The sequence below is a fragment of the Arachis ipaensis genome, chromosome B10 (genome assembly GCF_000816755.2).
Source record: "Arachis ipaensis cultivar K30076 chromosome B10, Araip1.1, whole genome shotgun sequence".
Lineage (NCBI taxonomy): Eukaryota > Viridiplantae > Streptophyta > Magnoliopsida > Fabales > Fabaceae > Arachis > Arachis ipaensis.
In genome coordinates, this window is record NC_029794.2 from 100,701,513 (window position 1) to 100,773,601 (window position 72,089).

General features: G+C 35.9%; 5 protein-coding genes and 1 long non-coding RNA gene across 8 annotated transcripts; 4 read left to right on the plus strand and 2 right to left on the minus strand.

The window, feature by feature from the left end:
- On the minus strand, positions 27,257 to 34,542 carry LOC107624256 (4-hydroxybenzoate polyprenyltransferase, mitochondrial-like). Of its 3 annotated transcripts, none has more exons than XR_002355635.1 (11): positions 34,155 to 34,542; positions 32,602 to 33,266; positions 31,676 to 31,811; positions 30,509 to 30,630; positions 30,318 to 30,387; positions 30,065 to 30,214; positions 29,702 to 29,837; positions 29,487 to 29,583; positions 29,064 to 29,135; positions 28,497 to 28,578; positions 27,257 to 27,877 (listed from the first exon to the last, which is right to left on the minus strand). XR_002355635.1 is itself a non-coding variant. In XM_016326742.2 (10 exons), exons 2-9 carry the CDS (start codon positions 33,033 to 33,035, stop codon positions 29,066 to 29,068), a joined length of 1,215 nt encoding a protein of 404 aa, XP_016182228.1. In that variant the 5' UTR covers positions 33,036 to 33,266; positions 34,155 to 34,542; the 3' UTR covers positions 27,257 to 28,578; positions 29,064 to 29,065. The 3 variants fall into 3 exon arrangements, 1 of the variants encoding a protein (XP_016182228.1); XR_002355634.1 differs by having other exon boundaries at positions 27,257 to 28,281; XM_016326742.2 differs by having other exon boundaries at positions 27,257 to 28,578.
- LOC110267604 lies at positions 36,726 to 38,119 on the plus strand. The gene is made up of 3 exons (XR_002355414.1): positions 36,726 to 37,084; positions 37,453 to 37,538; positions 37,741 to 38,119. It is a non-coding gene; the product is annotated as an uncharacterized LOC110267604 (long non-coding RNA).
- On the plus strand, positions 39,391 to 40,029 carry LOC110268445 (katanin p60 ATPase-containing subunit A1-like). Its single transcript, XM_021114605.1, has 3 exons — positions 39,391 to 39,447; positions 39,527 to 39,621; positions 39,798 to 40,029. The coding sequence occupies exons 1-3, from the start codon at positions 39,391 to 39,393 to the stop codon at positions 40,012 to 40,014; spliced, it is 369 nt and encodes a 122-aa protein (XP_020970264.1). The 3' UTR covers positions 40,015 to 40,029.
- On the minus strand, positions 41,506 to 42,324 carry LOC107621046 (protein FAR1-RELATED SEQUENCE 5-like). The gene has a single exon (XM_016323093.1). The coding sequence runs from the start codon at positions 42,322 to 42,324 to the stop codon at positions 41,506 to 41,508; it is 819 nt and encodes a 272-aa protein (XP_016178579.1).
- On the plus strand, positions 45,116 to 46,535 carry LOC107621045 (60S ribosomal protein L6-2). The gene is made up of 4 exons (XM_021114606.1): positions 45,116 to 45,201; positions 45,312 to 45,490; positions 45,889 to 46,070; positions 46,164 to 46,535. Exons 1-4 carry the CDS (start codon positions 45,116 to 45,118, stop codon positions 46,317 to 46,319), a joined length of 603 nt encoding a protein of 200 aa, XP_020970265.1. The 3' UTR covers positions 46,320 to 46,535.
- Positions 50,593 to 57,595, plus strand: LOC107623659 (developmentally-regulated G-protein 3). Its single transcript, XM_016326004.2, is given in 10 exon segments — positions 50,593 to 51,060; positions 53,070 to 53,237; positions 53,983 to 54,036; positions 54,752 to 54,925; positions 55,551 to 55,622; positions 55,985 to 56,044; positions 56,641 to 56,684; positions 56,687 to 56,806; positions 56,972 to 56,984; positions 57,473 to 57,595. Coding segments are annotated over 9 exon segments (702 nt in total). The 5' UTR covers positions 50,593 to 51,060; positions 53,070 to 53,195.

The following is a 72,089-nucleotide window of genomic DNA, read 5'->3' on the forward strand; positions in this document are numbered from 1 at the left end:
CCTTAGAAGCCTCACAAAAGAATGGGAAACCACTGCCACTGTCCTAACCGAGAGCAATAACCTAAGTCTTATAACCTATGTGGTACACGGAATCGTGATCTCAACACTTCTTCACAACTCCGCGTAACTGACCAGCAAGTGCACTGAGTCGTCCAAGTAATACCTTACGTGAGTAAGGGTCGATCCCACGGAGATTGTCGGCTTGAAGCAAGCTATGGTCATCTTGTAAATCTCAGTCAGGTGGATTCAAATGGTTATGAGGTTTTGATAATTAAAATATAAATAAAACATAAAATAAAATAAAGTTACTTATGTAATTCATTGGTGGGAATTTCAGATAAGCGTCTGGAGATGCTTTGTTGCTTCTGAACCTCTGCTTTCCTAATGCCTTCTTCCAACCATGCATTACTTCCTTCCATGGCAAGCTATAGGATCCTCTCAGTGAAAATGGTCCTCTACGGTTTCTGCACGGCTAATCAACTGTCAAATTTCTCGTCTCAGATGAAAAATACCAGGTACAGCTACCGCATGGAAAATCATCTGTCGGTTCCCCCTAGCGTCGGAATAAAATCCACTAATCCTTTTGCACATTGTCACTGCGCCCAACATTCGTAGGTTTGAAGCTCGTCACAGTCATCCCTTCCCGGATCCTACTCGGAATACCACAGACAAGGTTTAGACTTTCCGGATCTCAGGAATGGCTGCCAATAATTCTAGCCTATACCACGAAGATACTAATCTCATGGACTCGGTCTGTGTATTAGATATCCAAGAGAATATACTCTAGCTGTCATCCAATGACTACGTTGAACATGCATCATGTAGACCGCTTGTGGTTGTCAGGCACGCGGATCTTGGCTAAGCGAGTAACGAAGATTGGGTGATTGTCACGGGTCACCCCTTCATTCTGACTTAACTGAATTAAGTACGAGAGTATATCTTGGAGAAGAAGTAGGCGTGAATTGAAAGAAAAACAATAGTACTTGCATTAATTCATGAAGAACAGCAGAGCTCCACACCTTAATCTATGGGGTGTAGAAACTCCACCGTTGAAAATACATAAGTGAAAAAGGTCTAGGCATGGCCGTGAAGCCAGCCTCCAAACGTGAATAAAGGTCTATAATAGCATAAAACTGATCAAAGATGTAAAATAAATCTCTAAAAGTAGTTTTTATACTAAACTAGTAGCCTAGGTTTACAGAAAATGAGTAACTAAGTGCAAATAGTACAGAAATCCACTTTCGGGGCCCACTTGGTGTGTGCTTGGGCTGAGCATTGAAGCTTTTTCATGCATAGGCTGTTTCTGGAGTTAAACGCCAGCTTTGGTGCCAGTTTGGGCATTTAACTCCAATTCTGGTGCCAGTTTGGGCGTTTTACGCAAAGATGTTTTATGCTGTCTTTGAACGCCAGTTTGGGCCATCAAATATCGAGCAAAGTATGAACTATTATATATTGCTGGAAAGCCCAGGATGTCTACTTTCTAAAGCAATTGAGAGCGCGCCAATTGGGCTTCTGTAGCTCCAGAAAATCCACTTCGAGTGCAGGAGAGTCAGAATCCAACAGCATCTGAATCAGATTTTTGCTCAGGTCTCTCAATTTCAGCCAGAAAATACCTGAAATTACAGAAAAACACATAAACTCATAGTAAAGTTCAGAAATATGATTTTTAAATAAAAAATAATAAAAATATAATAAAAAGTAGCTAAATCATACTAAAAACTATGTAAAAACAATGCCAAAAAGGGTATAAATTATTCGCTCATCACAACACCAAACTTAAATTGTTGCTTGTCCCCAAGCAATTGAAAACAAAATAGGATAAAAAGAAGAGAATATACAATGAATTCCAAACTTATCAATGAAGATTAGCTTCAATTAGATGAGCGGGACTTGTAGCCTTTTTGCTTCTGAATAGTTTTGGCATCTCACTTTATCCTTTGAGGTTCAGAATGATTGGCATCTATATGAACTCAGAATTCAAGTAGTATTATTGATTCTCCTAGTTCAGTATGTTGATTCTTAAATACAGCTACTTTATGAGTCTTGACCATGACCCTAAGCATTTTGTTTTCCATTATTACCACCGGATACATAAATGCCACAGACACATAACGGGGTGAACCTTTTCAGATTGTGACTTAGCTTTGCTAGAGTCCCCAGTTAGAGGTGCCCAGAGCTCTCAAGCACACTCTTTTTGCTTTGGACCACGACTTTAACCGCTCAGTCTCAAGCTTTTCACTTGACACCTTCACGCCACAAGAACATGGTTAGGGACAGCTTGGTTTAGCCGCTTAGGCCAAGATATTATTCCTTTGGCCCTCCTATCCATTAATGCTCAAAGCCTTGGATCCTTTTTACCCTTGCCTTTTGGTTTAAAGGGTTACTGGCTTTTTCTGCTTGCTTTTTCTTTTTCTTTCTTTCTTATTTTTTCGCCAGATTTTTTTTCACAAGCTTTGTCTATTCACTGTTTTTTCTTACTTCAAGAATCAATTTTATGATTTTTCAGATTATCAATAACATTTCTCTTTTTTCATTATTCTTTCAAGAGCCAACAATTTTAACATTCATAAACAACAAATTCAAAAATATGCACTGTTCAAGCATTCATTCAGAAAACAATAAATATTGCCACCACATCAAAATAATTAAGCTAATTTCAAGATAAAATTCGAAATCTATGTACTTCTTGTTCTTTTGAAATTAAAAAAATTTTCATTTAAGAAAGGTGATGGATTCAAAGGACATTCATAGCTTTAAGACATAGACACTAGACACTAATGATCATGTAATAAAGACACAAACATAGACAAAACATAAAGCATAATTTTCGAAAAACAGAAAAATAAAAACAAGGAAATTAAAGAACGGGTCCACCTTAGTGATGGCGGCTAGTTCTTCCTCTTGAAGATCTTATGGAGTGCTTGAGCTCCTCTATGTCTCTTCCTTGCCTTTGTTGCTCCTCCCTCATGGCTCTTTGTTCTTCTCTAATTTCATGGAGGAGGATGGAATGCTCTTGGTGCTCCATCCTTAGTTGTTCCATGTTGAAACTCAGTTCTCCTAAGGAAGTGTTAATTTGCTCCCAATAGTTTTGTGGAGGAAGGTGCATCCCTTGAGGCATCTCAGGGATTTCTTGATGAGGAATTTCCTCATGCTCTTGTTGAGGTCTATGAGTGGGCTCTCTTGTTTGCTCTATCCTTTTCTTAGTGATGGGCTTTTGAGATGAATCTCTCCATCTCCCATGACTCGGAGGTGGAAGCAATTGCCTTTCCTTTCCTCTTTCTAGAGGTTTCTCCGGCCTTAGGTGCCATTGATGGTTATGGAAAAACAAAAAGCAAGGCTTTTTCCACACCAAACTTAAAAGGTTTGCTCACCCTCGAGCAAAAGAAGGAAGAAAAGAGTAGAAGAAGAAGAAATGGAGGAGATGGAGAGAGGTGAGTGGTTCGGCCAAGGGGGGAAGAAGTGTTTGTGATGTGTGAAAATGAAGGTAGTGAGGTAGGTGGGGTTTATGATGGATGGATATGAGTGGTGAAGAGAATATAGGGAAGAGGGTAGGATTTGATAGGTGAAGGGTATTTGGAGAAGAGTGATATGGAAAGGTGTGAAGAGGAGAGAAGAAAATGTGGGATAGGTGGGAATCCTGTGGGGTCCACAGATCCTGAGGTGTCAAGGAATTCTGCTCTCTGCACCAATCTGGTGTTCAAACGCCCCCTGTGTGCCATTCCTGGCATTAAACTCCATCTCTGCTACCTTTCCTGGTGTTAAACGCCAGTCTGCTGTCCATTTCTAGCGTTTAACGCCAGCTAGACGCCAGACAGCCCTTTCTGGCATTAAATGCCCAGAGTGCTACCCATTCTGGCGTTTAACGCCCAAAATGCTGCCAGGCTGGGCGTTAAACGCCCATTCTGCTATCCTTACTAGCGTTTAAACGCCAGTAAGCCTGTTCTCCAGGGTGTTCTATTTTTGATGCTGCTTTTCATTTTGCTTTAATTTTGCAGTTGTTTTTATGACTTCACATGATCATCAACCTAAAGAAAACATAGAATAACAATGGAATATAAATAAATATAATTAAATAACATTGGATTGCCTCCCAACAAGCACTTCTTTAATGTCAATAGCTTAACAGTGAGCTCTTAGAGAGCTTCACAGAGACTCAGAGCTTGATGTTGGCCTCCCAACACCAAACTTAAAAGTTGAGTGTGGGGGCTCTGTTTGACTCTGTACTGAGAGAAGCTTTTCATGCTTCCTCTCCATGGTTACAGAAGAAGATCATTGAGCCTTAAACACAAGGTAGTCCTCATTCAATTGAAGGACTAACTCTCCTCTATCCACATCAATCACAGCTCTTGCTGTGGCTAGGAAGGGTCTTCCAAGGATGATGAATTCATCTTCATCCTTCCCAGTGTCTAGGATTATGAATTCAGCAGGGATGTAATAGCCTTCAATCTTTACTAAGACATCCTCTACAAGTCCATAAGCCTGTTTCCTTGAATTGTCTGCCATCTCTAGTGAGATTCTTGCAGCTTGTACCTCAAAGATCCCTAGTTTCTCCATTACAAAGAGTGGCATGAGGTTTATACTTGAACCAATGTCACACAGAGCCTTCTTAAAGGTCATGGTGCCTATGATGCAAGGTATTAAGAACTTTCCAGGATCCGGTTTCTTCTGAGGTAATTTTTGTTGAACCAAGGTATTCAGTTTATTGATGAGCAATGGAGGTTCATCCTCCCAAGTCTCATTACCAAATAACTTGGCATTCAGCTTCATGATTGCTCCTAGATACTTAGCAACTTGCTCTTCAATAATATCTTCATCCTCTTCAGAGGAAGAATACTCATCAGAGCTCATGAATGGCAACAGTAAGTTCAGTGGAATCTCTATGGTCTCTGTATGAGCTTCAGATTCTTTTGGTTCCTCAATAGGGAACTCCTTAGTGGCCAGTGGATGTCCATTGAGGTCTTCCTCAGTGGGAATCACTGCCTTTCCCTCCTCTACAGGTTCGGCCATGTTGGACGTGTTTATGGCCTTGCATTCTCTTTTTGGATTCTCTTCTATATTGCTTGGGAGAGTACTAGGAGGAATTTCAGTAACTCTTTTACTCAGTTGACCCACTTGTGCCTCTAAATTTCTAATGGAGGACCTTGTTTTAGTCATGAAACTGTGAGTGGTCTTACCTAGCTCAGAGATTATGGTTGCTAAGTCAGAGAGGTTCTGCTTAGAATTCTCTGTCTGTTGCTCAGAAGATGATAGAAAAGGCTTGCTATTGCCAAACCTATTTCTTCCATCATTATTATTATTATTGAAGCCTTGATTAGGCTTCTGTTGATCCTTCCATGAGAAATTTGGATGATTTCTCCATGAAGGATTATAGGTGTTTCCATAGGATTCTTCCATGTAATTCACCTCTTCCATTGCAAGATTCTCAGGGTCATACGCTTCTTCTTCAGAAGAAGCTTTCTTAGTACTGACGGATGCAGCTTGCATTCCAGTCAGACTCTGAGAAATTATATTGACTTGCTGAGTCAATATTTTGTTCTGAGCCAATATGGCATTCAAAGTATCAATCTCAAGAACTCCTTTCTTCTGAGTTGTCCCATTATTCACAAGATTTCTTTCAGAAGTGTACATAAACTGGTTATTTGTAACCATTTCAATGAGTTCCTGGGCTTCTGCAGGCATCTTCTTTAGATAAAGAGATCCACCAGCAGAGTGGTCCAATGACATCTTGGACAATTCAGACAGACCATCATAGAATATACATAGGATGCTCTATTCTGAAAGCATGTCAGAAGGACACCTTCTGATCAATTGCTTGTATCTTTCCCAAGCTTCATAGAGGGATTCACCTTCCTTCTGTCTGAAGGTTTGGACTTCCACTCTGAGCTTGCTCAACTTTTGAGGTGGAAAGAATTTGGCCAAGAAAGCATTGACCAACTTTTCCCAAGAGTTCAGGCTTTCTTTAGGTTGTGAGTCTAACCATGTCCTAGCTCTGTCTCTTACAGCAAAAGGGAAAAGCATAAGTCTGTAGACCTCAGAATTAACCCCATTGGTCTTAACAGTGTCACAGATTTGCAAGAATTCAGCTAAAAACTGATGAGGATCTTCCAATGGAAGTCCATGAAACTTGCAATTCTGCTGCATTAGAGAAACTAATTGAGGCTTAAGCTCAAAGTTGTTTGCTCCAATTGCAGAAATTGAGATGCTTCTTCCATAGAAGTCAGAAGTGGGTGCAGTAAAGTCGCCAAGCATCTTCCTTGCATCTCCACCATTGTTGTTATTTTCGGCTGCCATGTCTTCTTTTTCGAAAATTTTTGTTAGGTCCTCTCCAGAGTTTTGTGCTTTAGCTTCTCTTAGTTTTCTCTTCAAAGTCCTTTCAGGTTCAGGATCAGCTTCAACAAGAATGTTCTTATCCTTGTTCCTGCTCATATGAAAAAGAAGAGAACAGAAAAGAATAGGAATCCTCTATGTCACGGTATAGAGATTCCTTTATGTGAGTAGAAGAATAGAAGAATAGAATGAAGAAGGAAGAAAAAGAATTCGAACACAAAAAGAGGGGGAGGGTTCGAATTATAAGAAGAAGAGAAGTGTTAGTAAATAAATAAATAAATAAATAGAAAGAGATGAGAGATAGAAGAGATTCGAATTTTAAAAAGAAAAATATTTTTGTTTTTATTTTAATTATAAGTTAGAATTCGAATTTAAGAAGGAAAATAAAATAAAATTAGAATTTAAAATAATTAGTTAAAAAAGAGAATTTTGAAAAAGGGGTTAGTTATTTTCGAAAATTAGAGAGAGAAAAGTAGTTAGGTGATTTTGAAAAAGATAAGAAATAGTAAAACAATCAAAAAGTCAAGTAGTTAATTGAAAAAGATTTGAAAATCAATTTGAAAAGATATGATTGAAAATCATTTTGAAAAAGATTTGAAAAGGAAATTAAAAAGATTTGATTTTTGAAATTAAAGTTGATTACTTGACTAACAAGAAACTAAAAGATATGATTCTAGAATTTAAAGATTGAACCTTTCTTAATAGGCAAGTAACAACTTGAAATTTTTGAATCAAAATATTAATTGTTAGCAATAAATTTGAAAATTATGAAATAAAAAGTGAGAAAAAAATTTTCAAAATCAATTTTAAAAATTTCGAAAAACAGGAAAGAAGAATGAAAAGGATTTGATTTTTGACAAAGATTTGAAAAGATAAAATTTTTAAATTGAAATTTTGACTTGACTAATAAGAAAAAACCAAATTTTGAAAAGTTTTGACTAAATCAATATAAAATTTTGAAAATTATGAGCAAAATAAGGGAAAGATATTTTTTATATTTTGAATTCTAATGATGAGAGAGAAAAACACAAAAATGACACAAAACATAAAAGTTTATGATTAAAACAAAAAAAATGCATGCAACAATACTTTGAATGTCAAGATGAATACGAAGAACATTTTGAAGATCATGATGAACATTAAGAACATATTTTTGAAAATTTTTAAGAAAAAAAAGACATGCAAGACACCAAACTTAAAAATTTTTAAACTATAGACACTAATAATTCAAGAATGCATATGAAAAATAAGAAAAGACACAAAACAAGAAAAATCAAAGATCAAACAAGGAAAATCATCAAGAACAACTTGAAGATCATGAAAGAACACATGCATGAATTTTCGAAAATTTAAGAAAAATTAAAAAGATGCAGTTAACACCAAACTTAAAATTTGACATGGTTTTTATGGTTTTATTAATTTTTTTGTATTTTTTGAAAATTATGTTTGGAAAAAGAAAATAAAGAAATTCAAAATTTTTAATAAGAATTCCAGAAATCATGCAATGTTAGTCTAAAGCTTCGATCCAAAAGAATTAGACATGGCCAAGGGCCAGCCAAGCTTGAGGTGAAAGCTTCAGTCCAAAAGATTTAGACATGGCCAAATAGCCAGCCAAGCTTTAACAAAGCATTACATACAACAGCCAAATTGATAGGAACCAAAAGGCTCTTGCAAAGATAAGTGGAAACCTCGGTCCAAAAGATTAGACATGGCTTAACAGCCAACCAGGCTTCAACATGTCTCATGAAACTCTAGAATTCATTCTTAAAAATTCTGAAGAACACAAAATATTTTTTTTAGATTTTTCGAAAATAAAAATAAAAAGCGTAAACATAAAATAAAATTACCCAATCTAAGCAACAAGATGAACCGTCAATTGTCCAAACTCGAACAATCCCCGGCAACGGCACCAAAAACTTGGTACACGGAATTGTGATCTCAACACTTCTTCACAACTACGCGTAACTGACCAGCAAGTGCACTGGGTCGTCCAAGTAATACCTTACGTGAGTAAGGGTCGATCCCACGGAGATTGTCGGATTGAAGCAAGCTATGGTCATCTTGTAAATCTCAGTCAGGCGAATTCAAATGGTTATGAGGTTTTGATAATTAAAATATAAATAAAACATAAAATAAAATAAAGTTACTAATGTAATTCATTGGTGGAAATTTCAGATAAGCGTCTGGAGATGCTTTGTTGCTTCTGAACCTCTGCTTTCCTATTGCCTTCTTCCAACCATGTGTTACTTCCTTTCATAGCAAGCTGTAGGATCCTCTCAGTGAAAATGGTCCTCTACGGTTGCTGCACGGCTAATCAACTGTCGGATTTCTCATCTCGGATGAAAAATACCAGGTACAGCTATCGCATGGCTAATCATCTGTCGGTTCCCGCTAGCGTCGGAATAGAATCTATTGATCCTTTTTCAAACTATCACTGCGCCCAACATTCACAGGTTTGAAGCTCGTCACAGTCATCCCTTTCCGGATCCTACTCGGAATACCACAAACAAGGTTTAGACTTTCCGGATCCCAAGAATGGCTGCCAATAATTCTAGCCTATACCACAAAGATACTAATCTCACGGACTCGGTCCGTGTATTAGATATCCAAGAGAATATACTCCGGCTGTCATCCAATGACTACGTTGAACATCATGTAGACCGCTTGTGGTTATCAGGCACGCAGATCTTGGCTAAGCGAGTAACGAAGATTGGGTGATTGTCACAGGTCACCCCTTCATTCTGACTTAACTGAATTAAGTACGAGAGTATATCTTGGAGAAAAAGTAGGCGTGAATTGAAAGAAAAATAATAGTACTTGCATTAATTCATGAAGAACAGCAGAGCTCCACACCTTAATCTATGGGGTGTAGAAACTCCACCGTTGAAAATACATAAGTGAAAAAGGTCTAGACATGGCCATGAGGCCAGCCTCCAAACGTGAATAAAGGTCTATGATAGCATAAAATTAATCAAATATGTAAAATAAATCTCTAAAAGTAGTTTTTATACTAAACTAGTAGCATAGGTTTACAGAAAATGAGTAACTAAGTGCAGATAGTGCAGAAATCTACTTTCGGGACCCACTTGGTGTGTGATTGGGCTGAGCATTGAAGCTTTTTTGTGCATAGGCTGTTCATGGAGTTAAACGCCAGCTTTGGTGCCAGTTTGGGCATTTAACTCCAATTCTGGTGCTAGTTTGGGCGTTTTACGCCAAGATGTTTTAGGCTGTCTTTGAATGCCAGTTTGGACCATCAAATCTCAGGCAAAGTATGGACAATTATATATTGATCGAAAGCCCAGGATGTCTACTTTCCAACTCAATTCAGAGCGCATCAATTGGGCTTTTGTAGCTCCAGAAAATTCACTTCGAGTGCAGGAGGGTCAGAATCCAACAGCATCTGCAGTCTTTTTTCAGCCTCTGAATCAGATTTTTGCTCAGGTCCCTCAATTTCAGCCAGAAAATACCTGAAATCACAAAAAAATACACAAACTCATATTAAAGTCCTGAAATATGATTTTTAAATAAAAAATAATAAAAATATAATAAAAAGTAGCTAAATCATACTAAAAACTATGTAAAAATAATGCCAAAAAGGGTATAAATTATCCGCTCATTACTATGATGAGCTAAGAGGAAAACTCCTTGCCTATGAAACCACACACACAAACCCAGACTCAAACAAAAAGAGAATAGCCCTCAAGTCAAAAATAAAATCAAAAGAGAGTGAGTCTAGTGATGGTATTTCAGATGATGAGCTTTTATTTTTTGCTAGGAGATTTAGAAGGATGATGAAGAACAAGGGCAAGTACAGGGGTTCAAGCTCAAAGGAACAAAAGATGGACCTGAGCAAAGTGACATGTCATCATTGCAAGGAAGCTAGACACTTCAAGCTAAACTGTCCAAAGCTCAAGAAGGAGGACAAAGGAAAGAAAGACAACAAGAGAGTGCTCATGGCAGCTTGGGAGGATCTTGAGAATGACTCCAATGAGGAAGAAGATTCTGAAGGTGAAGATAAAGACTGCTTCATGACTGGAAATAATAATTTTGATGAGATTTGCCTAGCATCCAAGAACAAAAAGGATATGTGGTACTTGGATAGTGGATGCTCTAGGCAGGCACATGATTGGAAGGTCAACTTACTTCATCAAACTAAACAAGTATGATGGAGGTTTTGTGACCTTTGGAGCTGATGGTAAAGGTAAAAATAATTGCTGTTGGAAAAGTAGGTAATGAACAATCTACTTTCATTGATGATGTATTTTTGTTATGTGGATTGAAGCACAATCTTTTGAGTATAAGTCAGCTGTGTGACTTAGGATATTTGGTGATTTTCAAAATATTTGAATGATGTGTTGTAAATGAAAAGACTAATAAAGTACTTTTTGTTGCCAAGCATTGTAATAATGTGTATGGACTTACCCTTGATGAACTAAAAGATCAAAATGTAGCCTGTTTTTATTCTAAAGAATCTGAAAAGTGGCTATGGCACAAGAGATTGGGCCATGCAAGTATGTTTCAAATAAACAAAATTGTAAAGAAAGAGTTAGTAAGAGGTCTTCCTTTGATAAAGTTTGACAAAGACATCACTTGTGATGCTTGCTAAATGGGAAAACAAATAAAAAGTTCTTTTAAACCGAAGGAAGACATCTCTACTAAATGGCCACTTGAGTTGCTACACATTGATTTATTTGGTCCAACAAGAACTCAAAGCCTAGGTGGTAAACACTATGGTTTAGTGATTGTGGATGACTACACTAGGTTTGGTTGGGTTTTATTTCTTGTACATAAAAATGAAGCCTTTTCGGCCTTTGAACTTTTTTGCAAGAAAATTCAAAATGAAAAGGATTTAAAGATTTCTTCTATAAGAAGTGACCATGAAACTGAATTTGAAAACAATTTATTTGAATCCTTTTGTGAGGAATTTGGAATATCTCACAACTTCTCTTGTCTAAGAACACCACAACAAAATGGTGTTGTGGAAAGAAGAAATAGAAGCATACAAGAAATGACAAAAGCTATGCTTTTTGAGAGCAATGTTCCAAAGTTCCTTTGGGCTGAAGCGGTTAACACGGCTTGCCACATTTTGAATAGAACTATCATAAGGAAATTTTTGAAGAAAACCCCTTATGAACTTTGGAAAGGTTACCCACCAAACTTAGACTACTTGCACATCTTTGGATGTAAATGTTTTGTTCTTAATAACAAAGATAATTTAGGTAAATTTGATCCAAAGGCATATGAGTGCTTGTTTGTAGGATACTCCACAACTAGTAAAGCATATAGGGTTTATCATCAAGATGCTAGGATTATTGAGGAGTCCATACATGTTACATTTTGTGATACTAACTTGGTGCATAGTATTTTGGAAGACTGTGATGCAGGGAATCAAGCTCAAAAAGAAAATGAGACTGCACAAAATCATGAAAATGAAAATTCTAGACAAGCTGAACCAGAAACTGCAGTGACTGAAAATTTAAGAGACAATTTCATTTTGTATCATGAATCTGAAGGAGATCCTGAAACCAGCAGTACCCAGAATCCCTTGGTAACTGAATTTGCCTCCAAGTCCACCAGACCTCGTGAATGGAGATTGAAGAATTACCTTGAGGAATTTATTATTGGGGACGTATCTCATGGGGTTAGAACTCGGTCTTCAACTAGAAAGGAAAGTAAAGGGACAAACATAGCCCTTCTCTCTCAAATGGAGCCTCAAAATGTTAAGGAAGCCCTTGGCGACCATTCTTGGGTAAAGGCAATGGAAGATGAGCTCCAAGAGTTTGAGAAGAACCAACTTTGGACATTGGTTCCTAGGCCAAATGAAAAGAAAGTGACTGGAACCAAGTAGATTTTTTGGAACAAGCTAGGAGAGGATGGTAGCATTGCAAGAAACAAGGCAAGACTAGTGGCACAAGGATATGACCAAGAAGAAGGAATAGACTTTGATGAATCCTTTGCCCCTGTTGCTCGAATTGAAGCCATAAGACTACTCGTAGCCTATGCTACGTTTTGTGGTTTTAGATTATATCAAATGGATGTGAAATGTGCATTTTTGAATAGTGTAATAGATAGAGAAGTGTATGTGGAGTAGCCACCTGGTTTTGAAAATAAAGAGCTTTCCAACCATGTTTTCAAATTATCAAAAGCTCTCTATGGTTTAAGACAAGCTCCTAGAGCTTGGTATGAGAGACTTAGCTCTTTTTTCTTGAAAAATGGTTTTCAAAGGAGCACCACAGATACTACTTTATTTATCAAGAATTCTAATGATTCTTTCATTCTAGTCCAAATATATGTTGATGACATTATTTTTGGATCAGCCAATGAATCCCTCTATACTGAATTTGGAAAACTCATAACAAGTGAATTTGACATGAGTATGATGATTGATGGGTGAACTTAATTTTTTTCTTGGGCTACAAATTAAACAAACTAAAAAAGGTATTTTCATTATCAAGAAAAGTATACCAAGGAATTAGTTAAGAAATTTGGTATGAAAAATGCCAAACCAATGGGAACTCTCATGCACCCTAATTCAAAATTAGACAAGGGAGAAACTGAGAAAGATGTGGATGAGACTAGGTATAGAGGAATGATTGGTTCTCTTATGTACTTAACTTCCTCTAGACCCGATATTGTGCAAAGTGTTGGAATGTGTTCTAGATTCCAATCAAATCCGAAAGAGTCTCATCTTTCTGCAGTTAAGAGGATCATTAGATATGTCCATGGCACATCCAATTTTGGTCTTTGATATCCTAAGATTGATAATTTTTCTGCAGTTGGTTATTGTGATGCAGATTTTGCCGGTGATAGGGTTGATAGGAGAAGTACATCAGGCTTATGTTGCTTCCTTGGAAAGTCCCTGAATGTTTGGTCAAGTAAGAAGCAGCTAATAGTGGCTTTGTCCACTGCAGAGGCTGAGTATATAACTGCTTCTTCTTGTTGTTCTCAGGTTATGTGGTTAAAAACACAACTTGCTGATTACAAATTAAATGCTGAAAATATTCCCTTGTTGTGTGACAACATGAGTGCCCTTAATATTTCTAAAAACCCAGTTTTGCACTCTAGGACTAAACATATTGAAGTGAAATTTCACTCAATAAGAGAACATGTCCAAAAAGGGTATATTAGCATTCAATTTGTTAAATCAAAGGAGCAATTAGCTGATATTTTTACTAAACCACTAGTTGAGGACAGATTTTGCATGCTTAGGACTAGTCTAGGAATTTTAAGCCACGATTCTTTGTTTAAAAGTTGCTGATGTGTTTGTTAGAATTTTGTCTCATAAACAGGTATGAGACAATTCTGGGCAAGTGAAGAATAGTTCCCTTCAATCAGCGTGTTCTGGACGTGTTGCAAGGGTTGATTTATCTGGGCCAACCCCAAAATTTAGATCATGAGTAGTCCTATGTATTTCCTTAATTCAAATTACCTCTGGGCCCAATATGAATGTTATATTTTTTATATTTGTTTTTTTATTGGCTTGTGTGTTTCAGATTTTTTGTCCAGGATTTTTATTTTGGTTTTATTATATTTTGACTTCAAGTCCAATAAAGTTTTTTTTCAAATTTTGAATTGATTTCCTTTTAATTTTAAAAATAAAATCAAATATTTCCCTTTTATAATGTCAAGTCTTTTCAAGTCAAATCAGAAGGTGATGCAGTTGCATAGTTTGTGAAAGTTTCTTTTGGGTACGATTACCAACACTCATTTTCTTTCCTCCATAACTCCTTCTCAAACCTTTCGGTTTCTTCCCACTATCTTTACTACTTCTCTTCCCTAAAAAATCTAAAACCAACCAAATGAGGAAGAAAGTTATTGCAAAAAGGCCACAGCGTGAAAGGATTCATAAGCTTCCTGCAAATCCAAGACCCTCAACACGCTCTTAGGACCCAACATTCACTCCCACACCTTCTCCTCCTACCTCTCCTCTACGAACCGATCCCATGGTTCGCACCAAGAACCTTTCAAGGTTCCCTTCTTCAGCCAAGTCGACGCCAAACCCTCAACCTCCAAAGGAACCACCATCCAAACCTGGGTCATCAAAGCCTAGCACGTTGAAAGGGAAGCGACCGGCAGCGCCTGAACCTGCCTCTGAGCCCACACGACCTAAGTCAAAGTCGGTTCCCTTGCGTTCTCAAAGAGGTAAACCTCATCCTCCTCTCAAATCTGTTAGAGAACCCGACATTGATCCTTTTGCTCATAAATCCCACTTCATGACATCTCACTCTAACTACAATCCTTATAGATTTAGGTCTGGCATGAATAATGACTTTTATGATGGAGTTATTAAGTACCGTACCCTGTGTCCCTCTTTTCTTGCTGATTTACCAACTTTGAAAAAGAAAGGCTTTCCTTTTGTTGAAAACTTGGAATTTCTGGACTGGAATAATCTATTTGACATCAAAAAGTCTGTTTATCCTCTTTTGGTCAAAGAGTTTTATGCTAACATGACATATCATGAAGGCACTGTTCACTCATATGTAAAGGGCCGAGACATAGTTTTAAATAATGAAACAATCAGTGATTCATTAAAGTATACTGATGTTGGGCCTTGTGCTTATACTTCTGTTAAGTGGAATGAAGGAGTTGGTGTTTCTTACAATGATGCTTTGGCTAATATTTGTGAACATGTCTCCTTGATTGATGGCATTACACCCACTCACAAAGTCCTAGGATATGAACGTGCTCAGTTGCACCGAATTGTCAACCACATCATTCTTCCTCAAAGTGGTTCATATCAAAGGGTTTCCTACACTGACACTCTTGTTTTATATGCCCTTCTCACCAAAACATAAATTTCATTTGCATATTTGATGGTTAGATACATGTTTGACTCTGTTAGGAGTGAGAAAGACAAAGCACTTTCTTATGGCATGTTTCTAACTTGCATATTTGAGTATTTTAGTGTTGACTTGACCAATGAGAATTATGAAAATAGACATTCATATCTAAAGGGAGGTGGTGCAGTGAAACAGCAAAAAGGACCTACTCGATTTGAGAGAGTGGTTCTAGATGATGATGATGAAGAGTTCATTCCTGATGAATCTCCTCCTCTTTCCACCGAGGATACCTCCATCTCTACTGGCCAAAAATCTACTCTGCTGAATGCTGTCAAAGATGTTGTTCAGGAGTTTGTCTCCCAATCTAATCACATGATTGTCATGAGCAAGGAGCAAAGAAAGCTAGCCAGCAAACATGAGAATTTCCTCCGAAAATCAAGGGATAGAGTGGTTGTGTTTATGAAGTTCATTGATAATCTTAACTAAGATGAAGATCATGCCACTGATGTTGAAGAGGAAGCTGATTTGGAGGGAACTGGTTCATATGCCTAGGATTGTTTCATGAAGCTACTACTATCTGCTCTTTTTGTCTCATGAATTCTGTTTATTTTGCTACTTTTGAACTAATTTTTGTTGTCTTGGATGACTGTAATACTCTAACTACTGCTGCACTTAATTTTCAATTACTTCATATTTTGAACTGTGCTCTAACACTTTCTTGCAGAATTTAAAGTGCTTCTTACATTTAAAGTGCTCTAACTTTTGCTTGCTGCTACTGAATTTTTTGTGATTTGTGATTTAATTGTGAATTTCTAATTGCTGTTGATGATAGTATTGAGCATATAAACTTTGTTTTGCAACTGTGCTACTGCAGGGAACGTATTGACATAACAATTGGAACTTGCTTTCATATATTGTTGGTTTTTCCTTGATTAATCTTGATACTTTGTTTTTGCTGCTGACATGATATGATAAATACTGGGCTAAATCTGTGTTGCTGGTTATGTAGTATCCCTTAGTCAAGTTACATTATGTACAGTTTTTTTTTTTTTGTAAGTATAATGCAAACAGGAACAAAAAGGAAGAGCACAAATCCAGGGGGAGCTACTCTTGAAAAAGAAAGGGGGAGCAATATAAAAGCAAGTAACATAATTCAAAGGGAAGTTTCTTAACCTTACTTGAATTCATTCCCCTTTGATCTTTGTTTAAAATATGTTTGTCATCAAGGGGGAGATTGTTGAGTTAAGAAATTAACTAAATTAATTAGTGATGACAAACATTATTTTATTGGACAAAATAAATAATTAAATATTAATTATTTATAATTATACTTTGCTGATCATTTAGAATTAAATGTTGCAGGCCAAAAACTTATTATAACAATAGCCCAAGTGGATGGAAGACAAGAAACAAGACTGATAGGCTAAAATGCAAATAAAGCCCAAAAGAAACAAAGAATAAAAACGGGCTGAACTTGAGTAGAACCAATCCAAGCCTAATTTGATACTCAACAAGCAATTCTCTCTCATTTGCTTTCACAAAATCAACGTACACTTTTCCTGCCTTGGTCAGAACTCAAAGAAAGAGAGAGAGTGCTTCTTTCCTAAGCTATTTATAGAAGAAGAAAGCAAGAGAAGGTTAAGCAAGAAAGGTTGAGGTCTAATCAACCATATCAAACCAAATCAAGCTAAGGCAAAGGTTAAAGGTAACCTATTTTCTATTGCATGCATACTGATTTCTTCTCTTCTTTCCAACTCTCTGCTCAGTCCAAAATGGGATACAAGAGAAAGTTGATTTCTGTTACAATCTGTTGTGCATCTACGGTCATGAATAAGTCTTGGGGACCAAGTAGCTTTTCAATGGTTCAGATCTGGTTTACCATTGAAAGATCTTTTTGTGTTTGTTGTCCTGAGGCTTTCGGTCAAAAAAGGGAAGTCAAAACCAAAGTTTCTAGTTTGGGGATTAACTGGAAAAGTGAGATGGTGGGTTAGTAAAGCACAGTGCTCAAGAAGTTAACTTAGGAAGAAGAACCCAGCAATATGTAAGGAGATAAAAGAAGACTTTCTGTTCATTCAGAAGTAAGGAGAGATAACCCAGTGTTTTGAGGTTTTGTTCTGTGAAGAAGTTCTCTGAGAAAGTCCCTCTACTTGGACAGTGCTTTCAAAGAAGCATTTTGCCAAAGATGAAAAATTGAATCAGAGACATGCAAATCTGGTTTATCACATAGCAAAGAGGCTGTTGATGAAGTCAATCTCCTTCATGTTATTGCAGATTGTATTTTTTTGCTTTTCAATGTTTATCTTTTTGTAATTTTTTGAGTGAAAAGGCATATTGAGTGAGTTCAAGTAAAAGCCCATGATTGAATGAGAATGAGTGATACACTTGAGAGATAAGTCTAGAGTTATTTTCAGATTTCTTTAGGTAAGTCCATGTCTTGTATCTTGTACCTGTGATGTATCCCTTTCTTAGTTGGGTTAGCACTAAAAGTGAAGAGTTAGGTATTAGCATAGCAAATGTTAAGTTAGATTAGAACTTGAGTGTGAAAGGATTGTGTTAATCCTGTGGAATTAGTGTATATAATACTTTTAACTATAGTGGAAATTCCTCCATTGTTATGGAGGAGAATGGACGTAGGTTGCATAGCACAAGGCAACCGAACTAGGATACATGATGGTGTTAGCTATTCTCTTCTCTGCTCTGTCCTATTTTCTGAAATTCATGAGACAAAATAAAATTGTCTCATAAATTTTCGTTGCTTAGTTCAAACAGTTTCAGATAGCAAATTTGTTTTAAAAGGGTTAACTCTTTAAGCTAAAAGAAGGTCATAGATTCAACCCCCCTTCTCTAAGCCTTCTACAACCTTTAGTATTTTTTGATCAAGATTTGGATATTTTCTTGTTGATTTCATCTACTTTTGGCTAGGAGTTTGAAAGTTTCTTCAAAGTTGTTGTTAGTTTCGAATGTTGCTTCTTGCTTGAATCTGGAGGGTTAGGGTTTTGATTGACGAAGAAGAAGAATAAGAGTTGTTCATAATGAACGCGCTTTGGAAACGGTTCACTGATGCGCGTGTCTTTATGCTCCAGTAGGGGAAGTAAAATGCGCATAAGTTTTGTTGGGCTTGGCCCAACTTGTAGCACTTGTAAATCAAAAAGGCTTGTATGTGTAGCATAACCGTTATTTAAGTCTATTAGATCTACTTGTAATTAGGATTTGCTATTTGTCATTTGTCATTTTGTCATGTTAAATGCCTTGGCTTAGAAATGATAATGGGTACTGTCTCCGCCTTCGTCCAAGACTCCTCTCTAAAAATTCATCTCATAGTGATTTTAATAGTTATCCATTCTAATTGGATAGAGGCGAGTTGAATATCTTTCCTTAGTCTTTGCTAAATTTAATTTATATAATTCTTCTCTTTTAAATAATTAATTTTTGAGTAATACTTAAAATTAATTCTTAAAAAACTTTTAGTTAAATAGTTTAATTTTTAACAAATTTTAAAAATTAGATTAGTTTCTAATTTTTTAATATTTTATTTTGTTAGACAAGTCAATACTCACGTCAAATTTTGGTATAAAATTAGATAAATCAATCTCTATTATTTTTATTTAATCAAGATATAATAGTAACTTTTTTTTTAAATGCTCAAGTTCTAAACTGATCAGAGACAATTTAAAACAGGTTACTCTTGTTAAAATGTGGTACTTTGGCTCCTCTTTTTTGCATCAACTTGTTGTAATTTATGGGCTTCTCATAGGAGTTTTTGTCTTGCAAACGAATATTAGATGGCTATGGATTTGATGAACAAGAATAAGAGTTGTGTGGTTGAATTTTTCATCATTCAAGTTGCATGACACAGCCCCATCGAAACACTGACTCAAATAAATATAGATGGTTCGGGAAAATGCTCTGACTTTAGCCGCTTGTGGTGGCATCATCCGAGGGTATATTAGTGCTTGCTTTTAGCGCAGATTTGGGAGTTTGCTTAACAACAATGATAGGCTATTTTCTTTGGGTTATCCCTAGTGGGTCAACGAGGCTATGCTACTCAAGATTCTCATATTGTTGCACCCATTGTATCGCCTTTTCAAGCTTTAATAAAACAACATTGAATGGCAGTTCTAAAGCATATATTTAGAGAAGGCAACAGTTATGTAAATGAGTAGTTCTCGCTCATTTTGTTTTGTCCGAATTTTTCGTTAATGAGATTTCTATTTTGTTTTCAACTGATACAAGGAGAGTCTTTTTTCCAATAATAGCATAAAAAATAGTCTTTATTATTTTTTAAATGGATCAGTTATTTTATACAAGCGAATAATTTGCTATACAGACTAATTTTGTCTATTTATTTTTTGTGACTAAATAGAAAAGAAAGAAAAAAAGAGACAAAATTAAATTAATTGGCTAGATTCATATCTAAATCTATTATATATTGAAACTTACTCCATGGTTGACTTCATTTGAGTGAATGTCCGCACCATAAGTAGTTGCTTTAGCCATACAATCTGCAACACTATTTGCATTTCTCTGAATTAAAAGAATAGAGACTCTCCAATTCCAATTCATAACCTTCTCTATATGCTTTGCCAAATCCCATTCTGGAATATCCATACCAAGTATTCTTTGGTTTACCAAGAAAAGAGCTTCTAAACAGTCTGTTTCATAAATAACCTCACGAAATCTACTATCCCAAGCTAGAAGTAAACCTCTCCAAATTGCATACAATTCAGCGAAAAAAATACTGCATACTTCGACTTTCCTAGTGCAACCTTTCAACCAACATCCATCAGAGTTGCGAATGATACAACCAAAACCAGTATAGCCAAAAGGAGCAAAACAACTAGCATCACAATTCAATTTAACAGAGTGAACTGGAGGTGGAACCTAATGCAAACAAAGCGAATGAGGAGACAAAGATTGATGCATAGCAAAAATAGTGTGGAACTCCCTTACTGACCTACAAATCAAACTCACCACTTTACTAGCACTCCAAGAGTCATCTGTATTAAATAAGTCATGATTCCTGCTTCTCCAAATCCACTAGATGGTCGAAAAGAAAAGAAAAACATCTCCACTCCTTGCACCTCTGTAGAGCCAATAACGTAAATTCAAGTTATCTGAATACAAGCCTAAAAGGTTCCAGACCTCCTTGACACTAGGGCACTCCCAAAGACAATGAAGAATGGATTCACCATTCTGACACCGATGACAAGTGCTAGATAAAGCTAAGCCACAACCCAAACGAAACTCTGCCGTAGGAATAGTGTTATGAAGATTGAGCCAAATCAAGAATTTGTACTTCTCAACAATATGCAGTCGCCATACCCACAACCAATTATCACACTTATTCCAGTCAAACTTTCTTTTGGCTAGTCAATTGTATCCACTCCTAGCTGAGTAGAGTCTAGAAGATGTCACACCTCATGACCAATCCGAACTCTCTCCAGCATTCAAATTTGGATTATAAGCATTCAAACGCTGTTTGATATCTTCTGGAATGTTAGAGAAAACATCATGGAGATTCCATTGACCATCTTTCCAAACGTCTCTAATAGTTAAATCAGAGTCAGATATATGTACAAAAGGAACATTTTGAGCAATTGGGCCCTCAATACTCCAATTGTCAAACTAAAAAGATTGATCAAGTGACCCAACGCACCAAGAGAAGGCATCCTTAAGAGCACCAAAAGCCTTTGAGATACTCTTCCAAATATGAGAAGCGTTGCAAGGGACAGGACCATCTAAAACTCCCTCATTCCTCAGATACTTCGCCCTCAATAGAGCAACCCAAGGCTTGTCCTGACAATGAAAAAGTTGCCAAACTAATTTACCAAGTAAAGATATATTAACACACACAGGATCTCTAACACCCAGGCCACCAAAATTCTTTGGAGTGACCACGGTCCTCCAATTAACAAGAGAAAGACCTCTACCATCAACTTGACCCTTCCAAAGAAATTGTCTCATCATAGAAGACAATTTATCGCAAACCCAATTTGGAAAAAAAGATACCTGCATATGATAGACAGGAATGGATGCTGCAACAAAATTGATCTGGCAAAGTCTCCCTGCTTTATTTAGAAGTCTTCCTTTCCAATTAGCTAATCTTTTCCTCACCTTTTCAATCACCGAATGAAAAAAAGTCCTACTGGTACGGGAATGATTAAGGTTAACTCTAAGATATCTTCCTAAGTCCAAAGCAAAACGTATTGAAAAAACACTAGTAAGAATATCTCTTCTACGAACAGTCACAATTTTAGAACAAAAAACTTTAAACTTTTCAAGATTTACTTTTATGTCAGATGCCTTGCAAAAAATGTTGAGAGAATGCATGACCATTTGGACCTGACTCTTTGTAGCCTGACAGAAAAGTAAGAGATCATCTACAAACATCAAATGAGAAAATTTCAGGCCACCCCTAGTGACAGAAACTGGTTTTCACACACCCTCGACCACCTTATGAGATATATAGCAAGCAAGTCTTTTCATACAAAGAACAAATAAATAAGGAGACATTGGATCACCCTGTCTAAGCCCCCTTTAGGAGCAAAACTATCCAATATATTCCCATTCCACATAATAGAAAGAGATGATGCATGGACACAATTCATAATCAAATTAACAGTGATGATAGGAAAACCAAAAGCAATGAGAGTACTCTCCAAAAATCTCCAATCCGCCCTATCATAAGCTTTTTTAAGATCAATTTTAAAAGCAAGAGTATCTTTCTTGGATTTTGTGTGCTTCATGAAATTCATAATTTCTTGAGTCACAATAATATTATCAGGAGCACTACGACCCAGAATAAAACCTCCTTGTAAAGGACTAACAATATCTGGAAGAAAGGGCCAAAGTTAATTTGTCAATACTTTGGTGATAATTTTATAAACAACATTACACAAGCTAATAGGCCTGAAAATCCTTCATAAAAATATGGTTATCAATTTTGGGAATAAGCACAATCAGAGTTTCTATAATGCTAGAATTTAAGTACTCTCCTAAAAAAGCGCTCCGGATAATATTCCAAATCTCAGTGTCTACTATCTCCTAATATTCTTTAAAAAAAATAAGCTTGAAAGCCATCTAGACCAGGAGCCTTAAAAGGGCTCATACTAAATACTACTGATTTGACTTCTGCAAAAGAACAGGGTCAATTAACTTAGCACAAGTCTCGGTGCTTAAAGTGGGCATCGGAACATCCGTAAACAATCAACCTCAACCTCTTCTGTTGTACCAAAGAGATTCTTGTAAAAAGAAAGGGATTCTTCCTGGAGAATATCTAGATCAGTAAACCAAGACCATCTCTAACATATAATCCATGTACTCTATTATGGTTTCTACGCACCAAAGTTTGAAGATGAAAGAATTTAGTATTTCTATCCCCATATTTGACCCATTGCTCTCTAGATTCTGGGTACCAACAAAATTCCTCTTACAATAAAAGCCTATTGTAATCTTCCCTCAATTCAGCTTCTTTAATTCTCAGAGACAACACATCGGTAACCTCCAAACGCCGTTGAATCTGATCAATTTGATATTCCATCTTACTTTTTTGCACAAAAATATTTCCAAAAGCCTTTGAGTTGAAGTCCAAAGAAACCTGTTAAACCATCTTAAACCTTTCAGTAACGTCTCCAAACCCTTGATTCCAAGCCTTACTAATAACATGTTTATAAGAAAGGTGTGTTGCCCACGCAACCTGGAACCTAAAAGGACGAGAACCTTTCACTTTGGGGTCACCATGACAACGAACTAAAATAAGACAATGATCAGAATAAAGCCTGCTAAGAATTTCACAATAACCCTCAGGAAACATTGTCATTCACGCCTCATTAACTAGTGCTCTATCCAATTTTTTAGCCAAGTCCCTACCAGCCTGAACGGTACTAGACCAAGTATATCTCCTACCAGTCACTTTAAGATCAAAGAGTTCACAGTCATCTAGAGTAGTAGCTAATAGACTAGCTCTGTAAGAAGAAAAATAAGCCCCCGTACTCTCGTCTGGTGCCACAATCTCATTAAAATCACCAATGGCCAGTCATGGTCCATTATGGCCTAAATTGATAGAACACAAATGATCCTAAAACATACTTCTTTTTTCGAATTGAGGACTCCCATACATTGCACTACAAAGACAAACTAAGTTACCCACACTCACTTTCACTGTAATACATTGGTCAGTTTGGTTAGTAACTACACAAGAAGCATTAGCAATAGAAGAGAGAAACCAAATGCCATCCCTGTGTCCTACTGCTTTCTCAACACCAACACAATGAAAACCCAACTTATCCCAAAAATTTTTCAAATTATTAAACACAGTGAGTCTCAAAGAGAAAGAAGAAAGATAGTTTATATATTCTCACCAAATTTTTGCAATGCACACGGGCCATCTTGTTAGACGCACCCCTCACATTCTAGGCTATGATATTGAAACTATCCATAAAAAATAGCAAAAAGGGAGCTCCAATAACAAACCCGAGACTCAACATGATGTCCCTGTCTTTGACGATCCCGCCTTTAATGGACTCTCAAGTTGCAACGCAATTTTCTCCGTTGAAACTTGCGCCACACCCGTTGCTGATGCTCCATCCTTATCTGCCAGTAAATTCTGCAAAGAGTTTGGGCGAGGACGCTTCCTCACAGTACCATTTGTTGTCTCACCTTGCTGCTGATGATGTACATCGTGACGGGTTCCCGAAGAAGCCACACTAACTGGTTTTTTAATATTGATACCCCTGCTTAATTTTACTTTGGATCCGATAGCATATGTTGTACGTTGATGATTAAGCCTTGTCCAAGTATTGGTAGCCTTGTTAGGAGTCTTCTTTGCTTTTGGTTAGACCTGATAGGTGCTAAGAGAAGGCTTTTGATCCATTTTATACTTTCCTTTTCTAATTACTTGAGTCCAACCTTCCAAATCCTCATGTTGAGCATGATCTACATGGACAGCATGCAAATCACTCTCCACCAAATCCAGGACAGCAACAGTTACGGTCTCACCTCCAAGATTCTTGCCAAAATGAAAACTTGTTGTTTTCACATGCACCGGATTTTTTGAATTTAACCTTTCTGGCTGCTTTGCTATATCGTCGACCCCCTTGGCATTAGTTCCTCTTCCCGCGTTGCTGTCAGTCTTGCACATCTTCATATCATGACCAAACTTGAGACAGGAGCCACAAATAAGGTGAAGACTTTCATATTCAACACTTTCAACAAGAATCCTCTTAGTCATGGGCAATCCTAAATATATTTGAACACAGGCACGAGCATATTGTTCTCTTTCAGCTAATTTTGTTGCCAAATCAACCTTGACGGAGATGCCAACTGCAGTCGCAACACGGAGCATTGCATCTTTTTGGTAGCACTATATTCGTAATCCAGTAATTCTAATCCACACTAAAGTTGCTCCAAAATAGTTTTCACTTTATCTGAATTCTTGATCCCAAGACTTCACTGCCACATAATTTTCCTCAATTATCCATGGACCTCCTAAGAGAACCTTTTCTCGCTCCTCAACCACATCAAACTTCACAAGGAAATGGTCAAACCCCACGTCCAACAAATCAAAACCTCCCTTAATCCGCCATACCGTTCGGAGTTTATGAGACAATCCAGTGTAGTTATAATGTTTACCTAGCACTTTAATCACTATAACATCCTTATAAGGTTCTGCCATTAGCTTCTTGGGTAAACGTTATAATCGGTGGCAAGAGATCTTCTTGCTTCCCAGATACTACCGCAATGTTATCTCCTGACAAAGTTTCAACGAGTGAAAAAGTTTTAGCAATCTTAGAACTCACAACTTTGTCCCTAAAAGAAACTTTCAAAGGCTTAAAAACCCCTCTCGAAGTATGATTCTCCTTTTCCCCTGATGCAAGCTCTCCTCGCTCTCCCCTTATTTCTTCCACCAACATTATCAGCTGCCTTGTCGTGTTTTACCCTCAAAGTCTCTTCCCCGCTCATTCCACCGCTCATCTCGATTTCTAAAATTGTACAAAGTACGAAGTACGTACTCTCACTAAACCCTATTTCCTTTTACTAATTTGTCTAATTCAATAGAAAATGATTAAGTGATTAAAATTTACATGTATACGTGTAATCAAGTACAGTCAAGTTGGCATTAGTCTAACAAAAAAACACATGCATGCGTTACCACTTTTCTTTTTCACATTTTTTAGTACAAAAATTTACACTGGCACAGAAGATTTTGTACATAACACAAATTTATCAATATATCATAAAAATTTTTACACATAACATATACATTTTTATTCATAGAATAAAAAATTTTATATGTAGCACATAAATTTTTGCTATAAATATATTTTGTTGAATGGGTGAGCCAATTATGGTTTTTAAGATTTTTGTGTGCTAGGCATCAAAAACTGTGATGTGCACTAAATTTTCGTGTTGTATGTATTTTGTTAGTTGGGTGTCAATATTTTTGACATATAGTCCTTAAAAAGTTACTATGCCACACATCAAAATTCATGGGTTGTGCATATTTTTGTTGGTTGGATGTCAATGTTATGGACATACAATCTTTTAAAAAGTTGTGTTGTACACCAACATTTTAGTGCTATGCATCAAAATTTATGTGCACTAAACCTCTAACTTTTTGAACATATATAAGAAATTAAAAGAAAAAGATGAAGACGACAATAATGACAACGATGTTGTTGGAGAAGATCAAGAGAAGGAGAAAAACAAGAATAAGAAAAGAAGACGATGACAATGACGATATTGTTGAAGAAGAAGCGTGCAGAAGAGGAAGCATAATGACAAAGAAGTGATGATGACGTCATTGAAAAAAGAAGCACGCATATTTGACTTAGTTGAAACTTGATCGATAAAACACTTGACAATGACGATGACAACATTGTTATGAGAGCATGTTTATATACCGAAACAATAAAACTAGATATTACAATTCAAAACTCAAACTCAAACTCGAGAGGCAATAGATCAACTATTAGAAGGAGGGATTTATCTAAATCGGATCGATCATTAAATCGTTCTAGTTACTGATTTATTAGTCTAACCGGTTCAATCGTGGTTCAACCAAAAAATCGTTTTATAATAAAATAATAAATAAATTATAAACACAACCCTAAAAAGAAAATGCAATGCAATCAAAAGCCGTTTGGAAAGTAACAACTTATTTTTTTTTACTTTTGAATTATAAAAAGTTATATTACATGTGTTTGATACCATTTTTTAAAAATGCATTTAACTTCTTGAAAAGTTAACTAAGAGCTTTTGAAGAAGTAGAAAAATATTATTTCTTTCTTAGAAGTTATTTTATCATTCCCATTAAAATAAAAGAGACCATTATGCTACCTTCATTCTTGACCATGTTCCATCTACTAGAAGTATTGGCTTTCCACCATCATTTTTACACAATGTTTCATCTGTTGAAATTACTAACCCTCCACCACTATTTATCTTCCTTCCAGGAATTTTTTTTTATCATTCTACCACTCTATTTTTATTATTAAATTTGTATTTAACATTGTATATGGTATAAAATCTCACTGATTAAGTTATGTAAAATCAACATTTAATATTGAAAGGTATTTGTTATCATCGTTCTTTATGTAAAAAAAATTATATTTTTTGAGTCATTTATCCAAACGCTACAATTTTAAAACAAGTACTTCTATAACTAAAAATCCAAACACAAAATAACTTATTTATAAGCTGCTATTAATAAAAATCCTTATATTTAAAGCTCCTTTTTCAAAAGAGTTTATTTAAGAAGTTTTTTCAAACTGGGCCAAGAAGAGGATGTTGTTTATATCAACTTTTCTCTCATCATGGTTGCATCACTTTTATCTACTCTTTAGCTGATATATCATGTAAAACTTGCAAATTTTCCTAATAATATCACCATTCCTTACAAGTAGAAAAGTTGCTACAACTATTTTTGTTATAACACACTTCAGAATACAGTTTAGCAGTCATCTCTTACGTTTACCATTTGAACATAAGTCCCATGTTCAAGTAGCATTAAATCAGAGCCATACAGCCATAACCAAGAGCCCTTTAATCTGGAAATTTAGAATTGATTTCCATGAATACATCACTTGCATCATGAATGGCAAGTATTATGGAACCAACTCTGAAGAAACTACTAGCATAATCATAAGTTATTAACATCTATATTTTGATTATCTAACACTCAAACCAACAGAACTCAATTTATGTTAGCATAAAAATTAACAAGCTTTAACAAAAATTAACAAGATTTAACTAAGATTAACAAAATTTTCAACACAATTTTAACAAAGCCATCACAAAATGATAGACTTCAACTGCAGATGGTGGTGCAAGTCCTGTACTGCGAGCAACTACAGTTGAAGAATGCAGTGTCAGGGAGTTCAAGAGATGGCCTACTGTCACAGAGAATAAGCAGTGGCATTCCAAGTACTGCTATGTCCCCAAGAGATAACTACGCTTCTCTGCGAGGAGAGATCCGGGAGCTGAAGCTAGAGATTTCGAGGATGAGGATGAGGCTAAGTGAGTTAGAAAAGGAGCAGATGTTCATGAAACAAGGCATGATTGATAAAGGAGGAAATGGAAGAACATTCTTGAACTCCCTCTCCAAAGGGATAGGGAGAATTGGAATTCTCAGCAGTCAAGGTGGCGGAAAGCACCAAAAATCGAGTAAGAAGTCCAGGGGTTCAGAGGGAAAACTGGTAGGAGTAGGAAATATTTTGCATGGATATTCTTCTTCTGCATAGTTGGCCTTTTACAGCAACATGTGTTCTAACCTTTCAGTTCAGGTGATCACAAAGTGTAAATAAGTGTTGGCCTTTTTCTCTGCCTTTCATAATCAGTCTTGGCAGTTGAACTTGAATGTTCCAACATTTTCTCTTCTCCTCCTCCTTCTCACTAATAGCGTGTTTGTGAGTTGAGATTTTGAAGAGAAAGAGAGGATAGAGGAACTTGATATAACTCCATTCTATCCTTCAAACCATTTCCTTCCCTTCCTTTCCCTCAACAGACAACCACACCTGGAGAGTATGTTTAGTTGTAAGTAAAAATGGGGTGAAATTTTCAAGGATGAAGTCCATGTGCAATTTCACATATCAAATTCATCCATGAAAATTTCTACTCCAGTTTTACTTGCAATCAAATATATCCTAAGTATGATTTCAGCAAATAAACTAGTGTCCTACAAAGATAAATCACCAAGAGGAAGCTTCATAATCCACCAAATTAAAAATGCAAGATGCTTAGAATGATCTGATCTTAGGATCATAGACTTACTCCTTAGATTGGATGAAACAACAATGCATCATGTACAGCCAAATATTCAACATTGGCACACCATTGGTTTAAGATTTCAAACTACTAAAATTGCAACATGAATACCAAGAAACCATGTACCTTCTAATGGCATTCAACCTTGTCTCTCGTCTGTTGAATTTTTGGTTTTTCGGTGACTAATTTTTCCTTCATGAAAAATGCCCTGCTAACACAATAATAATAATAAGTAGAAGTTATTTACCTTGTAACGATAAGGTAATCAAGTACCTCAACTAGTTAACCATTGATAACTGTCATTAAGCATTTCCCTTCGAGTCCAATATAAGTGTTAGCTATTCCAATTCAACCATTTCCCAACATTCAGTCGCAAAAAAAAAAATCCCAACATTACTTGGCTAATATTGGATTTGTTGAAAAATAATGATGATAGTGTATTGGAGGAAAGCTGCTCCATTCCTTGGGCACACTCCAGATAGTTTTTCAGAATCACAACACTTGGTTCAAAAGAAATAATAAAACGAACATTAACTTTTTCTTGGAGGCAAAAATTGTTATATGTGGTAAGGAAGTAAAATCATACAGTATCCTAAGGCGATGACTGATGACTCATAACAATTGGTATAACTCATGCAAATTTGATAAATTATTACAAGACAAAAGAATAAACTACTCAACCAGACAAATTACCCCTATGATACAAGTTTTCCAGCTAGGATTCCACCAAATATGATAGCTCCAAACCACTTGTTTGAATTAAATCTGGATGCAAGCAAAAGGTACAAAAGTCAGTTCATTAAGTTCAACATTGAGAGGTTAGAAGTGTGGAACTAAACGTTTTATGGTAAACTAATGAACAGGTGGATGCATCATAAGTTTCTGAAACCATCAATATAACATTGGAAGAGTAATCAATAGAGAAATTGAACAATCACTGAATTTTGGGGGATTTCTATCTGTTGAGGTCTGAGGACATATAAATATATCATCAAGTGCTTGCAGTAAAGCCATATGAATTATTAGTCTTTGGAAAGTGAAAATGAAATTTAATACATGGATTTATGCAACAATCCCTTTTCTGGGTGGCATTAAACAAAAACTTCCAAAACATACTTGCAATTGCAATCAGCACGTGATGAGAGGTCAACTGTCCATATTTGCCAGCCTAGTTGTCCAGATGCAGCTGCCAGAAATGCATAATATGGCCAGCCTGCTCCACAAATATGAATCAGAAGGTTGAACAGGAAAACAACCATTGAAATCCAAATATAGTTCTAAAAACTCGAAACAGAGAGAACATAAAATGGGTCATAACTCATAAGACATACCTATTTCAGCATTATAGCCACTGAGGGCAAGACCACCCAGGCATGCAATCCCAAACCCAGTAATCCACTCCTTTGTAAAATCACCAAAGTGCAAAGCAGTTGACTTAACTCCCACTTTCAGGTCATCTTCTTTGTCCTGAATGCAAGGTTATAAATATACGCAGAGACCAAGAACTTTGATTACAATGCTTTAATTATATAATTTGTATTGGAAGGTAGCAAGTAGTCTATCATTGTATGGTTTGTTTCATAACACACTGAACTATTGGAGTCAAGATAATCACCCCACACCGGGATATATCATGCAGCAATTAAATAGCAGGACAGAGGAGAAAAATCTTCAGGAAGTAATGTTGATTTTACCTGGTGAGCATAGATTGTATCATAAACAAGTGTCCAAAAAACTCCAGAGACATAAAGTGGCAGCACTATTCTTGGATCTAGACTTCCTCTAATTGCTGCCCATCCTAACAAAGCGCCCCAATTAAAGGTCAACCCGAGATAGGCCTGGGGCTAACAAAAAATTTACGAGTGCCATAAAAAGCATAATGAGATTGTATGTCAAAGATAACAATAAAATCTTTTAGAAGAGACTAAAATTGAGGAAATTCATTACCCAGAATGTAAACCTCTTCATGAGGGGATAAGAAAAGACAAACAACAAGGATGAGGCACCCAGAACACGGCTGCAAAAAGATCACAAATCACAACATTCAACATTTTGGCAATACTCAAATTTTCACACTTGACGTAGTCATGTAGATGTAATAATGATCACAGGCTCAGCTATTCGAAGTTAACACTAACCTATAATAATTCAGTTGCAGAAGAATCCCAAGACCCAAAGTTAACTGAATACCAAGAAAACAAAGTCCCTGAAATGGTGTCAAAAGACCACTTGCCATAGGCCTTGACTTTGTTCGTTCTACCTGCATCATACAATTATGTATAGTATCATTCAGAATATTGAATCTACTATCAGCTATGTTGAACCCAAAAAAGTAAAAAATGCTTAATGGGTTCTGAAAAATGCCCAAGGTAGGTATGAAAATCAAATAAAATCTCAGGGCAATGTACTGAAATAAAATAAATATGAGAAACTTTTACGTGATTCCAACAATTGGAAAAGGCTTACGTGCATGTGCATTTTTATTATTATGTAATCCGTGGGAGCTAACCACAGTTTTTAAATTACATGTAAACCGTATCAGCCTGCAACGGTTTAAAGTAGGGGAAGGTTTGAAGATAAACCGTGGAAGCTCACCACGGTTTATGTACGAAACAATATGAGCAAAAAACTCTCTAGCCAGCCACGGTTTATGAAGTGTTTTTTAAACTCATAAACCCTTGTAGGCTGCCACGGTTTATGAGGAGATGAATTCTATATAAAATAATACGAATACATACAATTTTATAAATCATTAATTTAAATTATATCTATTTAAAATTTAAATTACAACTAATACAAATTTTACATATAATTTAAAAATCGTGGTTAGCTCCCACGGGGTTTTTCCAATTGTTGGAATCACGTAAAGGTTTCTCATATTTATTTTATTTCAGTACATTGCCCAAAATCTCATGTTCAATACTCATTAAAACAAAATAAGAAATGTGATGTCATAGGAATAAAATCAAAGGGATGTTTCATGCAAGTAAATTGATAGATTTATATTTTGAATCATATTAGAAATAGGGCAGGGACGATGAAAATGAACCAGAAAAAGTAAAAAGAAAAACCTTCAAATGCAAAATACATGAACTTACAGGCCATGTGAAGTACCAAGGCACTAGACTTGGCATGACTAAGCTTTCAGATTATTTTTTTTAACTTAAATCAAATGTATAATATAAGTTAAACATTCACACTATGCTAATAACATGTACTTGTGAAAAATTAATTTACAACATGAAATAACGATTTCAGTATCTCTCAATACATAAAAATATAAAAGAAAAAAGCTTTCTATTTACCTTTGTATCAATGTCACGATCAAGGATATCATTAATAGTACACCCAGCACCCCTCAAAAGCAAAGCCCCACATCCAAACAATGCCAACATTTTAAAATCAGGCAGCTGTCCTGGAGTTGCAGCCAACGTAATTGACCTAAGCATTGAAATTAGAAACATAAAATAAATAAGTTAGTAAATAAAATAGAACAAGAATGAATTTAGAAAGTGGAATGCATAAAAGAGAGAGAAACAACTTCAAGGCATGATATAATATAGAAAAGGCAACACCTCTTGCTGCTCCACACAAAAAACTATATTTTCAATTCATATTATTTTCTGTCAACATGAATAGATGGCTTTGTTAAAGTTGTAAGTGAAGCACTTTACAGAAAATACTAAGAAAAGGTAAAACAAATAAAATGTATTATGTTTGAAGATATACACAAAGTTCTACGATCCATGTCATAAAGATTCGTAGTTGACTGCATAACACAACCCTTGGGTACATCCATACATATGTATGCAGATGCAGTAGGAAAGATTCAAGGGGTGCAGCTTGGACTGGTTTTAGGACAGAAATAACGAACAAGAAAGGCAAGGTTTTTCTTGTGGATATGTATGGTACGGATGGTGCTTAACTACTTATAGTACTAACGATAAACAAATAACAATTTTAACTTATCTAATCTTGTGGACTTAAATAAGAAGATAAAGAATACTAATTTAGACTCAATAACCAGGTTACCATAAATTAACTTGTACGAACAAAATTACAAATCGATAGAATGATCATTTCTTTTAAAATTTCTTCATTCATTACTATTTCAAAGAGTGTAACATATATTTTCAATTAGCAATCAATTTCATATTATAAAATTACTGGACTGTCCTTGTTATTAGACAACAAGGCATTTACCCATAGGCCAAGTAAATAGAACACTTACCACATACAAGGCCATAGAAGCAACCATGTCCCAATGGGCTTATCTAGGCGAGCAAGCTGTGCATAGGGCTGAACCTGCCTAGGCAAGTACAAATCGATCCAAGAGATATTTGCTTTACTCACATTGCCACTTTGATTCTTATTTCCCTTTGACCACTCTTTTAAACTAGAAGGTGATGTAGAGATGTGCTGAACAAGCTGAAAATTTGAGAGAGATCGAACAGTTTTAAAATATTCAAATTTAGAATCCTGATAGTGGGATTGCCCAAATGGACAGAGTGAAGGATAGAAGTTGTGGTTTATGCTTATAGATGGTTCAGTGGAGATTAAAGGATTGAAGAGGGAAGGGGAATGATATTGTATGGAGAGGCCCGTAGAAGGGAAAGAATATTTGAGAAACCTACGTGAAGCACGATAGATCAAAGTTGATGCCATTTTTTCTCAAAAGCAAACAAGTTAGGGGGAAGATAGTCTCTTTGTTGCTACTCGTTTCAAAGGCTTGTAAGGATTCGGTTGGAGGAGGAGCAACAAAAATTCAGTGTTATATTAAACTTTTAGACCCACATCTTGACTGGATATTAAAGAAAAAAAGCTTATCCAACTCTTTGATATCACTCTTCATGTAGGGGTGAGCCTTCATTCAGAAATCATTGAACTTACAAAATCCTGAAAGCAAAAACAATAGAACTTCAAGAACATTTTCAAATTCTTCAATAATAATAGAATGCACCAAACTAAACTAATTGCCACTAGAAGGATTCAAAAATTTTAACATGACATTTTAATAATTTCTTCATCAACTAAATTATAGAGTACCACATGGAGTCATTTGCTTCAAAATAAGATAACATTCAAACATAAGAATGTAAGTTGGGCCTAAATAACCAAATGATGGGAAAACATTACGTTTCAGTTACTAAAACACTGTCTAATATGCAAGTTAATGTTCATGTGATGTTTGATGCATCTCTAGGATATCAATATTATAAGTGGAAAAAATTGATCTTCCCAAAATAAACCATGCTTGGTGTTAAAGAAAATGTAAATGAAGAAAAGGGGCAATCTAAGGGTATGGTTGTTTGTGGAAACATATTCTATTTCCATTATCTATACTCAATTCTAAATAATCATTTCATTTCTTCAGTTCTTGAAAACATGTTTCTTTTGTTTGTTTCCATTTCTATCTCCTTTTTTCCTCATACAAAAGAACACATGTAGGTGACAGAGCCAGAGCCAGAGCATGTAGGTGCTATACGTTGTTTCCATTTTCTTTTATATATATAACCAATAAGCTCGCAGTAATTCAAATATATTTAATTAGTAATTTTATATATACATATCAACAAATAAAATAAAATAGAAAAGCAGCATATTTTCTAGTACTCACTAAAAACTTTGATCAAACATGTGGCACGCATCACTAACCGTGTAGCAACAAATTGAAACACGGTATCCTATCTAACAACCCATTCATTATATTCAAAAACATTTCTACCATATTCAAAACAATTGGAACAACAACAAGAAGAAATTGTGAATGCTGGTAAATTTGACCTGTGAATATGAACTGAAGGCTCTTCTTTCTTGCAGAGCAAGAGACAGAGAAGAAAGGTTAATGAAGCTCATACTCATGGGAACAACGGACTTGAATATTGTGATAGCATCTGCCACCGTCATTCCAAGGAGGAAACACCACACAACATGCTTGCAAACTCGGAAGCCATTGCAAACTGCCATGTAGAGCAGATTCTTCTTTTTTTTTTTTTGGACAAAATGTAGAGCAGATTCTTGTCTGAATCTTTCTCTCTTTTTTTTGGGCCGGGTATTAAAAACTGAATCTATTTTTTACTTTTATTTTTTGGTGAACAAACTGAATCTATTGTTATTTTGACTCATTAGCTGACTACTTTGTTCAAAACCTATTGCAAATAAATGGGAGGGCCAAAGTGGATAAGGGCCTCTGGACCTGGATTTAAGAATTTGCACTTTGAAAAACTTCAGAGAAAAAGAGAGAATTTGGATTTTAGATCTTAGTGCCATAGTTATCAGAACCAAAGCAATAATCACTCCAGTGATAGGATCGGGTAATCGAGGCATTAGTTTAATCGGTGAGTCGCTTATTTATCTTGTTGACCCGATCATAATTAAATAAAAATATAAAATTAAAAAAAATACCCCGTCCTGAAACCCACAATCCCCTATAACGGATCATTTTTTGTTTGAAACTGAGAAAAACCTCAAATTGATTTTTCAGATTACCAACACGTAGCCAGACATCCTCCTAGAAACAAGTCCCTCTTCTATCACCAACCTCCATCGACAACTTAGTAATCATCTTCTGTCTTGCATGCTGATGCTTGAACTATAACTGGCATATATCCTTCCAGGGGCCCCGGACAGGTAAAATCTGGGAAGACAGCAACACATTTGGGTTCAGGTTATTATAAGAGCAAACCACCTTCTCCCACAACGGATACTCCTCCTTTGAAAATCGCCACCACCACTTAAATAGCAGGGCTGTGTTACGCACCATGGCATCTCCGATACCTAGCCCACCAAACTTTTTGGACGCCTGCACCACCTCCCACCTGACCAAGGTCATACCATTCCTACCATCCTCCTTACTTTATAGAAATCTTTTCTGTAAGAAAATCAGTTTCTCTACAACAGCCTTTGGCATCTTATATAGACTCAAATAATATACAGAGAGGCTATTCAACACAGATTTAATGAGCACCAACTTACCAGCTGTATTGAGAGCCTTGGCTTTCCATATGCTAAGTTTTTTCTCCACTTTTTCTATAATTGGCTTCCAATTCTTCACCAATCTCGGATTAGCTCCTAGTGAGATCCCCAAGTATTTAATTAGAAGAAAGGCTTCCTTACAACCCAGTACGCTGCACATACGTTGTACCCACTAATCATCACAATTAATTGGAATCAAGTTAGATTTGTCAAAGTTAATACTTAACCCCATCATCAATTCAAAACATCGCAGGATCCTCCTATAATTCTTAACGGTCTCTTTCTCTGGAGGACAAAATAGAATAGTATCATCCACAAACTGAAGATGCGACAGCTCAATATGATCTCTACTAACCAGTAGCGGAGATATGCGGTCGTTCCTAACTGCCTCCCCAAACATCCTGTGTAGGACATCAACAACAAGTACAAATAAAAATGGAAACAGTTAGTGGCGGACCTAGAAAATTTATGTTGGGGGACAAAAAAATATACATTAATATCAAAAGATATATTAATTTAAATTCAAAAAAATAAAAATGCACATTAATTGTTCAAATAAAAAAACCAAAAATTACATATAATAAAATGGAACAAAAGATATTTTTTAAAACATTTTTCTATTATTATTTCTATAAATAAAAAATATATATTCTAAATTAGTAAATTGATCAATTGACTTTAAAAATTTATATGCAACATAATTACATATAATAAAATAGAACAAAAGATAAACAAATAAATAATAAGGATCACTAAATTGAGAATAAAATAAAATATATAAATTTATAAAGAGAATAAAAAATTAGATTAATACCTAAACTATAATGGCTTGAATTATAATTTGTAATTAAAAATATCAAAAAGAAAAATAATGAAATTGAAAGATACATAGAATCATAAAGAGTTATATTAAAAAAATAGAAAATTTAAAATTTATCTTTTGATAAAGAAAAAATGACCACTAAAAAAGAAATAGAAAATGAAGGTTGAAACTAAGAAAATAATTGAAGAGAATATAAGAGTGATGACGGTTGGAATTTGAGAATGAGAAAAAGCTAAATTTAATTAGGTTAACTAATAGTCAAAATGATAGAAAGATAGAATGAATTTGAGGCTTTAAATAATTAGAATAAATTTATTTATAATGAGATCATTTAAAATTTAAAATGAGAGCAATGTTCTGAAAATCGGTTTGAACTGGCCGGTCGAACCGGTCAAACCGTGAACCAGACCCAAAAACGATTCGGTCAATCAGCATAACCGCAAAATCTAAAAACCAGAATTGAATCGGTAAACCGGTCGGTCGAACCGAACCGTGATCCGGCCGGATTTTTGGCTGTCAACAAAACGCTGCCGTTTCCAAGGTTCTGAAACCAAATCCCTAATTCCCTTCTCAGTTCTCATTCATCGAGCTTCAGTGAAGCTGCTTCAGAGGTGAGAACGCCTCAGTGCCTCACTCTCACACGGGTCGAGCCACCGCCGTCGAGCCACCGCAGTCGAGCCACCGCAGCAGCCGTCGAGAACTGAGAACGCCTCACTCTCACACGGGTCTAGCCACCGCCGTCGAGTCACCGCCGTCGAGCCACCGCAGCAGCCGTCAAGAACTGAGAACGCTTCACTCTCACCGTCGAGAACTGAGAACGCCTCACTCTCACCGTCGTCTCTTTGCTGTCTCCTACTCTCCCTATTGCATGTTCTGTTGAAGCCTTGAAGGTGCCTTCGAGCTTCCAGAGTTCCAGGTAACATTTTTTTTAGTTATGGTTGTTTGATTCCTGATGAGTTTGATTGAGTGTTTCTTTGAATCTTTGATTTTGTGAAGCTCTGTGACAGTCACATGATGAACACCGAAACTGTAAACTTTGAAACTCTGTCTCCCAATTTTATTTTTCTTTGAACTGTGTAGTGTGAAACTCTGTGAACTGATTCAACTGATCCTGCTAAACTGAACTGTTAACTTTGGTTAATAATTGTTGTTTACTTATTACTGAAACTGAACTGATTGATTGTTGAAGCATGATTAATTGTTGAAGACTTGAAGCTGATTGCTTGAAGGGTGAAGCATGATTAATTGTTGATAGATTTTTTTTTTTCTTGTCTCTGTTTCCAGGAAATCATTCAGCTATCCTTTTTCTTTCAACCTGATGGTCCAGTGATTGGAAATGGCTCTTTTAAATCGTCATTCTTATTTCCAGGGTATGAATGAGTTTCTATTCCTTCATAATTACCTACATTTGTATGTTTTCTTTTGTTGTCATGTTGATTTTTGTTTATATAAAAGAAGGATTTTATCTGGGTCCACCACCGAAAGATAAGCTTCCCAAGGTATATTCTCCTTTGTTAAACTTTTGGATATTGCCACTGATAATATATAATCCTGTTTGTAATATTTGTGCAGAATTCTACACAAGGTTCGATATTGTTAGGGGCAATTTCGTATGGAAAAATGTCATTTTCAGAGGGGGAGAATAAAAATTCAGAAAAGCACCCTGCATCATATCAACTAATAATACACAAGGTTCTGTATTGTTAGTGATTAAATGTTTTTTCTAAACCCTGCTGCTGCTGTTTTTTAATTTATGAATATACTATTTTTGAATTTTTGTTGTTAGATTTATTGATTTCAGAGTTTAGGGTGATTCATGAAATTGAGAATTGGATTATTGGTACTTTTCTATATGTATACTTGTTCTATGTCTTGGTGTTGAGTCTCACAAATATTCTCAATTACTTACAGCTATGATTTCCTTCTTGAATGAGATTTTATTTTTCCAAAAGGGTCTGTCTAAAATCAGCCCACCTCTTATGAGCTTATCTGATGCACCATTAAATTCAAAGCGTTAGATTAGATTGACAAACGATCTAATGGTTTATATTTAAATCATTATTAATTTATTAAAAATTACATTAAAAGATAACAACTCTTTTAATATTTTAATATTGCCCAATATAAAAGTTCAGAACTAAACCCTTGCTTGCTGCAGCTATGCGCCCCTGCCTCTTCCCTCCACCCACTTCCTCTGTCTTCTTCGTCAAATGATGAACCCCCGTTTCTTCTTCTACCCCCTCTTTTCTCCGCTTCTTCCTCTACTCACTGTCCACCGAAGAATTGTCTATCCTTTCTAAGCCTTCTGGCGATGCGAATTCAGAGATTGTGAGCTACCAATTCACACCCGAGCGTGAATTTCAGTTGGTACCTATGAACAACTCGTGGCGGTCTCAAATCCTGCAGCGATTCATGAAGAGGGGAGATGCTACCAGTTGCAGCAAGGGTCTGGGGAGAGAAGGCTGTCCTCCTCATCATAGGGTTGCTATGATGGACTCTAAACTCCTTGCTCCCATTTCTACCGATGGGAGACCCCATATATCAAAATTAGTAAGATTATTAGGTTAAGCCTTCTTCCACAACGAAAATTGGTAGGGTTTTGGTCAAACTCTGTTGCTCGGCTTTCGTTTATCTTCTCAAATTTTTGAATCTTTTGTAGGGTTTTGCTCAAAAGAAGTTGATCTTTAATGGAGCCTCGAGTTGGAAATTAGTTATGTATAGGTCGGAAAATTGGTAGCGGATCCTTTGGAGAGATCTATCTCGGTGAGCTTTCTCTCCTCTCTCTTTTTAATTTTTTTTTGTGCATAATTGAACTTCTAATTTTCAAATTTTCCGATTAAGTTTTTCCGATTAGGGAAGTATTCCATAGAATTGAGAGAAGCAAAACAGAAGGGCGTGATTCTCTTGGAAAGCAAAACCTTGCTAATTAACCTTTTTTATGCATACCCTTCAGTTTTCATTGTTGGATTTTGCTTCCTTAGAAGCCGAGAGTGGAGATCAGATTTGAAAATTAAGCCAACAATAAAAAACTTAGGGGGAGGATTCTTGTATCTAAGAACCGTGTAAAATGTATAGAGCTTAGATTATTTTATGCGGATCTTTTGTGATGTCTGGTGCTTTTTATTCCCTTGGTAGTTGTATCGCTATATGTTGAAATTTGAATTAATCTTGCATGCTACTGTTTCTTTTTTTTACTTGGAATTCTCTCATGCTTGTGTAATCATGCACACAAATTCTCTTGTTATGCTGAGCTTCGATGGCCTTAAGCAGGCTGTTGTTGTATTTCTATCCCATTGTTGTTGTCATGGAAAGATCTTTTCTGTGCAATTCATTATATGTGATTCTTACAGGGGATTAGGAGACCGTGGAAAGATGTTTGTTTGATCTTGCAAGAGCATATGCACCAAGTACAATTTTCATTGATGAAATTGATTCTCTGTGCAATGCTAGGGGGTAAGTCTTTGCTGTTCTTTTCCGTACATAACAATCTTGTGTGTTGCGTCATGTATGCCATGTTTTTATTTGCGATGGGGGATAATGGTTGTCAAGTACCCCTTGGGTTCACCCTGAGTTTGTAGTATCAGTTGAGATTATTTGATTTCTGATTGAGTTGCCTTTCAATTCATCAGGGCTTCTGGGGAACATGAATCATCCAGAAGGGTGAAGTCTGAACTTCTAGTTCAGGTTGATGGTGTAAACAATAGTTCCACAAATGAAGATGGTACCCGTAAAATAGTAATGGTTTTGGCAGCCACAAACATCCCTTGGGACATAGATGACGCACTGAGGTTTGTATTTGCTTTTCTGCATCCTTTTCTTATACTTCTTAATGTGCATTGCAAGTGATAGAAGTATGCGATGAATTAGTTATATCTGTCGGAAACCTCTTTTAATGTGCATGTACTGATACAATGTAATATGTTGATGCAAATCAAATCAGGCGAGGGCTGGAAAAGCGTATATACATTCCTTTTCCGAATTTTGAGAGTCGTAAAGAGTTGTTGCGTATCAATTTGAAGACTGTGGAGGCAAGTTAGGACATTGTGATTTACCTATGACACTGTCTTAAAGATATTATTATGTATTGCCTTTAATTGATTTCTTCGATGGATTCAAATGAAAGACATTCAGCATCTAACAAATACAATATTATCATGACATTGATTTCCCAGGCTGACATCGAACGTCATGTTTTATTACCATGTTTTATTTTCTTTCCTTGTAACCAATGACCATTTAAAAAGTTCAGGATCTTAAAGTTCTTAATTCATATATATAACCATGTTGCTGTGGTAAATCCCAATCCCACGGTTGACAACACTGTAATATACCAAGACAGGCAACAACTAACTAAACTGATAGCGCCACAATCATTATAATGAGCACGAGTCTAATTAATCTAATACACTAAGTAATTTAAGATTAATTAATTATCATAAGCTTCTTAGTTATTGTCAAGTACTTCTGTACGAGTAATTACTCACGTGTTATTTACATGCTAATATTCTAGATTTCTGTTCTTCAGAGAGATGCAAGATTATTAGTTAATTACTAATTTTATATTGAGAAGAGAATTCTTTATTTTTTGACCATGATTTTTTCTTTTTTAACATTTTCTCATTGTTTTGCACTCAGTAGATCAGAGTGCATGCATTAACTTCTTGGGGGAACAAAATAAAGTGAACAAAAAATTATTTGTCCTTTAAATTTTTAATATTCCCTTATTTGAATAGTGCTTGTTGTTAACAGCATGGAACAAATAATGGTGTTGCCAAGATCAAACACAAAACCCCAACATAACATCATTAAATATTCTTTGGTGCCAAATAGATTGTGACACTCATTTTATTTTTGTCTGTTCATTTTATTCTTTCAAAGTGTGCTCCATTTGCATAAGCGGTCTGCACTATACTAAGATAGGCTTAAAAACTTGAATAAAAATTTTTATTTTATTTTATTTTATTTTTATCAATATCAGGATACAAATTTATAATTTTCAATAAAATGAATAAAACTTGAACTTTATTATAGTTTTAATGCATTTGAGAATTTGTCTTGATATCTGTTAAAATAGTCAGAATGAATGATCAAGAAAGAGGACAAAATTTACATATTAATGATTATGCACTAAGAATGATTCAATATCATAGGTTTTGATTACTTATTACAAGTAATGACATCATTTAATTAAAGCACATAATATAAAGTTAAAATCAAATCCAACAATACACATCAGATATTATTAAAGCGCATGATACAATAAATGATATTTATTAAAATTATTTTTTGAATAAATGATATAATAAAATTAAATTAATTAGTTGGTTATCTAACTACTTAAAAATTAATTAGTGTCATCAATGAGATTTCTATCTCTGCTGCCACCTTGACCCAATGTTTTGTGAGTTCAGAAGGGTTCAATACTGCAGGATTTTCATAGCCTGTTTTCCATTCTCTATCTGTGGCGTCAAATGCTAGCACATCCCCGAACAGATCGTAATCCAACTGACACCGGCCATCACACCAAAAAATTTGCCGAAACACTCCTTCTCTGCCCTTTTTAACACTATAGAACAAGTTTTGATCCCTTGCTGCTAGCGTTTCCAAGTAAGCCATTGCAGAGGTTAAATCATCAGGTAATTGTCTTCTTTGTTTCGCAACTTGATTGTGCATATCCTTAATTAAAAAATTAACGTTCTCGTACCCACCACACTGGCTAGCTAATGACCCAAATATGTTTGGCATGCTGATCCCCACCTCTTTCATATGGTTCATTTGACTAATGTCAGGCTCAGTCATTTTCTTGTGAGATCTTAACATTCTTGCTAACTTTGGAACAACAAGCTCATGGTTGTGTTCATCACAAAAATCTCTCACTACCCAACTCTCAGTTACCGCATTGAAGATCACATGAAGTTTACTCATACAACCACATCTTGTCTCTGGTTTTGGCTCCCTAACTCGATTTTTCATGTGGTTCCATTTTTCTAATCTATACCATTCACAAGAACAAACATATGTTTTTTCTCTAACTTTTCCATCAACTATTCTACTCCTACTCTTTCGCACACTGAAGCCCCTCGTTTTGGCATATGAATTATAAAATTCGAATGCCAAGCCAAGATCAGCAAAGTGCAATTGACAAATATTTTCCATAGATAGACCTGAGAAATCGATCTTACCAATATCTTCTCGAGAGTTTATGCGATTGATCCATATCCACCGCATCAAAAGTTGCGTCTTCATCCACATGATCACTAACATTATGCACATTTTGATCACTTGTGTGTCTTTGACTATTTGATACTTCCTGCAATTTATAGCATAAATTAGGTACAATTTATAATCGAATAAGCAAAACTAACCAATAACCATTGAATTTTCAAAAAGAATCACAATACTAATTTCTGAATTTACAAACACACTAAAAAAATCAAACAACAATAACAAATAAAAAATGGAACAAATACCAAATTTAAATAGAAACATAAACTCAGAAATTAAAATTATGAACAGAAATCAAACAACAATAATAAATAAAAAATAGAACAGCATGAACAGAAGCATAAACCCAGAAATTGAAATCAGAATCATAAAAACAAATACCAGATTTGAGTAGAAACATAAACCCAGAAATTGAAATCAGAATCATAAAAATAAATACCAGATTTGAGTAGAAACATAAACCCATAAATTGAAATCATGACTTCAACGAAATAGGTTCATGCTGCAGAACATAAAGGGATAAAAAAATGAGCTAAATAAAACAAGTTCATACCTGAAACTGAGGCTCCATTGAAACTCTTGAAGTGTAGCGATGAAGGGGGAGACGACGCTGAGGACGACGGGAAGACGTGGTGCACGATGAAAGCAGAAAGAACGACGACACTCTGAAGCTGAAAAAGGAATTCTCAAATAAATTGGCAGTAGAGGTGGGTTCTGTAAAAAGGGAAGAGAAAACATAGTGTGAAAACAGGTATCTTAGATAAAAATCAAGAAACACAAACTGTTTGAATTGTGATGTTAGTATATCTCCCCAATTTGCACATCTAAGCTAGGAATCATAAGCTTTATGTGAAACTTTAAATTCTGTATACTTTATCTTACTTCTATTAATATAAAATATAAATGATATAAGATAAAGAAAACTGCTTCCAAAGCTTCTCTCCACCCTTCTATCTTCCCATTTATTTCCTCTTCCACTCATCTAATATGACTATCTACCTCAAACATGCACTATACAATAACTTGGATATGTTCAACTCGGCATATTTTACAGGCAAAATAAAAAAAAAAGGTTGATTTTTTAGAAGTAACCAAAAAACACTAACAAAAATATACAGATAACCTAGTGCAACAAAATATCCAGGATATACATCTTATTAAAATATCAGTAAAGTCATATCAGCCATATTAGTGTAGTCATGAGAATCACTCAGATATATTATCAGATTTCTTTGATATGCTTCCCTCAAAGCTAAAAAACCTGTATATACTTAAGATTGGGTATTATAACATCAAATTAAGCAGCAGTTATTGATTTTTTTTATCAGTTATGCCAACACAATATGGTGTAGATTACAAAATGCACAAGTTTATTGGAACCATCAACCTGAGCTTCCTAGTTCCTACTTCAATAAAGGTCCATTGTATTGTCTCCATCTCATTGTTTATACACGCAGTCTTCAATTATCTATGTTTATTCAAACCACTACAGCATTGAAACCCCCTTCCTCCTCCGAAGCATAAAAAAATAAGAAAAAAGTGTAGCACAATAATAGAGAATTATAATTGCTACATATAACTACTAAATTGACATGAATCTTAGCTACACCAACATGCTTGTAGCACAGAACAGAACAAATATAGCATACAATCCCTGCTTCAGTAATCACTAATGCTCAATTCCAGCCCAAAATAAAAATAAAAGATCACAATATGGCCATCATCATTCAATCACACTCGAACTACTAACCATATAACAAGATGATATATCATCGTTCAATAATACTCTAACTACTAACAATCAAGGATTTGGGCATTTAAATAAAATTACTTGAAAGGAAAGTCACAATTATTGCTTCGCCTTTGGACCCAACGTGAACGCTGGCCTTGATGGATGACTTGCTATTGAACGATCAACGGGGAGGGAGAGCCTACGAACCACAGAGAGATGAATTGGACGGTGACCGCTCCGCTGGACAGCGACGGCGAAGGCTGAGACCAGCGGAGAGTCACGTAGGTGGTGAGTTAACAGGAAAAGAATTTGGGAATTAAGGTACCGTATGGTGAGTTTGGGGGTGGGGCTGTGGAGTGTGGTGAATTAAGGGTTTTATTAGTTAAATTTAAAAAAAAAAAAAATTATGGTAAACATCAAAAAATAATTAAATTCTTAGACATAACTAATAATGCAAAAATATATAATAAATTAGTCATTAATACAAAATATTTTTAATTTAAATAAATAAAAAAATAAAATATAACACAATCAATAAATTAATGATTAACAAACTAATCAAAAACATACTTCAACTAATTTATAAATCAATCCATCAAATATGATTATATCAATAGTCCAATATTGCCTATGTTTGTCAATACTCTATTAAATCAACTCTTAATATTACAAGTAAATGCTAAGAATAAGACTGAGTCTCTAGTCTCTACGCAAAAAATAATCTCAAGTAATTACAAATTCAACTCGGAAAGAGAAAAAAAGAAAATAATAAATGTTAGACAGATATAAATATGGTACAGAAAGGAATTAATTATACTACATGTATATCAAAATTAGCTACAAAAATTAGGGTAAGCAAGGCTTAGATGGTCTACAAGGGTAAGGCACAGCGAAATATATAGCCTAAGATCATTGATAAAGCAAAGGAAGGAGAATTAGGGTTTTGTGGGAGGAAAAGGAAGCGTTGCAGTTGAGTGAAGAACGAGAGCAATGGCGCCGAAGCAGAGAGCAGCAAGGAAGGTCGGCAGGAACCCTGAACTGGTGCGGGGGATCGGGAAGTACTCTCGGTCTCAGATGTATAATTTTCGATGTCAAATGTGATAAACAAAATTCTTGATCTGAAATGAGAATTTAGATTGGGATGGTGGCATTCTTGGCTATCTAATTTTACTATTTTTATAAATTGATTGACCTATCTTAGGGTTAGATTATTGATCCAATTGATCTTATATGTTTCATTATTTTATCACGTTTTCAGGGCTAGCATTACTCCTGGGACAGTGTTGATTCTTCTTGCTGGAAGATTCAAGGGGAAGAGAGTTGTGTTCCTCAAGCAGCTTCCTTCTGGGCTGCTTCTTGTGTCTGGTAACTCTTGCTCATTATCCTCAATGAAGTTTCTGTTTATGTTATTGTCTCGGATTTATAGTGAAAAATAGTGTTTTAAATCATATTGAACATTGGCTTTGTGTTTTTGTTATGGGCGAGTATTTCTGTTTTTTCGGATTTTGCTTGATAAGCCTTTTTTTTTTTTTTTTTAAAATACGTGGATGATGCTTCATTTCTCCCCTATGTCACTTAATTGAATGCATTAGTGCTTGAATTAAGTTGTCCATTGCAGTTTCAAACTTCGGATTTCAACGCATAGACAACATTTTCTCCTTTGATATTGCTTTCCATTGTGTTGTGTATAACTTGTGTCCGAATAAGCTAGCGGATTAATGAAGTTTTTCTCTCCTCTGGTCTTATATATCTTGTTTCCTCAGGACCCTTCAAGATTAATGGAGTTCCGTTGAGACGTGTGAATCAGTCGTATGTTATTGCCACATCAACCAAAGTAGATGTGTCTGCTTGTAACGTGGAGAAATTCGATGACAAATACTTTTCAAAGGAAGTCCAGAAAAAGAAAAAGAAGGGAGAAGGCGAGTTCTTTGAGTCCGAGAAGGAGGTTAGTTTGTATAAATTTCTTGTTTAATTTGTCTTTCTGGCACTTGCAGTTTTTATCAGCATTTGCTCATGTGCTATCTTGCATCAAATGTAGGAGAAGAAGACCCTCCCTCAAGACAAGAAGGATGACCAGAAGACTGTTGATTCTGCTTTGATAAAAGCCATCGAGAGTGTTCCAGACTTGAAGTTTTACCTTGGTGCTAGGTTTTCTTTGAAGCAAGGCCAGAAGCCTCATGAATTAGTCTTCTAGAGGAAAGTAGAGTCTTAGAATTTCTTTTTGATATTCTGTTTTGTGTTAAGACTTGGATCTAATTGTTGTCTTTTGATAATAGACATTTGCGGATCAACAGATTGGTCCAGCGATTTTGTCTTTAATTTTGCATTTGTGGGAATTCATTTGATGATTTTTAGGCTTCAAAGTTGGCATAGTAAAAGGAAACGGATAGAAGATCTTCTCATTGGTTTTGAAAATTATTCTTTTTCATTTTCTAGTGTTGGCCTAGTTACAAAGAAAACACAGGACTTGACTCGTTCGTTGCAACAATGACGTCCTTAAGTTAAATTCACAAAACGTTCAAACCGTAAACAATTAAACTTGTTCCGGCAAGGATACTCTTCGGTGCTATAGGTTGGCTTCACACTGTTCTTGCGGGCAACAGTGCGGGCTCTTGAAGCTTCTTGCGTGAAGTATTCTCGTGAACTTGAGTTAAAAATAGTGATAAAATATAAAAGAAGGATTAATTGGATTTTGGGAGACATAGGTAAATCTAACCAATTATTCAAGAATGTAAAGTTAGAATAATGAGTAGAGGATGAATTGCATGTGCGGTGTATTAGTGGTGGAGCAAGAAAAATGAAAATGAGCATTGTATGGTAGGGTCATGGAGCGGTACTACTGGTGGAAGTGCAGTGGCAGATGAAACATTATATTTAATAAAATTATAAGTGATATGTTTATGAATAGTTTGTATTAATTTGTGTGTAGGCAATATTTGTATTAAAAATTATGATCTGTAAATTGTATTTACTTTTTTTTCGGCAATTTCAAAAGAAATTGATTACCAATCAAATACTTATTCTTCTATTTCGGTCGAGACATGTGCGAACAATCTAAATGTTATAAAGATGCGAATCTATTGTGCTTTTTCAAGTAATAGAGACTAGAGAACAAATTTATAACTTTTTAATTTTAAATGATTATTTTATCTCTAGTATTTCTTTTTCGTGTGTACCAAAACGAGGTTAGATATATAAATATTTATATATCATCTTCTATTAATTTAAATTTTTATTTTATCTCTTGAAGCTTCTTGTATGAAGTATTCTCGTGAACTTGGACCCAAACGTGGTACCTGCAAAAAGAAATATTCAAGTCAGTGAAATATCTTTAACGAGAGCGAATGTCATATGTTGTGTTAGTGATCTTTTGCCCTCTTAACGTCGACCCAAATTTAAGGAGTTAATTATTTTGAACTTGTTTGATCCTACTGAGGTATAACCCGGTTTTACAGATGTATTAGGGATACAGTAAATAGTGACTTGCCGAACTTACGTTTAGCAAGTTGAGCTTTTGTCGTGCAGTTATACCTCGATCATGAACAAAATATATTAGCCCCAAGCTCAATGGACCAAAATTTAAGGAGTTAATTATTTTGAATTTGTTTGATTCTACTGAGGTATAATCCGGTTTTATAGATGTATTAGAGATACAGTACATAGAGACTTGCCGAACTTACGTTTAGCAAGTTGAGCTTTTGTCGTGCAGTTATACCTCGATTATGAACAAAATATATTAGCCCCCAAGCTCAATGCGCGTTACCATTTTTTAAGCTTGGGTTTTTATCGAAACAAATGAAATATTCACAATAATAATAGTAATTTAAAATTTAGTAATTTAATAATGATTCCACCTTGTAATTCGGGTTGCAATAAATTCATGTTTATTTCTCTAGGCAAAATCTGGACTATTCTTTTCATTACAGTATGTGAATAGTTACGTTTTGAATTACCCACTAAGTGGGTGGTAGTGATGCTTTATTGTCGTTTTTATCTTGGAAAAAGACAAAACTCTTGACCTAGGTCTTCTAGACTTCAAAAGGTTAGTTCTCCTGTCCTTGTCTTTTTGTCTTCTTGCTTTGACAATAGGTAGAGAAAAAGAAAAAAGAAAAAGTGGTTGAGGTTAAAAATGAAAATTTCTATCACTGGGTGCATGTTGACATTAAAATGCGTGCTTCTTCTTACTGCGATAACGAGTCACTTCGCGAGCTCAAAGCTCTGAAGTTGATTAAGGATGGTTCGACCATTGGCGTCGAATTTCTCCCTTACGGCAGTGAGAAGAGGGTTTGTGAGAGGAAGGGAGACTAGGGTTATTTTTATATGTATACCCTCTGTTTTACTGAACTTTATTTAAAATTTCCGTTTTTTTATATTAAGTGTAAGGTTCTGACTCAACTCAACTGCGCTCCATCCCAGCTACATCTAAATTCTTGGGCGTTTTTGCGAGTATTTGAGTGTTTAATGGATTTTCTGAAGTTTCTGAAGTTTCTCGTGTCTCTTAATATTTTCTTTTCTTTGTTCCAGTTGAAGGGAGTGCGAAAAGGTTTGTGGGTCAACCTTAGTAGCTTCCCAAATCGTTTTATATTTTTGCTTACCAGGGTAGGCGCCAAATGTTCCAGCAAGGATACTCTTCCGTGCTATAGGTTGGCTTCACACTGTTCTTGCGAGCTCTTGAAGCATCTTGCTCAGAAGTGAAGTATTTTTGTGAACTCGAACCCATGCGTGGTATTTGTAAAAAGGACTCTGACGCTCAAGTCAGTGAAATATCTTTAACGAAAGCGATTTCACCGATGTATTAAGGATGCAGTGCAAAACTCATAACGTTAATATGGTGTCATAGGCTTATGAAACGGTAAATGCAGCCAGGAGCTTCTTCCTCTCACATTTGATTCATCGTCTCTTGCTACAATCTTATGGAACCATAAAGAAATTACACAAATATTAGAACTATTGTCCCCAAGTTCCTCGAACAACCAAGTATTATCCGTTTCCATCCTTCATCTGTTTGAGTTGCATTCATGGCGTATTTACTATCCATCTAAATCTCCTTTGACAATCGATTCCTGAACAAACTGAACACATATGAATGAAATGAAGTGCTTTTAATTAAATTGATATGAATATGATGCGTATTTTAATTAACTAATGTCACATATATTTTTGAGAGACTATAGATGTCACAAATCTTTTTTTTATTCGTTAGATGAATTGGACAGTTCTTACACTATGTACTCACTAACATTATGTTTGGTTTAAGGGAAAATAACAGGAAAGAAAAATGATGAAAAGAAAATGAGAGAAAATTTATATTTTATTTTATTATAAGGGTATTAATATAATTTTATATCATTATGATTTTCTTTTTTTTCACTTTTCTTTTCATCTAAACGGAAAAAAAATTTCTCTCTATTTTCTTTCCATTCATTTTTTCTTCAACCAAACAATACACAAATAATTTCACTTTTCTTTCTATTTTTTTTCCTCTCATTTTCTTTCCTCTTATTTACTTTCCTATATCCAAAGCCTAAGAATTTTTCATCCATTAAGAGAATAAGAGGCACCATGATTTACCACTTCAACTAATTTATTTCGATGCAATGAAATATTTCTTTCTGTCGCATGGCGGCAAGTATGAGTTTTTTTTTTGTCAAATTATACCCTAAAACATACACATTTCTTTCCCCCTCTTCCATAAATTTTGGATTTAGATTTTCTAAATTTTAAATTTTACTTTAGAAAAAAATGTGATCTTTTACCATTTATTTTATAATGAGACATAAAAAATATGAAAAAAAATTATTCAATAATAAAAAATTACACTTTACCTTTTAAAATTAAAATTCAAAATTTAGAGATTCATAAATTTCATATATCAACATTTTAGTCATAAGCCAAACATAATTGCCACTGGACCAAGAAAAAGTCTAGCCCAACCAACATTTTCCTTATGAATTGGGCTGTACCTTCTTATGGGCTTCCCAAAAACAAAAAGGAGAGCAGAGTAGTCTTTTCTACCCTAGGACCGTCTTACTGTAAGCATTGGTGCACTCTGCAAGTCTGCATATTTGGGGAGTGGATCCTCTCCAGTGAGAAAAAAATTGGATAGTATCCAGTGTCTAATCTAACCTTTCATTGTTTTCTCTTTCATATTTAATTTTGGTCCCACTTATAGAATTAAAGGTAAAAGATCACACTTTATTCTCTCAAGTGGATTTTTCACTGCAGAGGATCCATTTCCATTTTGTTCTAGCATCTTCTTCCCGTTTTCCAATGTTCTGAAAATCGGACCGAACTGACCGGTCGAACCAATTTAACCGCAAACCAACAACACTAACGATTCGGTCAGACATATAAAACCGGAAATCATAAAACCAAAAAAAAACCATTGAACCGGAAGTGAACCGGCCGATCGGATCGAACTCGAACCCGGCCGGTTTACACCAAAAAGGGAAGCTCATTCGTTTCTTTCTCCCTTTCTTTCCTTCAGTCAGAGAAATCACCCAACCCAACCACAAAACCCTAGCACTGTAAGCCTACACCACCGCCACAAGGAGTGGCATACTGCCGCCGTCCGTCGCACTCAAAGTTCGCCATCCGTCATCTAGCTTCCCTCGTGCTCCAAATCTTCAACCCCTGTTCGCTGTCACCGATCGCGGTTGCTTCCTCGAGCTCGGCGTCCGTCGTCTTTGTCTGCTCAGCCGCGCTTCCGTCGCCGTTTGTTTGCCGTTCACGTTCGCGTCTTCGTTCGCGTTCTTCGCCATTCGCGTTCGCTCGGTGTTCACCGTTCGCGTTCACTCGGTGTTCACCGTTCGCGTTCACTCGCTGTTCACCGTTCGAGTTCGCGTTCGTCTGGAAGCCACGTTGCTCTGCTTCAAACTCTGCCACCAACCCGCGCGCTCCACTCAGCCGTCGAGCTGCTCTCTTTTGTCCCCGCCGTGAGTTCCCTAAACCCGCCACCAGACAATACACTCACACAACACCAATACTCTTCTTCAAACTCTGCAACTTCTGATTTCTATTACAATAAGTAATTATTTGATTTGTAGTGGTTTGGATTTTTTCATAGACTAAATTAAAGTTACAATAGTCATGTTCTCTTCTCTATCACATTGAAATTAAGCTTTGAATTCTCTTATTTTGTTTTAATTTTACCGCACTCAACATGTTTGATGAAATGCTTTAACCATATTTCTGGTTGGTTTTATAATTTCTAGCTTTTAGAAACTTAGTAAGTTGGTTGCATGTGAAATTAGAATAATTGGATCATAGTAATTAGGAAATTTTAGCTGTACAAATAGCATGTTTGCAGAAAACATGTTAGCATGATGATTCCACTTGCATTAGTGAATTTTTTAACTGTTATTGTGAACTTGTTAATTTGCTAATTGTTCTTGTGTTCTTCTGTTACTTTTATTTTTTTTTGTTTTGTTGTGATTTTCTATTCTTGAATTTGTTAAGTTGATTTGCTAAATTGTTGGGCTGCTGTTGTTTTAATTTGTCAAATTGTTTGGTTGCTGCGACCTAATTTGTTGGATTTTCTATTTAGGTCTTGTTCTTGTTTATTTGCTAAATTGTTGTTGTGTATTTGTTGTTTATTTGCTGGATATTGGTGATGATTGTCTTTGAGATTATTTACTATGCAGGTTTAGTGTCATCACTGTTTTGGAATGTTTTATAATGTACTAATGTTTGTTGCTGTTTTGTAATTGCTGGTTGCAGGTTTAGTGTGATTATTGGTTAATGTTTTGGTTTAGTGTTCTCTCTTTTCCAGATTTCCCTTCTCCCTGTATTTCTGCATGTTGCTGAATTGGTAATCAATAAATTTGCCTTTTTGCTGTAACTCGGGACTTTACTAGGATTTGTTAAATTTGTTGCTGTAAATTGTTGCTTCCCAGGCACAGAATCAGAACAGAATGCTCAGTCAGTGTTTGATTGATTGGCTTTGCTCACCGATTGTATTTGATGATAAATTTTAAATTGATAACTTTTAAATTTTAAATTTGCACTGCCCATGTTACTGATTCACTGTTCTCAGTGCTTTTTGTTGTTGTTAATCACTGTGATGAGCTTTGTTAAAATTTGCACTGCCTATATTACTGAGTGTTCTTTCAGTGCTTTTTGTTGTTGTTAATCATTGTGGTGAACTTTGTTAAAATTTGCACTGCCTATGTTACTGATTCACGGATTCATCCCTCTCGTCATTATCATTGGCATGAACTCCGGACCAAAGCCCCAACTCTCTGGATAAAATTGTAATGAAAGCTTATTGGGACTTTTTCTTCTACTTAAGGTATGAATTAGAATGATGAGGCCAAGTTGTGAATACACAAGTGTCAACGGACTATAATATATATTGAATTTGTGACATTAGAAGGGTGTAATAATAACAATAATGGAGTCATGTTACTTGAATATTGAGGTTTAACATTTAAACTCTCAGCTTCTCAGCCCTGTTTGATTCTTCATCTCAAGCAATTGAATCGAATCAACTAGGCTTTCCTTTTCTTTTTCTTTTAGTTGATTCTTAATTTTTCTAATATATGTAACTTTCTGAATCAAGTGGATCAGATTATGTAGTTTTCTTGATTTGGGATATTTTCGAAGACGCATTAGAAGAGTTATTTTATTATTATGTTTGCTATAATAATATTCACATGTTCTGTATGCTTGTGATTGTTTCGGTGTTTACATTTTCTTTCCAAGTCACTTGCTGTGGTTGTTCTTTGAGTTAAGGCTTTGTATGTGTGTGTGAGAATATGTATAATGTTGAATGCTGTTGCATCTAATAGGAGTTCTTGGAGTACCCTCATCTTTGGTCCTTTATAATTTATTTATTATTTTATTCTAAAACGGTTTTTTTGGTTGGACCACCGGTTGGACCGGTTAGACCAATAAACCAGTGAACCAGTGACTAAAACGGTTTGATGACCGGTCCGGTTTTCAGGGCCCAGCTTAAGAGCCAACATGACACATCACAACGCAAGAGAGTAACCATTAATCATCCCGGTATACTTGAAGAGGATTCATCTGAAACTATTTTCTTCTCTTCCTCTGAGCTCATCCTTCAACAATGGCGACCGTGATGCAGAAAATAAAGGATATCGAAGATGAGGTACCCTATGCTTTGTCTCTAATGCTTCCTTCCTTCCTTCCATTGTATTCTCAACGGAACTTGGTTGCACGCCTCGATTCGTATCCGTGAAAGTATAACATTTTTGGACTACAATCTAATCCATAAGTTGTTTTCCTCTGCAGTAGTAGGGTTACTACCGTTTGATTACGAATTACGAAATTTTAAAGCCATATCCTAGGATCCAGTTTTAAGGTGTTATTAATACAAATGATTTATACTTAATATGATTCTTAAGAAGCTCTATGCATTTCTAGAGTTGGAATAGAAGCTGTGCTTAATTGTGATTAATGTTCCTTAATCGGAATTATTCTCGCCAGAAACTTCTAAATTCTATTTTCGTTGGAGTTCATATTTCAGTACATATTGCAACTTCGTCTGATTAGTGATTACGTTCAATAATATTTAAGCATCAAGTAAGATGGGATTGTAATGAATTCCTTGTTACTCAGAATAAGTGAAGTTTTTATGTTTAGGCTAAAACTAAAACAACTAATACTGTAGATACCTCTAAGTCGTAATTCTGGTTGAATATGTATAGATTGAGTTTGAGAGATTGACAGCTACGATAAGGTTTCATATTATTTCTGTGCATGTGCTTTGTTTCCTTTACTCCCTGCATATGGTAATCAAGAACTGAGGAACTGTATTGATTGTTCAAAGCAGCAGCTGTATTTCCATTGTAGTTATTATTTCAAGTATGATCATTGTCATTTTTATGCTGCAGATGGCAAGAACGCAAAAGAACAAGGCTACTGCTCATCATTTGGGCTTGCTGAAGGTAAACATGTTTCTGCATTGTGTGCTTCATCGTTAGATGGGATATGGGAAAGAACGTGATCAATTTCATCCAAGCACTGGAATGATGGGGTCATGTTAAATGAGTTGGTAGATGGGATATGGGACAGAAAGTGATCAATTTCATCCAAGCACTGGAATGATTGGGTCATGCTGAATGAGTTGGTAGAATTTTGTAGGAGTAATTGCTCTAGAGATTGCATTTGGACGTGCTTCTGGTTCATGACTCATGACTCAAACCCTTTCCCTGAAATTCAATTGGAAGTTGTATTATTAGGCTAAGCTCATTCTACTCTTGGAATAGGCCTTCTTGTTTCCACTTTCTAGCTGTTGCTGGATACAAGATTCCTACTGATTTACATATTGATTTATTTATAATTTTGGGTGCATGTAGCTCGTACGCGTATTCCGATTTGGATAAAACATTAAAATATAAGTTGAGAATATTTGAATTGTTTTTTCATCAGCCTTGGGCTCCTATTGTTAACTTGGATACTTTGTTTGAAAGTTTTCTGATATATGATATTGAAGGCTACATGGGTGTTTTCACTTCTGCTTCTATTTGGAATCAACCACCAATAAGATTATTTTTTATTAGAATTATTTTCCTTGTTATCTTTTACTTTTGTATTTCTGTGATTCTATTCTTGCTGCTAGTTGATTTAATATTGTTAAACATATGGCCACTCTGGTACTAGGCTAAACTGGCAAAGCTGCGGAGGGAACTCCTTACTCCTTCATCAAAAGGTGCTGGAGGTGCTGGTGAAGGTTTTGATGTTACTAAAAGTGGTGATTCAAGAGTTGGTCTTGTGGGTTTCCCTTCAGTTGGCAAATCTACTCTACTGAATAAATTGACTGGGACATTTTCAGAGGTAGGAATGTATTTCTATGAGTCTTATATACTGCCATCTTCACTATTTAATTTATTTATATCGCAGTGTGCCAGTGTTTCACTTCTATGAGTTCTACCATGTTTTTGAAATATTGCAAGTGATGTTTCTTTTTCTCTTTCTAAAAAATAAAATAAAATTGCATGGGATAGGTGCATGTCATATCTAGGGTAAGGTTGTTGGCCTATGATATTGAGATCAAGGTTTTTTATCTGGAATCAACCCCTCTGCTTACAGGGTAAGGCTGAGTACATCTACCCTTAGGAGATCCTAATCCGTGGGGACCTTCTGCAGTGGCCCACCATTTATATCTCGAGTTCATTCTATTTTTTTTTTTATCATCTGATCTGATTATTATAAAATGGTATAAATGAGCTGTTACTTATTTTAACTTCTACATTTTGCTATCATTCATGATGTTTGTCAACTATTCTTTGCTTTGGACACTATAATAGTGGTCATTGGCGTCTATTCACGTGTCAACCAGATGCTCCCTTTTTTATTTTAAAAGATAGCGGGCAGCATTACAATTATGAATTATCTAATATGCTTAATAGCTTATGTGAAAGAGTTTCCTGAAGACTTTTACTTGTTTTGGTTTGTGTAGGTTGCTTCCTACGAGTTTACAACCTTAACTTGCATCCCTGGCGTGATCACGTATCGTGGAGCTAAAATTCAGGTGCCACAATATTAGAAAGCTTAATGTTGATGATGTTTTCATCTTTGCTCTTGGTGAAAAATCCCTCATAAGAGGGTTTTCTACTGTTATTGATATCATATGAATGCAACTAGGTTGCGGAGCCATAGTAAATAAAACCATATTTCTTTCTCTTAGGTTTCACTTATAATACTTATCAAGGTCAAGATATTCTGCTTGTGAGCTTTAAAACTTGTGTTACTTAAAGCAAAATCTAGTTGCACTTGAACCTCTTGATTAATTAAGATCCCGTATCTTTATGATTGATTTTGTCTGCTTGCAACTTTATCATCCTACATTTTACTATTTTGATAAATTTTTAATTATTTAATTACATGTGACAGTTGCTGGATCTCCCTGGAATTATTGAGGGTGCTAAAGATGGAAAGGGTAGAGGAAGACAGGTAAAATAAAATTGTTCTAATTGCAATTTTAAGTAGATTTTAGTATAATATATGTCAACAAAATTTCAATGTTGATTAGCCAAATCACGTCTTTTGTAAGTAATTAACTATGTAATCAAAGGTCCTTGTGAAACTTGTAAAAAATTTTCCGTTGATCATCTGCTGAATGCTGTGGTGATATCAATGGAAAACATTTCAGTGTCTAGAGAACCTGTGGTTTTATATTTGGTCATATGGCAGAATTGTTTTTCAAAGATTCTTGATTCTTAATGGCAGTATTTAGAGAACTGTGTATAATTGTAAGCTATGTTTTTGTCTTTTTCTCCACTGGCAGAAACTGTCTTCAGCACCATACATGATTGTTACATATTTAGGAAGATTGATTCAGATTTCGCAAATTTCATTCCATCAAGTTTCTGCACGAGCATTGAATCTTGTATTTTAAAATATTTAATACTTAGTTGTTGTTCAACTAATATAAGTATATTCATATAGATTTGCAATTAATAACTGATCCGCCATGCAACTTGGCACATTCACACTTCGGGAAGTGGCAAAGACACATTTTTATTTTATATATTGCTTGGCAAATGCAGGTTATCAGTACTGCAAGGACTTGCAATTGTATTTTAATTGTTCTTTAGATGTTATCGAGGGAAGTAGAGTATACATGCCTTGCATCTATGTTGTGAACAAGATTGATCAGATCACACTTGAGGAATTAGAGATATTGGATAAGCTACCTCATTACTGCCCAATCAGGTAATTCTTCATTCAAATCATTGGTCTTGTATGCTAAATATCTCAAACCTTTTTCCCCTAGGAAGCATATTTTTTAATGATCGTTATTTCTTCCATTTCCATAGTCGCCTTAACTTATAGATCATTTATTTATAAAAGTTATATGTTTTTCTGACTTTTCTTTAGTGCACACCTAAACGTGTATATAAATTTAATGTAAATAAAATTAATTAATTAAATAATTAATAACAATATTCATTTCCCATCTCATTCATAAGTTAGGTTATATAAAAACATTTACTTAAATAACTAACAACAAATACACTATTAATTTAATAACTTAATTTAAGTCTTAACAAATTTAAATTGAAAAATCAATTACTTAAATATTGACTAAATAAAAACATTCACATCTTCTTACGTAATTAGTTTACCAAAATTTTTAATAACCCTATTTTAATAACTAAAATCATCAAAATATGCTTAATAACCTACATTAAAGAAAAACAACTCTAAATAAACATTTAACTACTAAATCCATGTTAAAATATGCTTAATACCACACAATATTCTTTAAACCATTCTTAACAATATATTCATATGCCTAACATGTACTACATACTATTTCTGTAAAAGTACTTTAATTATGGCAACATATTTATGTTTTAACATAAACATAAAACGAAGAACAACACCAACCTCAAAGTTGGCTGCTTCTACAATGTGCCATGTCGTGTTCAGTTGGTTGATGTCTGCATCGTGATTATCGGTGCTCGTTATAATCTTGAAGTAAGTCGTAAATTTGATTAGAGAAGGGTAAAAGTGGAAAAAAGTTGAAGAAATGGATGGTTTAAGATACAAACAGTCACTGTGAACAAAATATTATATATAGGCGTCGTCCAGTCTTATTTTGTTTAAAGTATAAACGAATTAATATTGCACATATTTCGTTTATACTGTAAATGAAATAAGAGTGTTACACACTACGTGTACAAATATGATACGGCCACGTCGTTTTGTGACTTATTTCGTTTACAGTATAAACAAACTACGTATAGTAATAATTCATTTCACTGTAAACGAAATAGGATATAAGATGCATTGGTAAAAAGGCTACAAATTATCTATTTCGATAAATAAAATATTTATTTATTTATTTAAAAGAATAAAGGAGGATTTTTTTATTTAAATTAAATAAATATAAAATTTACGAAAATACATAAAGTACAATGTAATTACATAAATATACAATTGGTCACATCTCCGTTATTGAGGAGATTCCAAAAATTAAACACATTTCGAATACTGAAACATTAATATGTGTCAGAAGAGTTAAATGGGTACTGAGTACCTGAGATACATGCAAAAATAGAGTATGAGCTCAGTACTCGAGGCACAATGCGCGAATTGGTGACTCAGTATCCGAAATGTGCTCATAATTGAATTTGTGTTTATTTCAATTGTTTTACTATTTTCATACTTTATAACCATTTAAATTGGAGTTCCTGAAGTACACACAGCCCCGACAATATGAACGCGACAGAAACATCAACAAACTAAATGACACTTGGCACATAGCTGGTGCTTTGGATTTTCAGATTAATTTTTTTTTTGTATTTTAAGTAAATAATTAGTTTAGTTGTTTAGACTTTATTAATTTAGTTAACAGTTTAGGTATTTTGATTTTGTTAGTTAGTTTAGTTAGTTTTTTTTCTCTTAATGTTTTTAATTTGGTAATCTTTGCACTCTTTATTGTAGAGATTTTTGTTATTCTTTTTATGTAAAATGAGTTATTTATATAAAAATAATGTCATTTATATAAGTACCCAAAGTAAAAAAAAAATTAAGTTAGAAGTATAATTTAGACTTTAAAATGAGTTAAACAATATTTATACACAATTTATTAAATAATTAATTTAGTTTCTAAACTTTTATGTATATATAATATTTTTACTAAAGATATGAGTACTGTTGCGATTGTTACTTGAAATGGTGACTTGGGCTTGAACGTGAAGTCCAGACTCCTTGTAAGATAGCATCCAACTTGTTCTTGTGTCGAGGTGCCGCCGTTCGAGTTCTACGTGAGCAGGTGGGGGTGGTACCTACAAGAGACTCTGATACTTAAGTTAGCAAGGGCTTTAAGTAGGTTTTTAGTAGGTTAGAACATAAATATACCTGAGGAGTGTCAGTGTATTTATAGTTGTAAACTCCGCTAAAATCGGTAAATAATTAGTCAATAAATTAAATTTTAATAAGAAAAATTAAAAATATAAATCTAATATTAAAATAGGAGAGAGCTCTTCAAAACGAGAATTTTGACACCAATTTCAAAGAATTTGGCTCAAAATTGGACCGAACGGGTCGAATCGAACAAACCGGGCCCAAAATGGACCCAAGGTCCATTACCCACTCACCAATTATGAGCTTCAGCTCATAACATTTCCATTCATTTCCCCATTTTCGTTCCAGAGCAAGGGGAGAAGAAGGTGAGAAGCTAAACCCTCCATCCTCATTCAAACCACCGTAACTTCTTCATCCGAGCACCGTTTGCAGCCACGCATCCAGCGCGTCGAGCTCTACGTTTCTATCGGATCAATTTTATTGGCAAGCTTCTCTCTAAATTCAGTTTTTCTGCCCTATTGATTTTCAAAAATTATGTATGTGAGTGTTGAGATTTTGGTCTTTTTATGTTATAAGACCCGATTAGCTTGAGAAAGATGCTCACTCTTGTTTATTTGGCACTTGGGTACGGTAAGGATCATTAACCCCTAGTTAATTCTTTGATTTAGTTAGTTGGAAATTAAATTGGGTATGTGTATTTATGACAATTGGGTTAGGTGTATGAGTATATGTGAGATGGAGTAAGAATTGAATATACTAGAGGCTTAATTGGAAACTTGAGAAGCTGAATTGTGGCAAGGAAGGCTTGAAAGCTTGCTTTGTGGAGGTGTCTCGGGTTATACGCGAAAATCGGCCAAGGTATGGTTTAGGTTTCGCGCGTTTAATATATAAGGTTTTATGGAAACTTAGGCTAGGGAACTATAGGATAAGTTGAAATGATTAATTGTGTTAAATGATTAGTTTTTATGGTATTGATGGATGAGTTGATGTGGGCATGGATTGAGTAATCGATAATGTGGGTTGAATGAAAATATATATGTATGTTAGTATAATGATGATGGATGAAGGATTTATGATTATGGCAATGTGATGATATGGTTGAGATTGAGTGGTGTTTATGTGGATTTGTTGGTATGGTTATCTTTATTAATGTTGTGGTGGTGGTTGAAGTATTCTATGATGATGATAATAGGTGGATATGAGATAAAATGTTAGTTTGTGAGTTTATGAGTAAAATTTGTAAAGTTGGATTGAAATGAGGTGTTGTTGAGTTAAGGACATGCAAGGGTTGCAAGAATGGTTGTGTTATGGTGAAGAGTAAGTTGTGTTGATGATTTTGGTATGTTGGGCATGAATATGAGTTTTGGTAAAAATGGGGTTTAGTATATTTTGGTAAAATGTGAATTTTGATGAACTTTGGTAGCCCATAACTTGCCCTACAGATTTTGGATGAAGGTGAGGTTTGTCTTAAATTAAAGAAGGTTTTAAAAGCTTGAAAATGATATAAGGTTTGCGAAAAACTAAATTCTGTAGAGGAAGTTATGGATGCCGAAAATTGGGTGCAAAAAACTGAATTTTTAAATGTTGCAGCAGAACCAGATTTTCTGAGGTGTGCCCACGCACGCAGCTGTGCGCATGCACCCAATAGAGGCAAAAATTTTCCTGTGCGTACGCACGACCTTGTGCGCACCCACACCTGGTATTTTTCATAAAGTGTGCGTACGCACGCCCTTGTACGCACGCACACGCCAGGATAGGCCTTCTGTTGGTGGCGCTAGCACAGGTGAGGCGCATGCACACTTAGTGATGTGTGCGCACGCACACGTTCTGCTTTCTTTTGAGTGTGCGCACGCACACATATGTGCATACGCACACATCCTGTTTTTCAGCACCTGTGTTTTTACGTTCTAAACATGATCTTGAACTTCTAAACCTCCATTTCTGCCCTGTTAACCCTAGATTTTTCTAGTGAGCTTAGTAATTAGTTAAAGTTAGGAAAAGAGTGATAATTTGAGAGTGAAGTAATAATCTTAAAATGAAGAATTAGGTACAAATTGTAATGATATGAGAAGTATGTATGAGATTAGGCTAAGCTATGACTATAAAGAACTAATGTAAGGAAATGACGATGATAATGATGAGATTTGGGAATGAATGTATGTTTGAGATACCTGGGTAGTAGTAAGGATGGTGGTTCGTCCCGCTTGCTCCAAGTTAATGTTTGAGAATTGATAATGATCATGCTTGACTTAAATAAATGTATGTTTGTGATGCCTGGGTAGTAGCAGCAGTAGTGGATCTTCCACTTGCTCCAAGTTGAGCTTTTAAACACCCGCCTGGGTAGTAGCCGCAGTAGTGGTTATTCCACTGGCTCTGGGTTAAGCGGGTAGTAGTAAGGGGGTTGTAGCTCAAACCCACTTGCTCTGCATGGGTGTTTCAGTCCATGGTTAGCTACCAGGACATGTCAGGTTGGCTATATAACCGACAGATGATATCATCATCCATAGGACAGGCATGCATCATGTGCATTTGTTTGCTTTGACTGCTATGCATTATTTGAGATTGCCTAATTAAAAATATATATTCTTCTACTTGCTATACTTGCTATTTGCACTATCTGCTTTTTACTTGTGCATGAACTTGTTTGGTTGCTTGTCTCTGCATGATTTATGGATGACGAAGGAACGGAGGAAGGGTGAAAAAGGTTGGTGGTTATGTTAGGTTTGAATTTGAGTAAGTATAAGAATAGCTTAGGTCACCTACCCCTAATGATGGTTTTGCTTAGAAACTAAGTTTTATAATCGTATGACGGAGTTCTAGGATTGCCTCTGGCATTTCCAGGACCTTATTTATTATACGCGTGGCACCTTTACCATGCTGAGAACCGGGTGTGTTGTTGTTTTCAGATGCAGGTCGAGCGGCTCCTCGTTAGGCGTTTGAAGGTTTTGCGGCGAAGTGGTTTATTTTGGGGTCTCCTTTTATTATCTTGATGTATATATATGTATAGTTTCTCCTCTTGTATGTAAGAATACTTTGTTTATGTACCTCTTAGAGGTTTGATGGAGAAATAGGGTTTTGAACATGCTCTTTTGGGTTGTTACTATATATATATATTCTCCGGCCAGCCTTGACTTCGCAGGCTGAGTCAGGAGCTAGTTATGCTGTGTTCTTGGCCCTCTACTCGTATCATCTGTACATAGATGTTAATGAACTTTAGTTTTCTTTTAACGCAAGTAACCACGTTTTCTGAGGGTTGCGCTTTTAAATTTTGCGACTTTGTTTTACTCGTTTTTCAAGGCTCCTTGTTAAGTATCCCTTTCTCTATTATTATATATATTTTTTTATTTTTAGAGGTCGTAATACCTTACTATCTCAGTCTTATGACTTAAGCATAAGATTAAGTATGGTAAGGTGTTACAATAGTAGAGTCGATAATCACCTTTTGGGTAGTTCCACCTTTGTTAGTGGATAACCATTCCCTTTATCTTGAGAGTTTGTTAGAATCCATCTTTTAGTGGAGATAGAGATAGTAGGAGAGATTTGGGAAGGCAGTTTACTTATTTGGATAAGTAAAACAGGACCTTCTTATCGTGTCCGACCTCTTAGGAGGTCGTGTAAGTGGAAGAGGTCACCCTTGATGGGCCTTTATCCTTAATGGGCCTGACTTTATTTTTGGATAGGGTATGAATAGTGCCCCTGCTTAAATTTGAGCTTTTATGAGGTCTGGTTCAAGTATCTGTGGTTACTGTTTCCTGTGTCGGGTACGCCGCCTTCATGAGGTCGGGTACTCGACGTGTGTCAAATTTTTGAAATGTTGCTACTTTAATGTCGTGGCAAATGTTATGTGGAAGTTTCTTGGGAATTCGCGCGTGGCTTTAAATAGGGGTGCGATATTTCTTTTTTGCCCCTTGTTTCTTATAAAACCTCCGCGCCTTTCTTCTTCTTTCTTTTCTATTTTTGAAATCACTCTCTTTGCTTCGTACCCTTTACTCTTCTTCTTTTGTTCTTACGTCTTTCTGGTATAAGATTTTTTCATCTTGGATCCTATGAAGATCTCATTTTGCTTTTCGGAGAGGAGCATTTGAGTTTTTTGCTGTTTGACATGCCCCTTTATCTCTGCGTTTTATCATGGTTGGTGCTCTCGCCTATTTTCATTGTTTTTCATTTTCAATGTTTCTGGGTGGCACTTGTATTTCTTTGTTTTGAATGATATCTTGAGTAATGATTTTAAAATGTTGACGGAGACTTTTGCTTTCCCTTTTTTATTGTCGATGCTTGTTGTGTCTTGAAATTTCTTTAAAACTGTCGCTGTAACACCCTACCACACGGAGTCTAATGCTTAAGTCATAAAGTTGAGGTGGCAAGGAATTACGACCTCTAAAAGTAAAAATGTATAATAATAATAATAATAATAATAATAATAATAATAATAATAATAATAATAATAATAATAATAATAATAATAATAATAATAATAATAATAGCTGAAAGGAATTCATATCGAAGAGCCTGTGAAGAAAAGTTTAAAACAAAAGTCGTAATACTCAGGTAAACGAAAGACTTGCGTACGAAGAAAACTAAGGTTCATAAACCTAAATATATAGAAAGTAAGAGTAGAGAGTCAAGAATACAAAATAACAAGTTCCTAACTCAGCCTGCGAAGCTAAGGCTGGCCAGAGAAATATTTACATACATATATACGTATCCCAAAAACTAAAATACAAAGATAAACCCTAATTCTCCTTAAACCTCTAAGAGGTACAAAATAAAGTAGCAATTCAGAGAGTTAAGTACATATATAAACATAACTATACATCAAAATAAAACCCAGAAAACCGCTCTACAGATGTCCAGACACCTACAGATGAGCCTCTCGACCTGCATCTGAAAAATAATAATACAGTATGGAGTGAGAGTCAGAGGTTCTCAGTATGGTAAAGGTGCCACACATATAAGATATAAGGTCTTGGGAATGCCAGAGGCAATCCTAGAACGCCGACACTCAGATATAAAACTTAAGAAACTAAAAACAGAAACCATGAATTAGGGTGGTCGTCTAAAGGTTCTCAACCTAACCAACTTAACCTGCACACTAATCTTTTCCACCTTTTCTTCATTCCTCCGTCTCCTATGAGTTGCACAGACAAACAAGCAAAACAAGGCAAATACAAGTGGTTCACAAGTAATACAGATAGCAACTATAACAAATAACATATTATAATCACGTAGGCAAACCCACATAGTTCACAAGCAACCAAATCATACAATATGCACATGATGTATGCCTGTCCTATGGCTGTTGATATCAACTGTCGGTTACGTAGCCAGCCCGACATGTCCTGGTAACTAATTGTGGAAATTAACCATGGAAAAAATTCCAAGCTGACATGGGAGAATCAACACCCTAAGCTCAATGATAACCATGGACAGGATCCCAAGCTGACAAGGGGAAAACAATACCCCAAACTCAATATTATCATGGGACAAATCCCAAGCTGACATGGGGAGACAACACCCCAAGCTGACATGGGGGAGACAACACCCCAAGCTCAATAATATTCACGGAAAAAATTCTCGGCTGACATGGGGAGACAACACCCCAAACTGATATGAGGAAGACAACACCCCAAGCTCAATATATTCAATCATTTCTCATTCTCAATAATAATCCATAGCTCATCACATCTTTCTCAATGTTACTTTACTCTCTCTTAATTGCCTTATATGCAGTTTTCATCATCCTTATTAATCAAGTACCATCCTCTCTAACTACTTATTACCTTTTTAAAAATATTTCTTCCTCTCCAAGTTACCACAATTTCCTAACTTCCTCCTATTACTAGGTTTACTAATAAATCTAGGGCTAAAGGAATGAACATAGAAGTTTAGAGGTTCGAATTTGAGCTTTAAAATACAAAATCCATTTTTGCTGAAACAGGGGCCACGCGTACGCCTGGGAGTGCATTTTTGAAACATCATGCGTGCGCGTGGGAGTACAATTTTCTATGCCCGCGTACGCAAGCACCCTGCTCACCTACGTGAGATACCCAATCCTAATAGGTTGGTTGCGTCACGTGCAGTCGTGTACGCGAGTTATGCAGAATAGCAAAAATGCTGAATGCTGCAGAATTTTCAATTTTGCACTTCAAACTTTCGACGCACATAACTTTTTCGTCTAAAAACATTTTTTATCCGTTCTTCAAACGGCATAAACTCCACGGACCCAATTTGCATATGAAAGAAGTTTGAAATAATTTGGGAGTTTGGAAGCCAAGTTATGACTCACTGAACTTCGACCAAAAATTAAGTTTACACAAAAACCTTCAAACCTTTATTTTCATTAATTCACCATTCAATATCAATCCTCTTACATTTAAAATTAGTTCCAACACTTGAAATATCACAACAACACAGCTCTACACCCTTCCATCATCCATCGCACCTCAATTCTAAACAATTCTCATGCATAACTTCATAATCATATCAAGAAGACCACCAACCATCCATCATCTATACATATTCATTATTATCAATTTATCAATCAACATTAAATTATCATTTAACATCCAAATTTCCATTCTCAATATTAAACAACAAACCCATACTCAACTTGGTTCATAGTTATCAACACATGCTCAACATATATCATCAATCCAAGTCACAATTACTAAACATTCAACACCCTTAATCATTCCAACCTTCATCTCCACTATCAAACAACAATCAACTCCCAAATAAATTCACAATTGTTCTCAAGGCACTAAACAATTTAACATACACATACAATCATTCCTATCTTATAGTCAACTAACCTAAGTTTTCACAAAATATTATACATTAAATACATGAAGCCTAAACCATACCTTGGCCGATTTCTCGATAAAACCCGGAACACTCCCAATTCACTTTTCCCTCAATCTTCCAGGCTCAACACCTCCCAAATGGATTTTCCAGCACCAAAATTCACTCCAAGCTTTCCAAGACCTCAATTAAGCTCCAAACCACTTACATATACATTACCTAATACACATTAACATCCACACATACAAACTCAAAACCCAAACACATGTACTCAATGAATTCCACTAGGGTTACGAATTTTTATCATACCCATGGATCCAACGGACCAAGCCCATCAATCCTTGCAAGTTAATTTGAACATAAACACCAGAATTACACAAAATCTCAACATCTTTACCCAATAAATTCGAAATTAAAAGGCTGGAAGACTGGTGATAAAACGTGACTTACCTTTCAAATAATCTTGTGGGCTTTGTAGAGAATTTCGAGATGAACGCATGGCTACTGACGGCTCGTCAATCGGAGTTCCGGATCAAAAGTTATGTGGATTTAATTATCAAGTGAGGGTTTTGTGGATTTTGGAAGGTGTTCTTCCCTTTTGCTGCCCTTGCAGCGTGCTTGGCTTGCATCGAGAGTAAATGAGCTGAAGCTCATTGACTTTTATGTGTTGGGTTGGGCCTTGGGCCCAATACGGGTCTAGTTCGCCCGGTTTGGCTCAATCTTGGGCTAAATTCTTTAAAATTAGTGTCAAAATTTTCGTTTTAATTAGCTCTATCATACTAAACTACAAAATTCTATTTTCTAATTTTCTTGATTAATAATTAACTTATTAACTAATTATTCACTAATCACTCGAGGTTTACAGCCGCTGGTTGTTGCTATGAACTATAATTGCGTTTTTCCCAAATGGTGTTGCTTTTGCTAGTTTAAAAGTGACTTAATTTCTAATTCTTGTATTTGTTTGTAAAAATCTTTCGAAATTATTTTTTGCACACTGTTTTTCGAAAATCCGTTTTCCTTTGTTTGGTATCCGACTTCTTTATGATAACTTCTTTATTTTGTTGTACTAGTAGGTATAGCTTTTATGTCTCACTTTATTATTCACAACATGTATACCAAAGTCCCTTCTCATCTGACCTGGGTAGATACTTCTGTTCTTACTCCCGTTTCTATTATTGATAGAAAGTATGTTGAGACATTTTGTAGGGATCATAGGTTGTGTGAAAGTCAGGAAGATGAGAGAAATTATGAAATACTGGTAGTTGATTCCGAGGAGAGGGTATGTTTTCCCTCATTGGATAGGTCGGAACGCCCTTTCTTTTACGCCTATGATTGCTTTTTCACTAAACTAGATGTTAGGCTTCCTTTTTTGACTTTGAGATTAATGTTGCCCCTACCTAACTACACCCTAATTCGTGGGTATTTCTGAAAATATACCAGCTCCTTTGTCGGGAACTGGATGTTCAACCTTCCCTGAAAGTGTTCTTCTACCTCTTTGTACTGACCAAACTTTTTAGTTCTTCTAAAAAATTAGGTTGGATTTTTTTCCGGGATGTCCAGGGGAGGAAAGTCTTCTCTATTTTTTACGAGTCCTTTCATGATTTCAAAAATTACTTTTTCAAAGTCAGGACTGTCGAGAATGCCCGACCTTTCTTCCATAGCGAGAACAATGAACCTTGTTTTCCATTGTATTGGGAGGAGAAACCAGTGATGGCCAAGTATAATATAGATAATTTAGATGAGTTTGAGAAGAGTGTAGTGGGCTTGTTTCAAGAGTGTTGGAGTCGGGCTCCTTATTTGGACACTAAAATTTTTTTAGGGGATCCTAGTCAACTTCGGTCTGAGCTAAGTAGCTCTCTTACCTTTTGCTTATGAAATTTTGTTGTAAGTTTGTATTGATGACCAATGTGTTTTTACTTTGGTGTTACAGAAAGAATGACTCCTAAATATGCTGCTAAGAAGACACTTCGTGCCACTAGAAAAAATGTTGTGGCTCGGGGCATTCAACTAAAGAAAGCTTGTGACACTTTTGCCTGGTCTTCTCCCTCAAAGTTAGACTCGGGCGTGTCAGCTTCGCGAAAGATTATACCCGTCCCGCTGTCTCGGCTAATTCCACCTCTTTCCACCTCAGACAGTGTTGTGGTCCGTCCTCTTCCTACTTCCTCTTTGATTCGAGCTTATTCTCAGACTTCTGGGAGGAGGTTAGGCTCTTCCTTTTGTGCTTTCCTGCTTGGGTATTGACCTCTTCATTGTAGAATATAACCTTTGGTGATTCTTCAGTGATTTCTATAAGAATTATGGCTACCATTCCGTAAGCAAGTCGAAAATTTGACTCCCCTGTTGTGGAATGAGGAGTTGCCCGATATTCCTATAAAACTTGAGGAAGCTCGTCTACCTATGATCCTTTTGCGTCTTGTAGTCGGCGTTTAAACCCGGCTAGTATGACTTTGTTTGCAGATTTGGCTTGTCCATTAGCCTGAGGGTGTTCTAACGACGTGAATTTGTGCTTTATCTTGAGGTCGGGCACCAAATTCCTGAAGGTCAAGTCGATAAATTGAGTTCCATTATTCGTGGTGATGGAGTGGGAAACTCCAGACCTTGTGACAATGTTCTTGTAGAGAAACTTTTGACTTCTTTGGCTCGTGATGGTTGCTAATGGTTCCATCTTGATCCACTTAGTAAAATAGTTGATCCCGACTATGAGGTATTTTACTTCCCCTGGATCTTGAGAAAATGGTCCAAAGAGATCGAGTCCTAACTTTACAAATGGCCATAGTGAGGTGACGTTGATAAGCTCTTCGAGAGGCGCAACATGGAAGTTGGTATGCTTTTGGTAAGGCTGACATTTTTTAATGAACTCAGCCACTTCTCTTTGTAAGGTCGGCCAAAAGAAGTCTACCCAGATACCTTCTTGGCTAGTGACCAGACTCCCAAGTGGTTCCCACATATGCTATTTATGTACTTCCTCTAGGACCTCCTTCGTATTAGAGGTCAGGACATACTTTAGGAGATGTGTTGATATCCCTCTTTTGTATAGAACATTGTGAACCAAGGTATAATTTTAAGCTCCCCTTATGAGTCTTTGAGCCTCATTTTTTGTCTTCAAGAATAATATCAAATTTAAGGTAATTGATTAATAGGGGTCATCTATCCTAAATTTTGGTTGGATATAACCATTATATATGAGTTGTCCTCTCCCCTTGATACTGATGGTGTGTGAAAAGTTTCCTGGATGAAGCTTCTATTATTGCCCCCTGGCTTGGTGCTGGCTAATTTGGAGAGAGCATCTGCTCGGGCATTTGATTTTCGAGTTATGTGTCGGACCTCTTGATGAGCGGATAATTTATACGCTTTTTGGCATTGTTTTTAGTATGTTTTTAGTAGGATCTAGTTACTTTTAGGGATGTTTTCATTAGTTTTTATGCTAAATTCACATTTCTGGACTTTACTATGAGTTTGTGTGTTTTTCTATAATTTCAGGTATTTTCTGGCTGAAATTGAGGGACTTGAGCAGAAATCAGATTCAAAGGTTGAAGAAGGACTGCTGATGCTGTTGGATTCTGACCTCCCTGCACTCAAAGTGGATTTTCTGGAGCTACAGAACTCAAAATGGTGCGCTTCCAATTACGTTGGAAAGTAGACATCCAGGTCTTTCCAACAATATATAATAGTCCATACTTTGGCCAAGAATAGACGACGTAAACTGGCGTTCAACGCCAGCTCTCTGCCCAAATCTGGCATCCAGCGTCAGAAAAGGAGCCAAAACCAGAGTTGAACGCCCAAACTGGCACAAATACTGGCGTTCAACTTCACAAATGGCCTCTGCACGTGCAACACTTAAGCTCAGCCCAACCACACACCAAGTGGGCCCCGGAAGTGGATTTATGCATCAATTACTTACTCATGTAAACCCTAGTGACTAGTTTATTATAAATAGGACCTTTTACTATTGTATTAGGTATCTTTGATCAGTTGTATGCTATCTTAGATCACAATAGGGGGCTGGCCATCTCGGCCATGCCTGGACCTTTCACTTATGTATTTTCAACGGTAGAGTTTCTACACTCCATAGATTAAGGTGTGGAGCTCTGCTGTTCCTCAAAGATTAATGCAAAGTACTACTGTTTTCTATTGAATTCATCTTCNAACAAGCTTAGAGCTGATGTTCAAACCTTCAGACAGAAAGAAGGTGAATCCCTCTATGAAGCTTGGGAAAGATACAAACAGTTGACCAAAAAGTGTCCTTCTGACATGCTTTCAGAATGGACCATCCTGGATATATTCTATGATGGTTTATCTGAGCTATCAAAAATGTCACTGGACACTTCTGCAGGTGGATCTATTCACCTAAAGAAAACGTCTGCAGAAGCTCAAGAACTCATTGACATGGTTGCTAATAACCAGTTCATGTACACTTCTGAAAGGAATCTTGTGAATAATGGGACGCCTATGAAGAAGGGAGTTCTTGAGGTTGATACTCTGAATGCCATATTGGCTAAGAATAAAATATTGACTCAGCAAGTCAATATGATCCACATCTGTGAGGCTCCATGAGAGCCCACTGTCAAGCTATTGACATTAAAGAAGTGCTTGTTGGGAGGCAACCCAATGTTTATCTAATTCTTATTTTTATTGTTTTTCATATTTTCTTAGGTTCATGATCATGTGGAGTCACAAAATAAATATAAAAATTGAAAACGGAATTAAAAACAGCAGAAGAAAAATCACACCCTGGAGGAGCATCTGCCTGGCGTTCGAACGCCAGAACAGAGCATGGTTCTGGCGTTCAACGCCAGAAATGGCAGCAAATGGGCGTTGAACACCCAAAATGGGCACCAACCTGGCACTGAACGCCCAGAGTTGTGTGCAAAGGCATTTTACATGCCTAATTTGGTGCAGGGATGTAAATGCCTTGACACCTCAGGATCTGTGGACCCCACAGGATCATCCCAGGATCAGTGGACCCCACAGGATCATCCCAGGATCTGTGGACCCCACAGGATCCCCACCTACCTCATCATCTCTCTTCCCATTCATGATCATCCCTTCTGTTTTCCATTTACCACTCACATCCATACAACCACTACCTTCAAAATTCAACATCTCTCTCCCACCCAATCCCACCCATATGGCTGAATACACACATCCATCCATCTCCTCCATATCTTCTTCTTCTTCTTCTATTCTTTCTTCTTTTGCTCGAGGGCGAGCAACATTCTAAGTTTGGTGTGGTAAAAAGTATAGCTTTTTTGTTTTTCTCCATAACCATTGATGGCACCTAAGGCCAGAGAGGCCTCTAGAAAGAGGAAAGGAAAGACAAAAGCTTCCATCAAGGGTCTATAGCTCAGTGGTAGAACATTTGACTACAAATCAAGAGATCCCTGAGATACCTCAGGGGATACATTTTCTTCCACACAATTATTGGAAGCAACTAAGGGTGGAACATCAAGAGCACTCCATCATCCTTCATGAAATCAGAGAAGATCTAAAAGCAATGAAGGAGGAGCAGCAAAGACAAGGAAGAGACATAGAAGAGCTCAAGGACATCACTAAGGTGGATTCATTCCTTGTTCTTACTTTCTCTATTTTTCGTTTTCTATGTTATGTGCTTATCTATGTTTGTGTCTTCATTACATGATCATTAGTAGTTAGTAACTTTGTCTTAAAGTTATGAATGTCCTATGAATCCATCACCTCTCTTAAAAGTAGACATCCAGGGCTTTCCAGCAATATATAATAGTCCATACTTTGGCCAAGAATAGATGACGTAAACTGGCGTTCAACGCCAGCTCTCTGCCCAAATCTGGCGTCCAGCGCCAGAAAAGGAGCCAAAACCAGAGTTGAACGCCCAAACTGGCACAAATACTGGTGTTCAACTCCACAAATGGCCTCTACACGTGCAACACTTAAGCTCAGCCCAACCACACACCAAGTGGGCCCCGGAAGTGGATTTATGCATCAATTACTTACTCATGTAAACCCTAGTGACTAGTTTATTATAAATAGGACCTTTTACTATTGTATTAGGTATCTTTGATTAGTTGTATGCTATCTTAGATCACAATAGGGGGCTGGCCATCTTGGCCATGCCTGGACCTTTCACTTATGTATTTTCAACGGTAGAGTTTCTACACTCCATAGATTAAGGTGTGGAGCTCTGCTGTTCCTCAAATATTAATGCAAAGTACTACTGTTTTCTATTCAATTCATCTTATTTTGCTTCTAAGATATCCATTCGCACCCAAGAACGTGATGAAGGTGATGATTATGTGTGATGCTCATCATCCTTCTCCCTTATGAACGCGTGCCTGACAAACACTTCCGTCCCAACAATCTCCGTGGGATTCGACCCTTACTCACGTAAGGTATTACTTGGACGACC

Bases quoted from the DNA above. Each gene is read 5' to 3' on its own strand.
- LOC107624256 (XM_016326742.2), bottom strand. From the start codon at position 33,035: ATGGCATCAACTTTGATCTATCGTGCTTCACGTAGGTTTCTCAAATAT. The intron at 30,215-30,317 runs GTAATGAATTTC...ATTTTTTGTTAG, and splicing joins TGAAGAGGTTTACATTCTGG to CCCCAGGCCTATCTCGGGTT. The intron at 29,838-30,064 runs GTAAAATCAACA...CCTTGCATTCAG, and splicing joins ATACAATCTATGCTCACCAG to GACAAAGAAGATGACCTGAA.
- LOC110268445 (XM_021114605.1), top strand. From the start codon at position 39,391: ATGCACACAAATTCTCTTGTTATGCTGAGCTTCGATGGCCTTAAGCAG. The intron at 39,448-39,526 runs GTATTTCTATCC...ACAGGGGATTAG, and splicing joins GCCTTAAGCAGGCTGTTGTT to GAGACCGTGGAAAGATGTTT. The intron at 39,622-39,797 runs GTAAGTCTTTGC...TCAATTCATCAG, and splicing joins TCTCTGTGCAATGCTAGGGG to GGCTTCTGGGGAACATGAAT.
- LOC107621046 (XM_016323093.1), bottom strand. From the start codon at position 42,324: ATGGAAAATATTTGTCAATTGCACTTTGCTGATCTTGGCTTGGCATTC.
- LOC107621045 (XM_021114606.1), top strand. From the start codon at position 45,116: ATGGCGCCGAAGCAGAGAGCAGCAAGGAAGGTCGGCAGGAACCCTGAA. The intron at 45,202-45,311 runs GTATAATTTTCG...TTTTATAAATTG, and splicing joins AAGTACTCTCGGTCTCAGAT to ATTGACCTATCTTAGGGTTA. The intron at 46,071-46,163 runs GTTAGTTTGTAT...CATCAAATGTAG, and splicing joins TCTTTGAGTCCGAGAAGGAG to GAGAAGAAGACCCTCCCTCA.